The sequence below is a fragment of the Sapajus apella genome, unplaced genomic scaffold, assembly GCF_009761245.1.
Source record: "Sapajus apella isolate SASKATOON/1434 unplaced genomic scaffold, GSC_monkey_1.0 scaffold51, whole genome shotgun sequence".
Classification (NCBI taxonomy): Eukaryota; Metazoa; Chordata; class Mammalia; order Primates; family Cebidae; genus Sapajus; species Sapajus apella.
Genome location: NW_022436991.1, coordinates 3,510,471 through 3,579,941, shown reverse-complemented (window position 1 = coordinate 3,579,941; position 69,471 = coordinate 3,510,471). Strand labels below are relative to the sequence as shown.

The 69,471-nt window shown below is 50.9% G+C and overlaps 4 protein-coding genes, 1 non-coding gene and 1 pseudogene across 5 annotated transcripts; 1 reads left to right on the top strand and 5 right to left on the bottom strand.

The window, feature by feature from the left end:
* Positions 1–24,498: 24,498 nt before the first annotated feature.
* SOCS1 (suppressor of cytokine signaling 1) lies at positions 24,499–26,752 on the bottom strand. The gene is made up of 2 exons (XM_032242756.1): positions 26,160–26,752; positions 24,499–25,609 (listed from the first exon to the last, which is right to left on the bottom strand). The coding sequence occupies exon 2, from the start codon at positions 25,557–25,559 to the stop codon at positions 24,924–24,926; it is 636 nt and encodes a 211-aa protein (XP_032098647.1). The 5' UTR covers positions 25,560–25,609; positions 26,160–26,752; the 3' UTR covers positions 24,499–24,923.
* A 10,127-nt stretch (positions 26,753–36,879) lies between these two features.
* TNP2 (transition protein 2) lies at positions 36,880–37,568 on the bottom strand. Its single transcript, XM_032242758.1, has one exon. It carries the CDS (start codon positions 37,452–37,454, stop codon positions 37,047–37,049), a length of 408 nt encoding a protein of 135 aa, XP_032098649.1. The 5' UTR covers positions 37,455–37,568; the 3' UTR covers positions 36,880–37,046.
* A 3,753-nt stretch (positions 37,569–41,321) lies between these two features.
* PRM3 (protamine 3) lies at positions 41,322–41,949 on the bottom strand. The gene has a single exon (XM_032242759.1). The coding sequence runs from the start codon at positions 41,930–41,932 to the stop codon at positions 41,615–41,617; it is 318 nt and encodes a 105-aa protein (XP_032098650.1). The 5' UTR covers positions 41,933–41,949; the 3' UTR covers positions 41,322–41,614.
* Positions 41,950–42,448: 499 nt separating this feature from the next.
* Positions 42,449–42,572, bottom strand: LOC116526774 (annotated as a pseudogene).
* A 1,862-nt stretch (positions 42,573–44,434) lies between these two features.
* Positions 44,435–45,374, bottom strand: LOC116526468 (protamine-2-like). Its single transcript, XM_032242760.1, has 2 exons — positions 44,818–45,374; positions 44,435–44,663 (listed from the first exon to the last, which is right to left on the bottom strand). Exons 1-2 carry the CDS (start codon positions 45,089–45,091, stop codon positions 44,623–44,625), a joined length of 315 nt encoding a protein of 104 aa, XP_032098651.1. The 5' UTR covers positions 45,092–45,374; the 3' UTR covers positions 44,435–44,622.
* A 12,238-nt stretch (positions 45,375–57,612) lies between these two features.
* Positions 57,613–57,713, top strand: LOC116526778. The gene has a single exon (XR_004258276.1). It is a non-coding gene; the product is annotated as a small nucleolar RNA U13 (small nucleolar RNA).
* Positions 57,714–69,471: the final 11,758 nt, after the last annotated feature.

The window sequence follows — 69,471 nt, the reverse complement described above, 5'->3', positions numbered from 1 at the left end:
CCTTCCAAGTAGCTGGGATGACAGGAGCCTGCCACCATGCCTAGCTAATTTTTGCATTTTTAATAGAGAAGGGGTTTTGCCATGTTATCCAGGCTGGTCTCGAACTTCTGACCTCAAGTGATCCACCTGCCTTGGCCTCCCAAACTGCTGGGATTACAGGCGTGAGCCACAGTGCCTGGCCGCTATTTTTATTTCAGTTCAGCCCTATTCTGATCCTTGTTGGGAGTCCCCATTTCACAGATGGGGAAATAAAGAGGTGAAGGAACCGTCCCGCGGTCACTTGACTAGGAAGTATATCGAGGTGGATGACAATGTTAATAATTATGTGACCCCCAAGGTTAGGTCATAAAAGACATGAGGCTTCTGTCCTACCTTGCTTGGTTCACTTGCTCTGAGGGAAGCCAGCTGCCATGTTGTGAGGACATTCAAGCAGCCCCATGGAGAGGCCCTCAAGGTGAGGAACTGAGGCCTCCAACCCACAGCCGTGTGATTGAGTCTCTTAGGAAGCAGGTCCCCTAACCCCAGTCAACCCATCAGATAGACATTAGCAGCCCTGGCCAACATCTTGACTGCAACCTCACTAAGACTCCAAGCCAGCACCACCCAACTGAGTCCCTCTCAAATTCCTAACCCACAGAAACTGTGAGAGACAATAAAGATTCATTGTTCGAAGCTGCTATATTGGTTTCCTATTGTGGCATGACAAATCACCAGACATTTAGTGGATTCAGACAACACACATGCATTATCTCAGAGTTTTTGTAGGTCAGAAATTTGGTGCAACATTGAGTTCTCTGCTCAGGGTCTCACTGGGCCACCATCAAGGGCTCAGGTGGGGTTGAAGCTCCCAACTGGAAGCTCTGGGGGAAAATCCACTTCCAAGTTCATTCTTGATTTTGGCAAAATTGAGTTCCCTATTGTTGTATTGTTGTAGGGCTGAGGTCCACGTTTCCTTGCCAATGTCAGCCGAGGGCTGCAGTCTGTTCTAGATGCCAACGATATTTCTTAATGCATGGCTCCTTCAGCTTTCTTTTTTTTTCTTTTTGGAGACAGAAACAGACTCTGTCTCCCAGGCTGAAGTACAGTGGCACAATCTCCATTCGTTGCAACCTCTGCCTCCTGGGTTCAAGCAATTCTCATACCTCAGCCTCCCAAGGAGCTAGGACCATAGGCGCATATCACCACACTTGGCTAATTTTTTTTTTTTTTTTTTTTTTGAGACACAGTCTTGCTCTGCTGCCCAGACTGGAGTGCCATGGCTCAATATCGGCTCACTGCAACCTTCGCTTCCTGGGTTTAAGTGATTCTCCTGTCTCAGTCTCCCAAGTATCTGGGACTACAGGCCCACACCAGCACACCCAGCTGATTTTTTTTTTGTATTTGAGTAGAGACGAGGTTTCGCCATGGTGGACAGGTTGGTCTCGAACTCCTGACCTCAAGTGATCCACCCACCTCGGCCTCCCAAAGTGCTGGGATTGCAGGTATGAGCCACTGCGCCTGGGCTATTTTTTATGTTTTAGTAGAGACGGGGTTTCACCATGTTGCCGAGGCTGGTCTCGAACTCCTGAGCTCCTGAGCTCAGGCAATCTGTCCACCTCAGGCTGGGGTTATATCCTTCCACGCTCAATGCAGCAACCGTGAAGCGGATCTTTCCTGTGCTTCCAGCCTCTGACTTCCTCTCCAGGTACCAACCAGAGAAAATTCCACTTTTTAGGGCTTCCTGTGATTAAATTAGGCCCACTGGAAAATTACCCGTGGAGCTGGGCTTGGAGCCACACACCTGTAGTCACAGCTGCTCAGGAGGCAGAGGCTCAAGTGATCATCCAGCCTCAGCTTCCCAAAGTGTTGGGATTACAGGTGTGAGCCACTGTGCCCAGCTGAGGGAATTTTTTTGTAGACTATCCTGGATCATTTCTTCCCTCTGTTTTCTCTGTTCTTTCCACCTCCTTTGAGTTAGGAGTTGTATCTTGTGGGATAATCCCCTCACTTTCTTATCTTTTCTTATATGTTCTAAATGTTTGTCTTTCTGGGAGATTTTCTCAGCTTTCTCTTGCAATACAGATAGTGAGTTTTTACTTCTGCTGTCAGCTTTCTGCTTTTGTTTTGTCTTGTTTCTGAGATGAGTCTTGCTCTGTCACCCAGGCTGTAGTGCAGTGGCTCAATCTCTGCTTACTGCAACCTCCATCTGCAGAGTTCAAGCGATTCTCCTGCCTCGGCCTCCTCAGTAGCTGGGATTACAGGCACGCGCCACCACGCTCGGCTGATTTTTGTATTTTTAGTAGAGATGCAGTTTCGCCATGTTGGCCAGGCTGGTCTCGAGCTCCTGATCTCAAGTGAGCCTTCCGCCTCAGCCTCCCAAAGTGCTGGGATTATAAGCGTGAGCCGCCGCCCCCGGCCTCTAATTTTTTCTTATACTCTGAGTGTTCCTTTTCGCAGCATCTTATTCTTCTTATATGAATACAATGTATTTTATTTCTGAGGCTTGCTTATTTTCTTGAAGGCTTTTGTGGCTCCCTACCTGGCTCTGTTTTTTTGAGTTCTCTTCCCTCTCGGTCTCAGTCTCTGACTTTGATTTTACAGGTTGTCCTCATGGATTCAGTGACCCTCTGTTGCATGTTTATATTGAAGAGCAGTGAACTGAAAAATATTCTTGGAAGCAAAGACGCTTGGAAGCTCGGTGCCCGTGGGCAGGACGTGCGGACAGGTAAGGCTTGTTGGGATGTGGCTGTGCTTGTAAGATCCCAAAGCCAGCATCGGAAGTATCTTCTTCTGGGAGGACTCCTCCGGCCTCCTGACTTCAGAGAAAGCAGGCGGTCAGTTTCCAGGACCCAGCTGCGGTGGGGGTGCAGGGAATGGGGCCGCGGGTGTCTCCCTGAGAGGCATGTGGCATTTTCCTTCACCCCTTGTTTCAGGACAAACCCCCCTTGATTCACCTTGCTGTCCTCAAACTCTAAGCCTCCAGCACAGGTTTCATGTAGATTGTTTCTTTTTTTATTTATTTGAGATGGAGTTTTTCTCTTGTTGCCCAGGCTAGAGTGCAATGGCGCGATCTCTGGTCACAGCAACCTCTGCCTGCTGGGTTCAATGGTTCTCCTGCCTCGGCCTCCCAAGTAGCTGGGATTACAGGCATGTACCACCACGCCCAGCTAATTTTGTATTTTTAGTAGAGATGGGGTTTCTCCATGTTGGTCAGGCTGGTCTCAAACTCCTGACCTCAGGTGATCTATCCACCTCAGCCTCCCAAAGTGCTGGGATTACAGGCATGAGCCACCGTGCCCAGCCCTAGATATAGTATGTTTCTGATGGGTGGTGATAGAGATTGAGGGCAAATGGCCTCCCAGGCTACCCCTTGGCACCCCTAGAATGCCAGTTGGTGGGGTATAAAAATGAACTAGACATGCTGCCATCCAGGTTGAAGAACTACTAATTATTGAGCAACTACTATGTGCCAGGCACTGAATCTAAATCAGGGTTTTGCCATGCAAGGGACATCTGGCCGTGTCTGGAGACAGTTTCAGTGTCACAAATTGGGGTAGGGGTGAGTCTACTGGCATCTAGTGGGTAGAGGCCAGAGATGCTGCTAAACATCTTACAATGCACAGCACAGCCTCCCATACCCAACTCTGAATGTCAATAGAGCCAAAGTCAAGAAATCCTGCTCCAGAAAAATGAAAGACACGTTTCCTGGTTTTACAGGACAGGAGACAAGAATGTCTAGTGCTGGCCGGGCACAGTCGCTTATGCCCATAATCCCAGCACTTTGGGAAGCCGAGGTGGGCGGATCATTTGAGGTCAGGAGTTCAAGACCAGCCTGGTCAACAGGATGAAACCCCATCTCTACTAAAAATACCAAAAAATAGTAATATAATAATTAGCCAGGCATGGTGGTACCTGCCTATAATCTCAGCTACTTGGGAGGCTGAGGCAGGAGAATCACTTGAAACTGGGAGGCAGAGGTTGCTGTGAGCCAAGATCATGTCACTGCACTCCAGCCTGGGTGACAGAGTGAGACTCTGACCCCCCCCCAAAAAAAAAAAAAGGAAAAAAGAAAAAGCAAAAACACGTTCCCTGGCTTCATAGGAAAGGAGCAAAGAATTTCTAGTTCTGGCTAGGTACAGTGGCTCACACCTATAATCCCAGCACTTTGGGAGGATGCCTATAACCCAGGCTGGTCTTGACCACCTGGGGAAAAACCCCAAGACCCTGTCTCTACAAAAAAAAAAAAAAAAAAAGAAAACAGGAAAAAAGAATTTCTAGATCCTCAGCATCTACTATGTTTCAGGGGCAGGAGGAAGCTCTTTCTTTACTTTGACAGTAACGCTGTGGCCTAGGCATTCTTGGCCCGCTTTGCTGGAGGGGGCATGTGAGGCCTGGCCAGCTTAGCCAGCTTACAAGGGGTGTTACTGGGGTGAAAACAGGCAGTGGGGACCAGTCTGCTCGTGGCCCGCCAGGTGTCTGGGATGGGGAAGGGGCAAATGCCCACCTTCCTGCCCAACGCCCTCCTCCCTCTTCAGGGGGGCAGCCGGGGGTGGCAGCGGCTGCCGGGTGCAAGCGGGCCCAGACCTGTGGCCCTGCCTGACGTTGGTCCCCATCAAGCCATGTGACGAGACCAGGCCACAAGAAAGAGGTTTCAACAAGCGTTATCATTTCCTGGAACTCCAACTCGGCGACTTCCCCGAAGACCGGCTGTGCCTGGCGGGCGGGCTGCGAGCAGCGGGGACAAGACTGCCCCCTTCCTCCTCTGCTGCCTCCGTGGCTATCTATCTCAGTCTGACTACCTGGAAGCAGCTCTCCACCCCCCAGCCCAGAGGCCCTCGGCTCAGCTGCAGGTCATCGGCATCCCTGGGAGAGGTGGGACATGAGCTGCTCTGCCAGCCCCTGTGACTTTCAGGCTGGGCTGGATCAGGCCAGGACCCCCAGGTGCCCAGAAACCCACTGCCTCTTCTTTCTGCCCCTGAACAAGCCACTTAGGGAAACTGACAATCAGGCTTGGCACAAGTGTGCCTCAATGTTACTGTCAGAGAAATGGACACAGGGCCGGGGGTGGTGGCTCAAGCCTGTAATCCCAGCACTTGGGGAGGCTGAGGTGGGTGGATCACTTGAGGTCAGGAGTTCAAGACCAGCCTGGCCAACATGGAGAAACCCCGTCTCTACTAAAAATACAAAAGTTAGCCAGGCATGGTGGTGGATGCCTGTAGTCCCAGCTATCCAGGAGGCTGAGGCACAAGAATTGCTTGAACCCAGGAGGCAGAGGTTGCAGTGAGCCCAGATTGTGCCACTGCTTTGCACTCCAGCCTGGGCAACAGAGCAAGGCTCTGTCTCAAAAAAAAAAAAAGAAAGAAAAGAAAGAAATGGAAACAAATCTCCCACCGTATTCATCCTGACCACCAGAAAGGGGCCTCTCTGGAGGCAGGCAGATAATTTCTGTTTCTGGCTGGCTGTGCCCAGGAAATCCAGAGAAGGGATAAACCCGCACTTTGGCGGAGGTGGGGTAGCTCAGAACTCAGATTCTTGGGTACCACCATCTCGGTGATGACTCTGGGATAAGTCACTTCCTCAGTTCCCCAGTTCACAGAAACCCCAGTTGTAAATATAGACCAGGCCACAACAGGGCGGGGTGGTGGGCGCGGGGGCAGAGTGAGATGGGGAGAGAGGAGGAAGAACCAAAGACAAAATCCGAGTCCTCTGAAAAGGCAGAAGCCTCCAGGCCAGTGGGTTTTCTTAATCTGCTTTTGGGAAAGAAAGACCTTCAGGCTTGTGGTCCCTCTGGGCCTCAGTTTCCTCCTCTATAAAATGAAAATGTTATTAGCCTGAGCCGTATGAAATTGCCAGCTCTCCTGTGGTTTCGACCTCCAAAAACCAGCAATTTCATATGCTGGTCTAACATGACCTATCTGGAAAACTGAAGAATGAACTGAGATCCTATGAAGTGATTAGCAGAGTGCTTGCATATAATATGTGCTCAATAAACTATAGGCCTTATGATCCTCCTGTATCACTTGAGGCCAGGAATTTGAGGCCAGCCTAGGCAACATAGAAAAAGATGTTTTTTTACAATAAAAATAAAATAAAGATATTAATATTTTTATAAAAATATTAAAAATATTTATAAATAAAATATTTATAAATATTTTTAATAAAAATTTTTATTATATAAAAAAGAAAATATTATTTTATTTTTTTGTAGAGATGGGGGGTCTCACGATGTTGCCTCAGCTGGTCTTGAACTCCTGGGCTCAAGTGATCCTCCCATCTTTGCCTCCCAAAGTGCTGGGATTACAGGTGTGAGCCACTACACCTGTCCATAATACATACCTTATATTACTTATATCTCCTTTATTTTATTTTTTGGAGACAGAGTCTTGCTCTGTCACCCAGGCTGGAGTGCAGTGGCATGATCTTGGCTCACTACAACTTCCACCTCTTGGATTCAAGCAATTCTCTGCCTCAGCCTCCCTAGTAACTGGGATTACAGATGCCTGCCACCATGCCCGGCAATTTTTTTAAATTTATTTTTTATTTTTTTATTTTTAGTAGAGACGGGGTTTCACCATGTTAGCCAGGCTGGTCTTGAACTCCTGACCTCATGATCCCCCCACCTCAGCCTCCCCAAGTGCTGAGATTTCAGGCCTGTGCCACTGCGCCCCGCCTCTTATGTCTCCTATCTAATGATATGTCACCAATGATAATAATGACACTCAGCACTCCTGATTCTTTCACCCATTCTCTCCTTGTCAAACCCAAAGATGCTTGCACTTACTGAGCACACTGTGGACCCAGGACAGATGCAAGTGTTCACCATTCGGTTTTCACCACTTACTGTCGCCCACAAGTGTGAGCCTGTGCAGCTATGTTGCCAGGGCTCAGGGTTTGTGTGTACGCAGCATATAAGCCAGTGCCATTTCATTCTGGGTCCCTTCCCATTCTGGTTGTCTCACTCCAGAGTGAGACCCAGTCACTCCTCATTCTGCGCATGCTTGCTGGGGACGGCCCTGTTGCTATATTAACCTGTGCAAGCCATGCTGCACTCATGGTTAACCTTGCCTTGATATCCTCCCATAGTGCTAAGGTCAGAAGTCACTCTCGGCCGGGCGCAGTGGCCCATGCCTGTAATCCCAGCACTTTGGGAGGCCAAGGCAGGCAGATCACTTGAGGTCAGGGGTTTGAGACTAGCCTGATCAACATTGTGAAAACCCATCTCTGCTAAAAACACAAAAACTTAGCCAGGCATGGTGTCATCCCAGCTATAGGTTGAGGCAGGAAAATTGCTTGAACCTGGGAGGTGGAGGTTGCAGTGAGCAGAGATGGTGCCGCTGTACTCCAGCCTGGGCGACAGAGTCAGACTCTGTCTCAAAAAAAAAAAAAAAAAAAAGTCAGCCTCTATTGGCGAAATTGATTTTTTAAAAAAATGAAATGTAGGACGTTCCATTTATGTCTTCAGTTTCATCTCTGTCCCTCTTAAATGTCCCAGTCTAGAGTGTGTTTGGGATTCTGGCTCTGTTGCCGTGTGTTCACTGTTCTTGCAATAACCAGGTTGTCTGGCTTCTAATGAAGGAATGCAGGAAGAAGAAGGAGGAGCATTAGTTGAGGCCAGAGCTGTGTGGCGTACCACAAAAGACTGCTCAGCCAGTTGTCACGTGTGTGCAAGCATGGTGTGTGTGTGGAGTTAATTTACAAAGCTAGCCTCCAGGTGCAGTGGCTCATGCTTGTAATCCCACCACTTTGGGAGGCTGATACAGGAGGATCACTTGAGGCCAGGAATTTGAGACCAGCCTAGGCAACTTAGAAAAAAAAATCCTGGTGTGGTAGCAAAGTTTGTAATCCCAGCCACTTGGGAGGCTGAGGCTGGAGGATTGCTTGAGTTCAGGAGTTCAAGGCTGCAGTGAGCTAAGATCATACCACAGCACTACAGTCTGGGCAACAGAGCAAGACCCCGCTTAAAAAAAAAATGTAAAACCTGTTTATAAAGTTCTGAGACCCTGGCTTAAAAAAAAAAAAAAGTGAAGCCCATTTATAAACTTCTCAATCTGGATTTTAATGCTTCTGTCTGGCTTCAAACCTCACTGAAGGGCCAGCTGTGGTGGCTCACACTTGTAATCCCAGCACTTTGGGAGGCTGAGGCAATTGGATCATGAGGTCAGGAGTTCGAGACCATCCTGGTCAACATGGTGAAACCCCATCTCTATTAAAAATACAAAAATTAGCCAGGCCTGGAGGCATGCACCTGTAATCCCAGCTACTCAGGAGGCTGAGGCAGGAGAACTGCTTGAACCCAGGAGGCAGAGATTGCAGTGGGCCGAGATCTTGCCACTAGAGTCCAGCCTGGTGACAGAGCAAGACTCTATCTCAAAACAAACAAAACAGCTCACTGAAGGCTAATTTTAGCTGTGTGACCGTGACCAAGTTGTTCCACCTCTCTGGGCCCCAGTTTTCTCATGAGAGAAATGGAGATTGTAACAGTCTTACCCATCTGGGGTGATAGAAAGGATAACTGAGACGGTGTGCATGGGGTCCCCCGCAGTGCCCAGCATCCCATTGCTGTTTGAGTCAGAGCCATGGAGTGTCTCTGCACCAGTTGGATCCTGCAAAGCTGAACAGCAGCACGTCCCCAGGGGCAGCCGTTTGGGAGAGGCAGGAGGGAGGCAAGACTGTCCCTCGGGGACTGGAGCGCTGTGCCTCCATGCAGGCTCCCCAGGAGGCCAGCCCCTCCTCTGGCACAGTCTCAAAGCCTTTGGTGTGTTTAGTCTTGTAGGAACTGACCAGCATTCCCTTCCCACTTGGCCCAGGGCTTTGGGGCTCCCAACCAGAGTGACTTCCCCAGTCTGACCTCAGTTTTCCTATCCATGAAAAGGGAACAAAACCGCACCACATGGTTAAGAGCACTTGAGGAAGTAAAGCACTTCCCAAGTCAACCCTGGCTTCCCTCCCCACTCCAGCTGAGCCTGGGCTTCCTTACTGCCCAATAGGACAGCAGTTCCTCCCTGGCCAGTCAGTGACCTAGCAGGATGCTCATGCAATGCTAAGTGGAAAAAAAGGGTGTTTCAATATGGGACCTAGGAATGGTGTCTTTTCTAAAGAGCAAATAAGCTGCGTGCAGTGGCTCACTCCTGTAATCCCCACACTTTGGGAGGCCATAGCAGAAAGATCACTTGAGGCCAGGAGTTTGAGACCAGCCTGGGGAACATAGTGAGCCCTCTGTATCCATAAAAATTTTAAACAATTAGCCAGATGTGGTGGCTGATGCCTGTAGTCACAGCCACACTGAGACTGAGGTGGGAGGATTGCTTGAACCCGAGGAATTTGAGACTGCAGTGAACTGTGATTACACCACTGCATTTCAACCTGGGTGACAGAGCAAGACCCTGTCTGAAAGGGAAAGAAAAAACTGTATGGCCGGGCACGGTGGCTCACCCCTGTAATCCCAGCACTTTGGGAGGCCGAGGCGGGTGGATCACCTGAGGTCAAGAGTTTGAGACCAGCCTGGTCAACATGGGGAAACCCATCTCTACTGAAAGTATAAATTTAGCCAGGCGTGGTGGCAGGCGCCTGTAGTCCCAGCTACTTGGGAGGCTGAGGCAGGAGAATCACCTGAACCTGGGAGGTGGAGGTTGTAGTGAGCCAAAATCGCACCACAGCCTGGGTGACAGAGACTCCAACTCAAAAAAAAAAAAAAAAAAAGAAAAACTATATATATGTGTGTATCTGCAGAAATCAGGTTAGAAATATATATACGCATATATACGCGTGTATATATAATTTATTTAATACTAATGTTATTGGTAGATTCTTTAAACATTTTTTTGAAACAAATGTGGAAATTAAAAGACGTGAGCTGGTGGGGGATGTTGATCGGGGAGGCCATGCGTGTGGAGGCTGGGGAGACATGGGAACACTGTGCACTTTCCAGTCCATTTCGATGTAAACCTAAAATGGCTCTAATAAATACTGAGTTATTAAAAGCAACCATGAGGCCAGGCACAGTGGCTGACTCCTATAATCCCAGAACTTTGGGAGGTCATGGTGGGCACATCGCTTGAAGTCCGGAGTTCAAGGCAAGCCTGGTCAACATGGTGAAACCCCGTCTCTGCAAAAAAAAATACAAAAATTCGCTGGAGGTGGTGGTGCACGCCTGTAATCCCAGCTCCTTGGGAAGCTGAGGCAGGAGAATTGCTTGAACTTGGGAGATGCAGGTTGCAGTAAGCCGAGATGGTGCCACAGGACTCCAGCCTGTGTGACAGAGTAAAACTCCATTTCAAAAAATAAATAAAGCAACCGCGAATCAGGGGATGTGAAAACTAGAAGCCCTGTGTTCCACTTGCTCTCCCTTAAGCTTTCCTTGACCACAGGCATCAGCAGGTGACGGGGGCCACTCTTGGCCCCAGCTCCTGGCAAAACTGGTCTTGGCTCTTTCATACTGGAAGATCATTGTGTCTCTTCTTAAGACACGTGGCTCCATTTCACTTCATTCCAGCCAAACCTGACCTCTGACCCCTGCTGTTCTCTGACCTCCAATTACCCAGGACTCTTTGGGTTGTAAGTGACAGAAACATAACTCAGGCAGCATAAGTGAAAGAGGAAATGTGGTGCATGGAACAAGGACATCAAGGTGGACTTCAGGTATGGCTGGATGCAGGTGCCCACACAGTGCATCAGGGCTCTGTCCCATGTCTTTCTCATCAACTCTCTTGATACAGTGGGCACATTGGCTAAATTAGGGCCCGTGGGCCCTGATTTAGAGGACTTTCTGTTAGTTTCCACTGAAAAGTGAGGTGTCTCATTGGTCCAGCTTAGGTCATGTGCCTACCCTGAACTGGGGCATGGGGAACTCTGATTGGCCAAGCCTGGTCCACACCCATCTCTGGCTGGGGTGCTGTGATTGACAGCTCCTTCACGACCATACAGTATGGGGGCCTGACAGTTCCCTGAGAGCAAAGCTCTGGCTCACAATACACCACACATGGTTTCTGCTTACCAGCCCTCCACCTCCTTAGAATGTGGGACAGAGGCCATCGGCTCAGGTCTGTGTTCTTAGGGCTGGGACGCCTCATATAGCGGAAGGAGGAGGGACTTTGGGCTCCAACAGACCTGGGTGTGAATCCAAGCTGTGTAGGTCACTTTGCCGCTCTGAGCCTTGTTTTTGCTCCCAAACATGTCTCCCAACAGGATGGTGCCAAGGATTTAAATTAGTCCCTAAGGGTTCAGTGGGAACCTGGGCCCTGGTCTGGATGCGACAGCCATGATGGGGGATCAGGGCACTGCCTGAGTCTTGTGTGAGAGAGGTTTGGATCTCCACTCAGCCGTGCACACTTGGGCAAATAACACTTCTCCAGACCTCAGTTTCTTCCCTTGCAACAAATAGAGACACATACTGTCTCAGTCCATTTTCTTCCCTCCCTCTCTCCTTTCCTTCCTTCCCCGTTTCTTTTCCTTCCTTCCCCCCTTCCTCCCTCCCTCCCTCCCTCCCCTCTTCCTTCCTTCCTTGCCTTCTTGCTTTTGAGGTGGAGTCTCGCTCTGTCGCCCAGGCTGGTGTGCAGTGGCTGACTGCAACCCCCGCCTCCTGAGTTCAAGCATTCTCCTGCCTCTGCCCCCTGAGTAGCTGGGATTACAGGCGTCCGCCACCATGCCTGGCTAATTTTTGTATTGTGGTAGAGACGGGGTTTCACTATGTTGGCCAGCCTGGTCTCCAACTCCTGACCTCAGGCGATCTGCCCACCTTGGCCTCCCGAAGTGCTGGGATACAGTTGTGAGCCACCTCGCCTGGCCCTTAGTTCATTTTCTGTTGCATATCACGGATTACCTAAAACTGGATAATGAATATGGAACGTTTATGATGGCTGAGAAGCCCAAGTTCAAGGACTGCATTTGGTCAGGGCCTTCTTGCTGGTGAAGACTCAGTTCTGAGTCCTGAGGTGGCACAGGGCGGCCCATGGGGAGGGAGCTGAGTGTGCTTGTTCATGTCTCTCTCCCTCTTCTCTTAAAGCCACCAGGGCCACACCCATGATAACCCATTCATCTATTACTCATCCATTCATTAATCCGTGGGGCTCTCCTCACCCAGTCACCTCTTAAAGGCTCCACCTCTCAATACTGGTACACTGGGGATTCAGTTTCAACATGAGTTTTGGGAGGGCACAAACGTCCAAACCAGAGCACATGCCTACTACAGGGGCAGTTATTCAGATCACGGGAGATAACACAGACCTATTTCTAGAGATCACGCCCTCAGGCCTTTGCTGCTGCTGTTCCCTCTGCCTGAGATGCCTTTCCCTCTGAGGCTTCTGGGGTAAACTCCTTCCCATCCGTGCTTGAAGACTCAGACAGCACCTCCTCCAGGGCGCCTCCCCTGACTTCATATCTCCTATCATCCTCCCCACAATGCCTAGGTCTGATTAGCCATGCCCTGCTGACGACTGGATCGGGTGGTTTTAAAGTCTAAGTCCTTTTTTTGTTGAGACAAAATCTTTGCTCTGTCACCAGGCTGGAGTACAGTAGTGAAATCTCGCCTTACTGCAACCTCTGCCTCTGGGGTTCAAGTGATTGTCCTGCCTCAGCCTCCCAAGTAGCTGGGAATCCAGGCGCCTGCCACCACGCCTGGCTAATTTTTGTATTTTTGGTAGAGACAGGGTTTCACTATGTTGGTCAGTCTGGCCTCGAACTCCTGAGCTCAAGTGATTCGCCTGTCTCAGCCTTCCGAAGTGCTGGGATTACAGGGGTGAGCCAGAACCTATGTCCTTTTTATCCTAACCGTGAACGGCTCGGATTCCTCTGCCCGCTCTTTGCCTGGCATGCAGGAGGCATTGAATCAATGTTTGCAGGATGAGCAGATGCCCTCCAAGCTTTCTGGAGGTCACCCGTCTCCAGCACAGCCTTGTGTCCTTGGCTCTGCTGGTAGTGTGACGCCTGCCCGGAGGAGGGGGCCTTTGGGTGGAGAGGAAGTCCAGGCTGCCCCTGGAAGCACAGGCGGCTGATTTCTAAGAAACCAGATGACGGACAGGAAGGCTGGGGCAAAGGGTGATAGGGACGCTTTTACTTTCAGTTTTCTGTGGGGCTGGAGCAAAGCAGGTGCCCCAGGTTCTCGGTGGGGAGGGGAGGATGGTGCAGTCACAGCCTCCCAGAGTCAAGCAGTAGCCATCACTTCGGGACATAGACCAATCCTGGAGCCCAGAGAGGCCCCGCTTGGCCCCAGTGACACAGGCGTGAGGGGGGGTACAATGGGCGGCCGTCACTGGGGAGACAGTGTCTGAAAGCCTGCCTCCTGCCTCCCGGCCCCTGGCTCATCCACTTATCCTTTATTTATTTATTTGTTTATTTACTGAGACAGGGTGTTGCTCTGTCACCCAGAGTGGAGTGGCACAATCACAGCTCACCACAGCCTCGTCCCCCAGGCTCAAACAATCCTCCTGCTTCAGACTCCCAAGTAGCTGGGGCCACAGACACGCACCACCACACCTGGTTAATTTTTGTAGAAACGGGGACTCACTGTGTTGCCCAGGCTGGTCTTGAACTCAAGCCATCCTCCTGCCTCGGCCTCCCAAAGTGCTGGGATTAGAGGTATGAGCCACTGCAACTGGCCTCACCTTTATTTTACACATGCCCTAGATTATTCATTCCTTCACTCACTCACTCATTCTTCCATTTGCTCATGCATGCCTCCTTTCTGTTGTGCTTCGGTTCTCTCCCTGTTTTCTCTTTCCGTCCTTCTCTTTCTTCTCGTTTCTCCCTCTCCGCCCCGCCATCTGTGTCTGCTGCTCCCCTCTCTCCATCCTCCCTGGGTGGCTCCATCCCTTTCTCCCTCTGTCTCCCCACTCGCTTCTCTCCCCTTCTGTCCATCTCTCTGCCTCCTTTCCCCCAATCTGCCTGTCTCTCTCTCTTTGGTTCACTATTCCTCGAACTGCCTCAGTCACTTAAGACAATGTTTTTGTTATTGTTGCATTTTGAGACAGGGTCTCACTCGGTTACCCCAGGCCAGAGTGCAGTGGTATGATCACAGCTCACTGCAGCCTCGACCTCCCAGGCTCAAGTGATCCTCCCCACTCAGCCTCCTGGGTATTTGGGACTGCAGGTGTGTACCACCAGGCCCAGCTAAGTTTTGTATTTTTTGTAGAGATGGGATTTCGCCATGTTGCCCAGGCTGGTCTTGAACTTCTGGGCTCAAGTGATCCACCTGTCTTGGCCTCCAGAAACGCTAGGACTACAGGTGTCAGCCACTGCACCTGAAAACAATGTTTTTACCATATTATTTTAACCAAATGTTCCCCCAAACTTTAAAGAAATCTAAATATCTACTTTTGTGTTGTCTCAGGGAATAACAACCATAACATCTAAAGTTTTATGAGATGCACTTTTCCCTAATGTACACTGAAGTAAATAGAACCATTAAGGGAATGTTTGCAGCCAGGCTTGGTGGCTCACCCCCGTAATCCTGGCACTTTGGAAGTCTGAGGCAGGTGGATTGCTTGAGCCAACAATCCAAAGTGAGTTTGAGACCAGCTTAGGCAACACAGGGAGATCCTGTCTTAGAAAGAAAGAAAAGAAAAAGAAAGAAAGAGAGAGAGAAAGACAGAGAAGGAAAGAAAGAGAAAGAGAGAAAGAAAGAAAGAAAGAAGAGAAAGAAAGAGGGAAAGGAAAGGAAGGAAGGACGAAGGGAGGGAAGGCAGGCAGGCAGGCAGGAAGAAGATGTTCACCAGTTTTATACCTGACACATGATAGGCAGGGCACCATACCTGCACCTGGGGAGGGGCTGGGTTAGTGTCTCCACCCCCATGGCCTGGTTCCTCCTTCCCTCCATTGCATCCTTCTTCTTCTTCTTTTTTTTTTTTTTTTGAGATGGAATCTCGCTCTGTAGCCCAGCCTGGAGTGCAGTGGTGCGATCTCTGTTCACTGCAACCTCCATCTCCCAGGTCCCAGGAGAAGACTGGGACTCCATCTCAACAAAATAGGAAGGTACACCCAGCCCCCCTCCCACCCCCTTTTTTTTTTTTTTTTTTGAGATGGAGTCTTGCTCTGACACCCAGGCTGGAGTGCAGTGGCACAATCTCAACTCACTGCAACCTCTGCCTCCCAGATTCAAGCCATTCTCCTGCCTCAGCCTCTGGAGTGGCTGGGATTACAGGCACATGCCAACATCCTGACTAAGTTTTGTATTTTTTAGTAGAGACGGGGTTTCACCATGTTGGCCAGGCTGGTCTCAAACTACAGACCGAAAGTGATCCACCTGCCTCTGCCTCCCAGAGTGCTGGGATTAAGACGTGAGCCACTGCGCCCCACCCCGTGGTACCCTTCTCTCCATTGCTCCCTGCTTACTTAGCCCATTAGCTGCACTCGATGTGGGACTGGTATCCCATTTCTAGAGAAGTTTTTTTTTCCAGAGAACTTTCTTTGTAACAGGCATGCCTCTAAGCAATTTACAGATGTTAATCCATTTACACCCCCTTAACAGTTCTGGGAGATAGTGACAGTGATAATCCATACTTAATAAATGGGGAAACTGAGGCACAATGTGGTTTCATCAGTGATTAAGTAAACTTGCTTATGTTACAGAGGTTAAACTCTCTCACAGAGAGGTCCCTGCCCTCTTAGCACTCACAGTTTATAAGACAGAGCAAACCTCTTGGCAGTCCCTTATGTGGACTTTAACAGAGGCAGCGGGACCCAGCAGAAAGAGTCTAGGAGAGCTTCCTAGAGGAGGTGTTTGCTGAGTTGGGTTTTGAAGGTTGAATAGGAATTTGCCAAGTGAAAAGGAAGCAAAGGAAACAGCAAAGACTTTCGCTGGGGAGCTGGGAAGGCCTAGGGAACCATGAGAAATTGGGGCAAATGGGAGCAGATGAGGAGTGTGACAGGAACGAGGTGTGGTTAGAAATGTACATTGGGGCCAGATGGTGGGGGGTGTGGCCTCATTCCATGGGGAAGGGGTCATATTTGAATATCTAGCAGTTGGAAGTTGCTGGAATGCTGTGGAGTCACTTTGCTTGGTTCAAATACTGCTTTACTTTGACTAGCTGTGAAATCATGGACAAGAAACATAACTGCTCCTGGCCTCAGTTTCCCTGTCTGTAAAATTAGACAATAACGATACCTACCTAGAATGTGCTAGATAAGGGTGAGTTGACAGGAATCTTATTTGCGGTGAGAGCTTAGTGTATAACAGGGGGTGTAAGGTGATCAGATTTGCTGTGTGGGTAATCATACTGCACATTCCCTCCTAACACCTGCCAAGGGGGCCAGGGCCTACATCTCTGGTCCTCAGTTTCCCCATTGGAAATCCAGTGAAGGGGAGCCTGCTTTAAGGCTTGAGTGTGCCTCCTCCCCTGCCCCCACACCCCTGCCCGCCTGGCTGGGGGAACCCAGAGGCCCCTCCAGGCTGAACCTGTAGTTTTACTTTGACCCAATTTTTGGCAACTGTAGCTTTTCCTGTCAACAGGCTGGCTAGTAGAGGACTTGGCAAAGGCTTGACAAACGGCAGAACGCTGCCAGGGCTGGGCGTGCTGGGGATTCCATTTTCAACAGTCCAAGCTGGGGACAGAGGAAGGGTCCCCATCATCCCTTTAGTTGACCACGTACATTGGCCTCCAGTTAATTGTCCTTCCTTTTCATTTTTTTTTTTTTTTTGAGACAGGGTCTCACTCTGCCACCCAGGCTGGAGTGCAGTGGTGTGATCTTGGCTCACCGCAACCTCCACCTTCCACGTTCAAGCGATTCTCATGCCTCAGCCTCTGGAATAGCTGGGACTACAGGTAAATGCCACCGCACCTGGCTAGTTTTCTGTTCTTTGGGTTTTTTTTTTTTTTTTTGGTAGACATAGGGTTTCAACCATGTTGCCCCAGCTGGTCTCGAACTCCTGCACTCAAGCAATCCGCCTGCCTCGGCCTACCGAAGTGCTGGGATTACAGGCATGAGCCACCTGGACGAGCTTATTATCACTTTCTTTTAATTCTTCACACCCTGTGAGCTCTGGGTGCTTATCCCATTTCACAGGTGAGGAAACAGATGAGCGAAGGGGCTACTTGCCAATAACACACAGCTGGCAGTGTTTCTCCAGGTGTGGGGTGAATGCCCTGGAGGGTCTTTAGGTGGTGATTTTAGGTAAAACATGGTGAGATTTTTATAAAACATTGAGGCCCCTTCCTCCTCTGTGAAACCGTGATTTCGTATTTTCATCCTCCTGTAGTCTTTCTGCTTAAGTCAAAAAGTACGTCTCATATTGGTGCTATTGTGTCATAAACACCACTCTAATGCTTGCTAATACTCCACCTTCTCCTTTGTTTTTTTTGAGACTGAGTCCGCACTGTCGCCCAGACTGGAGTGCAATCTTGGCTCACTGCAACTCTACCTCCCAAGTTCCAACAGTTCTCCTGCCTCAGCCTCCGGAATAGCGGGGATTACAGGTACCTACCATCATGCCTGGCTAATTTTGGTATTTTTGTAGAAATGGGGTTTCACCATGTTGGCCAGGCTGGTCTTGAACTCTTGACCTCAGGTGATCCACCTGCCTCAGCCTCCCAAAGTGCTCGGATTACAGAAGTGGGCCACCAAACCTTGCCTCTCCTCTCTCTCTCTCTTCTCTCTCTCCTCTCTCTCTCCTCTCTCTCTCTCTCTCGTTTTTGAGACAGAGTCTCATTCTCTCACCCATGCTTGAGTACAGGTGATGTGATCTCGGCTCACTGCAGCCTCTGCCTCCAAGCTTCAAGTGATTCACCTGCCTCAGCCTCCCAGGTAGCTGGGATTACAGGTGTAGGCCACCATGCCCAGCTGATTTTTGTATTTTTAGTAGAGGGTTTCGCCACGTTGGCCAGGCTGGTCTCGAACTCCTGACCTCAGGTGATCTGCCTGCCTCGGCCTCCCAAAGAGCTGGGATTACAGGCATGTACCACTGCGCACAGTCCCCTTCTCTCTTTTTCTGTCTCTCAACCAAACATGGAGCCAATCTTTTGCTCAGCACACAGCAGTCTCTAGCTAACTTACATTGTTTGGATTTCATTGTATTGCTTAAGGGTTGCCTCTTTGTTGTGGGAAAGTCTACCTGCCATGTATGGTAATGAAACATTTCCCTTGAAATAAAAGTTAATTAAGGAAATCATGTAACTTAATTTGTAGAAAATATTAATTGAATAGAAGAACAGCTGGGGACTTGGACAGGTCTGGCAAAAAAAAAAAAAAAAAATACAAGTGAAGCTTCAGTGACTGATGGGTAACAGCCTTGGTGTAGACATGAGAACGAAGGCATGGCTATAAAAATAGGCTGCCCTGGGACAGAATCCATCCCCCACCAGGGCTCTGCTACCTACCTGCAGTGTGACCTGAGCCCGTTATTTAACCCTGTGCCCCAGTTTCGTCATCTGCACAATGAGGGTAATAATAGCTATACCTGATTCATACAGTTCTTGTGAGGATTAATTGGGATACTATGCATGAATTACTTAGAACAATGCCTCGCGTCTAGGGAGCATTTGACATGGGTGAGCTGGCAGCCAACGCTGTGCTGTTATTAGCAAGAAATGGGCTGACAGTGGGACCAGGTGGGTCCAACTTCACGGCTATGCTGATTCAAATCCTCTGCACAGCTGGTGTGATGCAAAATAACAATTATTATTATAGTTCTGGCTGGGTGCGGTGGCTCATGCCTGTAATCTCAGCTCTTTGGAAGGACAAGCTGGGAGAACCACTGAGGCCAGGAGTTCGAGACCAGCCTGGGCACCATAGCAGGACCACAGTCTCAAGTAAAAAATAAAAAATAGCCAGGTGTGGTGTCGCACACCTGTAGTCCCAGCTACTTGGGAGGCTGAGGCAGGAGGATCCCTTGAGCCCAGAATTTTGAGGCTGCAGTGAGCTGTGCTTGTACCATTGCACTCAGTCTGGGTGACAGTGAGACTTTTTTGTTTTTTGAGACGGAGTCTTGCTCTGTTGCCCAGGCTGGAGTACAGTGGCGTAATCTAGACCCACTGCAACCTTTGCCTCCCAGGTTCAAGTGATTCTCCTGCCTCAGCCACCCTAGTCGCTGGGACTACAGGTGCACGCCACCACACCCAGCTAATTTTTGTATTTTTATTAGAGACGGGGTTTCACCATGTTGGCCAGGCTGGTGTCCAACTCCTGGCCTCAAGTGATCCACCCACCTCGGCCTCCCAAAGTGCTGGGATTATAGGCGTGAGCCACCGCACCCGGTCTACGAGACTGTGTTTCAAACAACAGCAGCGACAACAGCAGCAGCAAACCAGTAGCAATAAAAGAATCAAGCAGAGAGGGCTGATTCCAGTGACTGGGCATACGTCATGTGCTAAGTATTTTCTAGGCATCCTTTGATTGAACTTCACCCATGAGGTGGGTAGGTCTTAACCTTATTTACAGGTAGGAAAAGAGTTTCAAGATCTAAGGGGTGGGGGGGGGGGTCGGTGTGGGCCGGAATGGGGTAGAAGCAGAGCACATGTTGGTCTCTGAGGACTTGAGGGGTGGGAAAGGGCCCGCTATTGTGGCCTTGACCTGGCCTGCCCTTGGGACATGCCCTCGCCCAGCCTGGGGTCTTCCAAGAGCCCTGAGGTCCCTGCGGACAAGACGCACCACGATGACTGGGAACCACGTGAAAGCTGGAAGGGCGGCGCAGCCAGCAGTGCTTCGGAGAAGCCGAGAGGAAGCCGAGAGGAGCCGAGTGTGGCCGAGCCGAAAGAAGTCAAGCCGAACGTGGCCGAGCCATGCCGAGTGGGTTGGGGGCAGCGGTTGGTGGGGAGAACGGCGCAATGACGTCACTGGCGTAGCACGTGGTGGTTGAGAGTGTGGGCACCGTGGGGCCTCAGCTCGACTGTAGCTGGTTGGGCCTCATTTGTCTGCCTCCACCCAGACTCCGGCTGGCAGACAGCACTGCCGAAGCGGGACCAGGGAGCAGCACGGGCAAAGGCCCGGAGGCAGGAGGGAGCACGGTGAGTGCCTTGCCCAGACCCCTGGACCGTTTTCGCGGAACGTGGGCCTTCTGAGCGCTGCCGCGGGGACCCAGGTAGGGCTGCCGCGTGGGATGCCGGACCTGCCCTGGGTGTCGGGGGACAGGGGGTGGAGAACGGGGTGGAGGAGGGTGTACTGGGCCCGTAGAGCTTTGAACCTGTTTCCCCTGAGGGCCATCTGTCGGGTCCCAGAGCCAGGACCACAGTTGGGAGGAGCAATTTGAGGGCCCACCTGGGCACCATTGTCCCTGTGTGAATTTGCTTTGGTGAAAACTGCGCCTCCCTCTCTGAGGGACACTAGATACCCCCTGCCCCCAAAAGCAGGCCAAGCCTACTGTGTTCTTCCGGGTAAGCTCCCAGCCCCAGGGAGGTTCTGGGTGATGGCAGTGGGAGGCCAGGTGAGAGGTACAAAGCTGGCATCCAGGTGGAACTGGCCACACCCACCTCAGCCCGGCATCCCCCAGGCAGGTTCCTGTGGCCTCCTTTTGTCGTTGGTCTGATTGGCTAAAGCCAAGGGGACTGGCCAAGAATGAATGCTCCCTTGTGAATATAGAGGAGGCAGGGAGTCCAAGGTCGTCTCACCAGGCCCCCTGCTCAGACCATCTGCACTCAGCAGCCAGGTCAGAGCAGGTCACCTCCACGTTCCCCGTCAATCTGGAAATTCACACTTTCCCCCAAAGTCTACAGGGCACCAGGAGCCCTGACCCCTGCCCATCCCTCCCACCTTTTCACTTTGCTGGCCTTCTTGAATGGTTTGTTAAACTCCTTCCTACTGAGCTCCTTTGCACTAGCCCTTCCCTCTGCCTGGACGGCTCACTTCATCTCCTGGCTTTACCTGGCTGGCGCCTTCCTGTCATTCCAGGCACAATAATAATTTCAGTGTCACCTCAGAGAAGCCTCCTGACCTTTCTCTCTAAAAGAGCCCCATCCACTGTCCAATCACCCTGTGGAGTTTTTATCTGACCACTGTCACTATGTACTTGGAATGTTCCTTTTCCTTTATTTCATGTTTATTTATTTACTGTCCAAGGCCCTGAATGTAAACTCAGTGAGCAGGGACCAGACCCCCTCTGTTTTATTCATTCCTGTATCCTTTGGGCTTAGAATAATGCCTGGCTGGGTGCAGTGGCTCCCACCTATAAATCCTAGCATCTTGGGAGGCTAAGGTGGGAGGATTACTTGAGTCCAGGAGTACGAGACTGGCCTAGGCAACATAGGCAGACCCCATCTTGGCAAAAATAGATTAGCCAGGCATGGTGGTGCATGCCTGTAGTCCCAGCTACTCAAGAGGCTGAGATGGGAGGATCACTTGATCCCATGAAGTGAAGGCTGCAGTGAGCTGTGATCACACCACTGCACTCCAGCCTGTGTAACAGAGACCTCATCTCTTAAAAAAAGGAGGAGGAGGAGAAATAGATAATGGCTGGAACACAGGAGGTGCTCAGTCAGTGTTTGCTGTATGAACCTCAGCCATCATTATTGGCACCTCGTCATTCAGAGATGTATTTGGCACCTGCCACGTGCTTGTGTAAGCACTTTCTACCTAGAAAGAGGCTCAGCTCGCCACTTCCTGGGATAACGACAGTACCTGCTCTTAAGGTTGGGAGGATCAAGCAGGTGGAGGTGAGGCCTAGGAATATGAATTTTCACCAGATTCCTCCCTAATCCCATCCCCTCTCCCACTACATAAGAAACCCATCCTGGGCTGAGCAGTGATTCATGCCTGTAATCCCAACACTCTGGGAGGCTGAAACAGGAGGATCACCTGAGACCAGCCTGGGCAACATAGTGAGACCCTGTCTCTACCAAAAGCAAGGAAACTAGATGGGTGTGGTGGCCCACCTCTGTAGTCCCAGCTACTCAGTCCCTGGGCTGAGGCGGGAGGATTGCTTAAACCCAGGAGTTTGGTTCTGCAGTGACCTGTGATCTTGCCACTGCACTCCAGCCTAGGCAATAGAGCCAGACTCTCTCTCAAAAAAAAAAAAAAGAAGAAGAAGAAACCTGTCTTGTTTACAGGGGGATGGACTTGGTCCAAGTCCTGGCCATCACTTTTGAGCTGTATGACCTTGAGTAGGTGGCTGCACTTGTCTGAGCCTCCATTTCCTCATCTATAACACGGGGGCCAGAGTGTGCAGGGGTGGCTTGGAGGCTGGTCACAGGCTATCCCTGCACCCACACACAGTCCTTGTCATTCCAGAGAGCACTTCTTTTCTCATGATGCCTGCCTCATGCTGCCGTGGCTCATCCACTCACCTTCACTGCACCTGGGCCCCCAAGTCAGTCCTTTACATACAAACCCTCCTCTCACTTTTCATTCTTGTAAATTGACGTCAGCGCTGCTGAATCATGAAGCTGAGGTTTGGTGGGGGGGAATCTGTATCACCTGGGAAGCCACATGGCGCTTGCACGCACCTGGGCACAAACACACACACACACACACACACAGCCTTTTCCCCCTGCAGTGGTGCCTGCACACACTTTGAGTCACATGGGACCTGGGGTGCAGCTCCCAGGGTGTTGAGGTCACTGTACCTACGTTAGTATAGATTTATTTTAAATGACTCATAAAGGGAGGAAGGGGCCAGCTCTGGGAAGTGTGATCAGAGGGGCCTTTATTCTTAGCTGTTCTGCTTCAAGTTTTGTAAGAGGAATGGGTTTGGATACCCAGCACTGTGTAAGGAAAATGTAATTTTTATACTTTTTATAAAGGAGGGGAAAAAAAAAACCCATAACATATTGCAAGCTACCTGCTAGATGCCCCCTCTTTAGAGGAGGACCTGTTTTCTCATCTGTAAAACGGGGATGCTCACAGTACCTAAATCGGAAGGCTGGGTGTGAGTTGAATGCTTTACACAGGTGATGCGGGACCTGGGAGCAGTCTGTGCACAGTGAGTGCTATATAGAAATATGAGCAGCTGGTGCTGTTATTATTGCAACGGTTAGGTCCTCAGGTTACCTAGTGGTACCCAGCCTCTAAAAAAATCCTGAGTGAGTTTGCAGAATCTGGCTCCCCCCCTTGTTGCAGTCCTGCTTTGCCTCTCTGAGCCTGTTTCCCCAGCTGTAAAATGGGGCCAGCACAGCAAGTGAGCAGTCACTGAGGGTCTGTGGGTATCACTAGTATTACGACCCAATTCCCAAGCATTGCCGCCTTGGATTTCTGTTTCTCCAGACACTGCCCAGAGCAGGTAACAGATGGTAAAGAACAAGGACAGGACTTAATTAATCCACAGCAGAGAAGGAAGGGCAGGGCGTGGCTAAAAAGAAAAGAAAGGAAAAGAAAAAGCAGAGATTCTTTAGAGGTAGAGACAAGACACCGCCTCCCTCCCTCCCACTTCACCTCACTGAGGGATGAAATTGCCAAAGCTCTCTGAGATCCTAAATCTCTTCTGGCCATCCTTAAAGGCCTGAAGCCTATTTAATCCCCAAGACAGGCCTGCGCTGCTCTGGTTCTCAGACCATCAAGTGAATTTTATGCTTTGCTTTTGAGTCTGAAAGGTATTATTAAGCGTTAGGGCACTATTACAAGGGTGTCCAAGGCTGCAGAGGGCCATTCTGGCTTCTAAAGATGGAGTGTGACATGGCCACCAGGCTGCTGAACCCTAAACCTGAAAATGATTCAATTCACCAAGTGTTGACTATTCCCTTCAAGGTGCCAGTATGGTCCATGTGTCAGGCTGGCTTAAGACACAGAAGATGCCAGACACCCAGGTCCTGGGCACTTTCTGGTGCTGTGGGTCAGCCCCACAAACGTCCTGGAGCCACCCTTCCCTTCCCTGGCTCCTGAAAACATCAACCTCCTCCATGATGTGCAGAGAGTTGCCTTTAGCAAGGTGGGAGGCCCAGGGAGGCAAGGGGAATTGCCCTAGCCGCCAGCGGCACCCTCCCACCACCACAGACCACAGAGCCTCTTTCTGGCTCCAAGTGGTGTGTTCACCAAAAAGCACACAAGACACAACAGGGTGAGAAGGAAGCCAGGCCCAGCCCCTATCCCCCATCCCATCCCAAATATGTGTCCCTTGAGGCTGGTTCCGAATGTGCCACTCCTCCTTCCAAAAACTAAGCCCCCACCCCCGTCCTCTTCCTGGAAGCTGTTGTGGTCATAGAACCAAAGAAGTTTCCTCTCTGTTATCCATTTCAAGCAGATGCTTAGTGGGCAGCCCAAAAAAAAAAAATGCCCAAGTGTCGTCTTTGACACAGGAATGGCCATGGGAGATTTACTCAGGTTTCCCTTCTGTAGAATGGGGATCAGACCCCCTGCCTCACAGGGTGGTGTCTCTCTCTCTATAGGATTAGGTAAATATAAGCATGCAAAGCACAGAAGTAGGGCTGGCACGCACAAGGTGCTCAAATTCGAGCTGCTGCCTTACCAGACACACGCCAAAACTAGACCAACCGTTTCTCTCCCTGGAGAGCTGTGGGTGTAACTGTGAGGGGTGCCCAGCCACAGAGCAGGCCCATACCCCACCTACAGCCCAGGAAGTCAGCCTTAGGGACCTCTCTCCCCTGGACCTGTTCAGATCCAAGTTAAACTTTTGGCCAAAGCACACGCTTTAGAAACTTTTTTTTTTTTAAAAAAAAACTTTCATAATAAAGTTTATTACATAAACTGGCTGTAAAAAATATAAAATAGGATTCTGCACAGCAGAAAAATAAAGCCAGAGACCCTCCCCCAACCCCTGGTTTGTGCAAAGATACTGGGTATATGTAAACATGAAGAGGTAGGAGGTGCGAGTTCAGGTCCTGGCCCCAGATACAGTTAAGTTAAGCTGCTACAACAACCAGGGGGACCCAGAGGGAGCACCAGGAGGGGGAGCACCCCCTCAAGAGGTGAGGAGGGGGTCTGCGGCCTCACCTCCAGCCGAGAGCGGGAGGCGCCTCACCCCTACCCCCTCTCCCTTCAACCCAGGCGGGGGAGGGCACCCATGTGGTCCCAGACAAATAATAACAGAAAATAATAGGGCACCCCAGTTAATGCTCCGTGCGCAGCGCGGCCGGTCAAATCTGAAAGGGGAAGGAGGTCAGGTAGTCGCGGAGAACGGGGTTGAGGGGGATGCGCGCCAGGTTCTCGCGGCCCACAGTGGCCACGATACGCTGGCGGCACAGCTCTTGCAGCGGCCGTACGCGGCGCTGGCGCAGCGGGGTCCCCAGCATGCGGCGCGGCGCCGCCACGTAGTGCTCCAGCAGTTCGAAGAGGCAGTCGAAGCTCTCCCGGCTGCCGTCCAGGTGAAAGCGGCCGGCCTGGAAGTGCACGCGGATGCTCGTGGGACCCGAGGCCATCTTCACGCTGAGGGCGAAAAAGCAGTTCCGCTGGCGGCTGTCGCGCACCAGGAAGGTGCCCACGGGCTCCGTGCGCAGCCGCTCGTGCGCCCCGTGCACGCTTAGGGGCCCCCAGTAGAAGCCGCAGGCGTCGAGGAGCGCGCTAGCGCGCGTGATGCGTCGGTAATCGGCGTGCGAACGGAACGTGCGGAAGTGCGTGTCGCCGGGGACCGGGGCCGGGGCCGCCGGGCACGGCCGCGGGCGCGCGGGGGCCGCGGACGAGGAGGAGGAAGAGGAGGAAGGCTCTGGCCGCCGTCGAGGCTCTGCTGCTGTGGAGACTGCATTGTCGGCTGCCACCTGGTTGTGTGCTACCATCCTACAGGAGGGGCCAGCCGGAGGGGTGGGCCATAGCGTCCGGGGGTGCGCTGCGTGGGAGAGAAGGCGGTGAGCCGGGGCGCTGCGGGGCCGGGCAGGTGAGCGCCCGCGCGGCAACTCTGGAGGGCGGCGCTCCCGGCGGACCCGGCCCTAGGGGGCAAGCATGGAGCACCAAGTTCGCGCGGCTATGTTCAGCCTCAGTGGGCACAGCTAGACAACGGGCTCTGCATTCCGCGGAGCTCTTCCCGGCGGGTGGGGGCTTGGTGGAGGCGGAGTCCGGCCTCGGGGCACAACCGAGAGGGGGGCGTGGAGAGCAGCCGGCTCCGGCTACAGCTGTCAGGCCCCCGCTCGCCGCTCCGCGCCCGCCGCCTGCTGGCCAGGCCGGGATCGGCGCCCGGTCCGGGCGATTTGGGCTAGCGCCGGAGAAAGGCTGTGCTGCTGGAGACCCGCGGGCGGGGGGCGGCCTGGGTGGGGCCGCCGGGGGCCAGGGGCGTAGCGGCCGCGACCCCATCCTGCAGCCCCTGAGGCCCGCCGGACTCCCGGCTGCCCTGGACTCCCTTCCCTCCTCCCTCACGCCTCCACGCCCAGGGACCGGCTCACCTGGCGGCGGTGCGCGGGGCGCCGCGGGCGGGGCGGCGGGGGGCTCCGGGGGGCTCCGGGGCGGCTCTCGCGCATGCTCCGGGGCCTGGAGCCGTGCAGCTGCCACGGCCGCAGCTCGTTCTGCTCGGCGCCCGCCCCTGCGCCAGTCTTTTAAACCCGCACGGAGACGGGGCGGGCGAAGGCGGGAGGCCCCGCCCCCGTCAGGCCCCGCCCCCAGCTCCACTTTCGGTTTCTTTTTCCGCGGTGGCGCCAGCGGGACTGCTGCGGCGCCTCTCCCCCGTCTGTTCGGGACCCTCCCGCGGGGCTCTCTGCCTGCCTGTTTGCACCTGTCCCAGCACCCGTCCCTCGAGGGACTCTGGCTCCGCCCCTGTACCTTCCGGCCACTTCTCGGACGCCCCCTTCGGACTTGGCGACCCGGCTTTTGCCCCGCTACCTTAGGTTCCACTTTCTGCCCCCAGGTCCTCTTGGGACGCGCCCTGACACACCCTTCTCTGCCCCAGGTGTCTCCACACCCGCTGGGGACAGAGCCCTGTACTCTTCTCCCTTGCAGCCAGATCCGCCCGGGATCCCCCACAAGGTGTCCCCAACCCTGAGCCCGACCTCACCCCTAGACCCCTTTCTAGCTCCTGCTCCACACGCCGTCGACCCCCACAGTCGCCCGCCCTCCTGTTCCGAAGCCCCAGCAGGCAGCAGTCTCTGGTCTTGGCTCGTGTTTCCCGGGAAGTGGCGGTCTGACCACAGGCTTCAGAGGAACCCCTGACGGCGCGGGCGCCTCCACCCCGGCCCAGTTCCTCGGAAACTGGGCGGGGCCGGGCAAGGTCCCTGGTGGTTTGACTGCTCTCCCTGCGTTCCCACTGCTCGACAGCGGAAGAAACTGAGGCCGGGGAGGGGCTGGTATTTGCAATGGCTTGCAGATTGGGAGCTCTGGACCTGGTTTCTCCCCTCCCCGTCTTTATTTTGGGGAAAGGAGCAGCTGGGAGAGAGAAAGTTGGAGCCTAGTGGAAAAATGGTGCATTCTGCGTGATGATTCCCAAATCCTGCTTTCCTAGCCCTTCTCTCCCCAACACCTACCTCGTAAATTTCCCCCTGTTGCTGCGTCAAGCATCTGCCCTTCAAAGACTGCCTTCCCACTACACACATGCCCGAGGCTTGGGATGGTGAGCAGTGGGTGGTCAGGGCTGTAATTTGCACACGTGTTTGTGATTTAGTGATTCCGGCTGCCGTGCAAGGCCATGGATTATGTGTCTGGCTGCTGCGTGTATTTTTGAATGAAGGTATGTGAGGAGCCACATAAAAGCTTGGCTAGGCTGGGGACCTGGTGACGGGCCTCACGCTGGCGCACACTGCCCTCTACAGACAGCTCTCAGGCGGCAGCGCAGACGGCTTCTCCCCTGGAAGCCCTGGTGCCTGGTCCTTCTTCCTGCCTCCCTGGCCCTCTGTTGCCTCCTTCCCCAGGCAGAGCCTAGGTCCTTATGTTTCCTCCTGATCACAGGGGGTGGCTCAGAACCGGGCTGGCTGCACCCCATCAGTGCCCTGAATCTGCGTGTGGCCAGGGCTGGTGGTGGTCATTGGTGTAGGTTGTGTATGTGCAGTGGGTAGAGAGAAGATGCAGAGCCTTGCCTGCGCCAGGGGTCAGGTGTGTGGTCATTTGAGAGATGTCCACTGGACATCTGCTAGGGGCCACACTCTGCTGTGGGTGATGGATAAAATACAAGGAGACCCAGTTCCAACTCTACACCTTTCTATTCGTGTGACCTTGAGCATGTAATTAACCTTTCTACCATGGTTTCTTCATCTGTGAAATGGGGGAGGATAATAGGACCTGTCGCAGGGTGCAGTAGTTCGTGTCTATAATCCCAGTACTTGGGAGACCCAGACGGGAGGATCGCTTGAGCCCAGAAGTTTGAGACCAGCTTGGGAAACAGAGTAAGATCCGGTCTCTACAAAAAAAAAAAAAAAAAAGTACAAAAATCAGCCAGGCATAGTGGCTTGCACCTGTAGTCTGAGGTGGCAGGAGAATGGCTTGAACCCAGGAGTCAATCACTGCTCTCCATCCTGGGCAACAGAGTAAGACTCTGTCTCTCTCTCTCTCTCTCACTTTTTTTCCACTGTATGGAAAAGTCTTCTGCCAGAGACCCTGTCTCAAAAAGAAAAGAGCCAACAGTACCTGCCTCCCAGGGTTGTGTGGGAATTAGACGATCACGGGTCAGGTACGTAAAACAGCCCTTAGTGTATGCTAAGCACTCAGTAGGTGTTTGCTGTTGTTCATTCAAGGGTCCCTGTGGGTGTGGCAGTGTGTTGGAGCCCACAAACACGTGGCTTCAACCCCCGTGTCCATTTTTTAATAGAGATGGAGTCTTGCTCTGTTGGTCAGGCTGGAGTGCAGTCATAGGATCATAGCTAACTATAGCCTCGACCTCCTGGGCTCAAGAGATTCTCCCATCTCAGCCTCCTGAGTAGGTGAGACTACAGGCACATGCCACCACACCTGGCTAATTTTTAAAATTTTTTGTAGAGATGGAGTCTCACTATGCTGCCCAGGCAGGTCTCAAACTCCTGACCTCAATCAACCCTCCTCCTCCTCACCCCTGGCCTCCAAAGCCTTGCCTTGTTTCTGTGTTAGAAGCCCTAGCCTGGGGACCATAGGCCAGGTAAGGCCAGCAAGGGAGCTGGAAAGCGTCTCAGGGTACACTTAGCACACGTGGGTTCTCCTCACTGCCACCAATGACAGACAGCTTTGGTTTCATTTTCTGAAGTCCTGTGTTCAAAATGAAACCAAATCCAGATGCCAAAGGAGAAAAAGAAATCTCCTGATTGACAAGCATCCGCCTTGTGGGCCGTTCTCCCTGGAGGGCTGGGTGCCAGGCTCACTGGAAGCCAGGCGTCATGAAACCCTGAGCGGCTCAGACTGCTTGGCAGGGTGGGACCAGGCTCTGACTCCAGACTTGCTGCATGACCTTGGGCAAGCGACCTGCCCTCTTGGGACCTCACCTGCCCCAACGGCAAAGTAAGCTCTGGACATCTCATACTTCACAAAGCAGCCAGACATACAGAGCCAAGGGCCAAATGCCAGGCATGGAGTCGGTGCTTGGCACAGTGACCTCTTGCCACAGGGCAGATGGACCAGCTGTCTGTCCTCAGTTTGCTAAACCATAGGCCAGATGTGTGGGAATGTTCTCCTCCCTACTTTGGCGGGTCCTCGTACACCAGATGTGGGGGGCCCGGCCAGCATCTGGGGGAAGTCAAGATCCTGGTGACTTATGACCCTCAGATTTTCAGTTTCTCTTTCCAGCTTTGGTGGCACTTTGCTGGGAAAAGCAGCTCCTGAACAGTATGTGTAATCATGAAACTGCCCTCTACTCTGAAATTCCTCAGCCCTCCTTTTCCTCTAACCCGTGTGTCAGCTAGGTTCCCATGGTAGCCTGTGCCCCAGGAGTCCCGAGCAGTAGGGCTCGCAGTGTGGATTCTGCTGACCGTTGGTCTGAATTTAAATCGGTCATTTCATAAGCATGTGACCTGGGGCCAGCTTCTTAGCTTCTCTGTGCCTCAGTTTTCACATTTGCAAGATGGGGTAGTAACGTATCTATTTCACTTCTTCGGTATTTATTGAGCAGGTATTTATTTACTGAGTTCTTTTTTTTTTTTTTTTTTTGAGACGGAGTTTCGCTCTTGTTACCCAGGCTGGAGTGCAATGGTGTGATTTCGGCTCACCGCAACCTCCGCCTCCTGGGTTCAGGCAATTCTCCTGCCTCAGCCTCCTGAGTAGCTGGGATTACAGGCACACGCCACCATGCCCAGCTAATTTTTTGTAGTTTTAGTAGAGACGGGGTTTCACCATGTTGACCAGGATGGTCTCGATCTCTTGACCTCGTGATCCACCCGCCTCGGCCTCCCAAAGTGCTGGGATTACAGGCGTGAGCCACCGCGCCCGGCAATTTACTGAGTTCTTACTGTGTGCCAGGCACAGGAGACTCAGGTCTTCAAGCAGCCCTAGGGAGGCAGTGAATTCACAACCATCATTGCAGATCATAAATGGTTCTATGTGGGAAAGAAACAGAGAGAAAGGTGTGACTGGTTATTTGTTGAGTGAGATAAGTAGGTTAGGGAAGCCTCTTGGACGTGATGCCATTAGCACTGAGGTCTTTCTACAAGTGGGATGAAGATCCCAGCTGGAGAGAGCAGCCAGTGCAGAGGGCCTGTGGTGCGGGAGCTTGAAGATAGGAAAGGAGAGTTGGTATTGCGAGCCAGCGGGTGGTGTAGGAGTAAGGCATAGGTGTTGGCGGGGTCTGATCCATCCGGCAGGGCCTTTTGCCCTGAGTGCCTGGGACAGTGTGAAGGCCCAGGAGGCACCATGGGACTGAGTGTGGAAAGAGCCCTCTGGCTCTTTAGCCGTGCTGATCTGTAGTAGTAGTGGCCTTGGGACACTTTCCCATGGTCCTATGAATTGAAAATTATGTGTTTCACTTGATCAGATGAGGAGAGCCCAACTCGGGGAGCTGGTGGAACTTGGTGAAGGTGTTTCAGGGAGCCCTCGGGCTTGATGGAACCTGGCCCGAAGTCCTCTGTTGGGAGAGGTTGCTTTGGTGTATGTGATAGATCCCTTCTGCTCCCACTGCAGGAACGCTGTGTTTCTCAGTGGTGGATAGAGGGGTGTGAGCTCGGGGCACCCAAGTCCAAGGAGAAGGTGTGAGAGGCCAGGGAGCTATGGCCTGAGCCAGTGGCTGGACTCCAAAGTGGCACCAGTCCTGGGAGACTTGGTGGGGCCCTTCCAGCAGGCTCAGGTGAAAGAGAGAAGTCAGCCGTTACTTGAAGTAGCCAGTAGTAACTGGTTTTCAGAAAGCAGTCACGATTTTTATGTGAACAGCTGTAAAATAGGAGGGGCAGGAAAGTAGAATTCTGGGAATGCTGGTAAAGCAGTCCAGACACACCTGCTTCCAGTCCCAGCTGCCCTCCCCATCAGCTGTGTGGCTTCAGGCAAGTTGATTTAATCCAGTGGCCCAGAGAACTGTCACAAAGCCCAAGCTGGGAAGCACAGTGCCCATTCTACAGTAAATCCCTTAGGCTCTTGTTCGCAGTCTGTTGACTTCCACTTTTGCACAGTATTCTAACAAGCCTCACCAGTTTCCACCCAACCTACCCCAACCGTAAGTGACAAATTAGGTCTCAACAGCTGACAACAAGGACCAGTCGCAGTGAAATAGTGGGGAAAGAACTTGCAGAAGCTATGAAACTACACACAAGAGTTAGCACACAGCAGGCTGGGGACATTAGAGCAGGAGGGTTCCTCATGTCCGTAGCCCCTCACTGCAGTGATGCTGTTGAGAATGTCAGGTGTCACCAGGAGAGGTGGAAGTGGGCCCAGTTCTCTCTGAGGAGGTGTCTGGTCTCAGGGCACACAGAACTGTAGCAGTCTCCACACATGCCACAATGTGGGAAGCCCAGTGTCTGCTGCCCACTTGGCAGTGCCCTAAGCAGGCTTAGGGAGAGGTGATCCCCAACTGAGTTGTAAAGAATGAGTGTCACTTGAGCTCAGGAGTTCAAGACCAGCCTGGGCAGCATGGCGAAACCCCTTCTCTACAAAAATACAAAAAAAGTTAGCTGGGCATGGTGGTCCCTGCCATTTGGGAGGCTGAAGTGGGAGGATCACTTGAGCCTGGGAGGCAGAGATGGCAGTAAACTGAGATCACACCACTGCCCTCCAGCCTGGGCTACAGAGGGAGACACTGTGTCAAAAAAAAAAAAAAAAAAAAAAAAAGAATGAGATCTCACTAAGGGGAGGGAGGGAGGGAGAGCATATTCCAGAATGTTTCCCCATCTCTTTGCCATTATCATGGTTTTTCCATTTGCTTATTTGATGGTTTGGTAACTAGTGGCTTCTCATTGTTGCTTTAATGCCTGCTCCTTTCATTTATTCAACAGCTATTTACTACACTCCTAATATGTGCCAGGCACTGTGCCAAGTCCTGGAGGTGCAGCAGTGACTAGCATGGCCCCCTCAGTCTTCTTTACAAAGTGTGAGATGCACCTGAGACTCAAAGAGGTTAAGGAATGGGCCTGGGGTCACCCAGCAAGGGAATGGGGGAGCTGGGATTTGAAGCTGGGTCTATGTGGCTACAGGGTTTGAGGTCTTTTTCCTCTTAAATCATAGCTCATGTCGGCATCTCCACCCAGGGTCTACCCTCTCCTCTGACCGCTTCGTTCCCCTTGGTGATCCCTCAGGCCTGCGGGAGTGACAGCCCCCCAGGTCACCCCAGGCAGGCCAGGCTACACCTCATTGTTCTCCAAACCTCACCTCACCCTGAGTAGCCCACTGAAATGAAATCCCTGAGTATCAAGATAGATCATCTTCAGAACCCGCATACTCTCTTGCTGACTGAATTTATTGCCTGTCTCTTTCCATTTCCTGAATTTGGGTCTCCAGCAGGCCTGCCCCCGGACCTACTGCCACCCACCCTAAGTGAAAGAATGAATCTGTGGTTGGATTTTTTGCCTATCATCATCGTGCGTCTGACTGCGTGAGGGTGGCATGTGCTGTGAGTGCTTGCTTACCTGTGTGTTTCCTGTGGGAAGGGTTGGGGGAGGTGACCGAGAGCCTGCATGCATGTGTAGGGGTGTGTGTGTGTATTTGGGGTCCATGTGTGAATGTGGGCCTCAGTGTCGAGTGGATTTGCACAGCTGTTTTTTTGTGTATGTGGCCAGGAGTTTGAGGCTGTGATGAGCTGTGATCATGTGTGTGGCTATTCTGCCACTTTCGTCTCAGTGTTGGTTTCAGGGACATGTGGAGTTAAGGATAGCACCATAAGCCACACGCATGACCCAGTCCATTGGCTTATAATAAAAGATCTGCCTTTAGTCATCATATCATAAAAGGAAACAGGTCAGGAAGTCAGGAGGTCCTTTGGTGAGTGGGGCTCAAAGTCCCCGACCTTATATCTAACCCTGTCTCCACTTCCTCTTTCAAAATGTGTTCCTAAATTTTTTTGCACTGATGTGTCAGTGACTATCGTGGCTTAATGTGGCCTTACATTTTCAGTTGGGAACCTGGAAGTTTGGGACAAGACATGAATCTCTTATCTCAGACCTGTCTACCAGGAGTCCTTGACCAAGTTATTTCACCTGTGAGTCTCAGCTTCTTCATCTGTACAGTGAGAGCAATAATATCTCTTGTTGAAGAGTGTGGATTCTGTGCAAATGTTTATGTCAAAATATCTGACGTCTAGTCGGTGCTCAATAAATGCGATTCCCAAGCCTGCTTAGGTCCTTCCCCACACCCTCTCCCAATAGAAATAACCTGGGAACATTGCCCGCTGTGAGGGGAGGATAAAGGAGCCCAAGGAAAGGAGATTGACAGTGGTGTAGAGTGGCATTGATGGGATGGGCCAGGCCCTCTGTTGGATGCTTGCATATGCATTGTCTCAGTGAACCCCCCCAGGGACAGGAGGCACTGTTAGCCTCCCATTTTACAGAAGAGACCAGGATGCAGAGGGGGGACCTGAGTTGCTCAAGGCCACACAGCTGAGATCTGAAAGAGGAACTTCCATGGTACGCCACTGCCTAGGACGGGCTCAGCAAAGCTCGGGGTCCTGCAAGGCCTTCCCCAGACATCTGGGTCTGTTTCCCTCCACTGCATACACCCCACCACCACTCACTTCTACTCCTGCCCCACCTCCCTGCACGGGTTCACCCGTTCCTTCAGCCCAAATGCTAAATGCCACACAAAAGGAAACAAAGTGACCCTGTGTCTGGCACTGTGCTGGGCAACTTCCCACACATCAGGCTGCTGGGTACTTTGCCCCCCGCCATGTCGGAATTATGACCCCCTTCGACAGAGGTGAGTGAGGCTCAGAGTGGTTTAGTCCTAGCACCCCCAGCTAGGAGAGCAAGAATCAGGGCAAACGAGTCTGACCCTGAAAACAAGCCTGGTGGATATGAAGGTCAGAAGCCATTTTACACAAGATGCTGACCATTCCCCAGTCCTTTGGTCTGGCAGCCAGCGTTCCTTCATGAAAATCTGCCTGGTACTTTTTAGCCATTTTACACAAGATGCTGACCATTCCCCAGTCCTTTGGTCTGGCAGCCAGCGTTCCTTCATGATAATCTGCCTGGTACTTTTTTTATTAATAGCAGAGGCTCACTGAGAGCCAAGCACTGAGCCCAGACACTGTGTCACGACACATGGCACATGGACCTCTCCCAGCCGCACAGCAAGGGCGCCCATTTTGCAGATGAGGGCAGGTTTTCCTAAGATTCATGTCCATAGCTGTCTCCATGTCTACTTGGAAGCAGGGTTCTGTCCGGTTCACCCTTATCTCCCCTCCTGGGCCTTCTCACAAAGCCCACGCAAGCGGGTGCTCAGTAAATGTTTATGGAAGAGGAATGAGGAAGGTTTTCCCGTTGTCCTGGGAAATCTCTCTGCTAGACCAGGCTGCCATTCTGCCAATTGCTATACCTGTCCCATCCCCTGCAGTCCAGTCTCCACACAGCAGCCAGTGCCATTTTGAAAACACACACCAGGCTTGGCGCAGTGGTTTACGCCTGTAATCCCAACACTTTGGGAGGCCAAGGTGGGTGGATCACTTGAGGTCAGGAGTTTGAGACCAGCCTGATCAACATGGTGAAAGCTCATCTCTACTAGAAAAAAAAAATACAAAAATTAGGGGGTTGGGGCAAAGGGGAGAGACAGCATTTGGACAAATACCTAATGCATGCGGGGCTAAAAACCTGGATGATGGGTTTTTGCAGCAAACCACCATGGCACATGTATACCTATGTAATAAACCTGCGTGTTCTGCACATGTATCCCAGAACTTAAATAAAAATTTTAAAAAGCAGTGACAGAATACCTGCACAGTGAGGAAAAAAAATACAAAAATTAGCTAGGCATTGTAGCGGGTACCTGTAATCCCAGCTACTTGGAAGGCTGAGGCAGGAGTATTGCTTGAACCGGGGAGGCAGAGGTTGCAATGAGCCAAGATTGCATCACCACCCTCCAGCCTGGGCGACAGAGACTGTCTCAAAAAAAAAAAAAAGTTAGGCATTGTGGCGCATGTCATGTTACTCGGGAACCTGAGACGGGAGGATGGCTTGAGCCTGGGAGATCAAAGCTACAGTGAGCCATGATTGTACCATAACCTGGTCTCAAAAGCACACACCAGACTCTATCAACTCACTGTTGAGAGCCTCCCCTGACTTCTCACACCAAGAATAATGTCCAGGCTCCTTCCTGCTGAACTTGGTCCAACCCCAGCATGGTCTGGCCCCTGCCTGGTGCCCCCAGCTCATGTCTCAGCACCTGCAAATTCTACGCCAGCTCCTCTGGAACACAATTTCTAACCCAGGCTCATTCCCTCACTGGGACATGACATCTGCTTCCTTGACACAGCTCATCCTGACAAGTCTTGTGTGTTTGGACTGTAAGCTCCATGAGGGCAGGACCTTGTGTGTTCTCTAGTTCTGTTCCCAGAGCCCAGCACAGCCCCTGAATGGACTTTGGTCCTTTAGTAAAAGTGTTGAAATGGCAGCTTTGAAGAACGTTGAGGTTGGTACTATTTTACAGAATCAACAAGGGAGGTCCAGAGATGGATCACAGTCCAAGGTCACACAGCAAGTACGAAAGATGAGCCAGGCTTCAAACTCAGGATGCTCTGGACTGCAGAATGCACATTCTGAACCCCTCTTCCTGCCTCCTGTCATGTTCTGTGGATCACATGAATAGATGTGGACTGTGTTATTCAGGCAGTGTTGCCCATCCACTCTGCAGGCTTCTTGACATCCCATCCCCATTTATTTCTGTCCCTTTGCAGGCCCCCAAAACATGTAACGCCTTTATTAGTGAAATCAAAATGACTACTCAGGGATAGTCTTGCAGGGTACACGCTTTAATTAGTGTTGCATAGAAATCACCATAGTAACACGTTCCTGCAAGAAGATGGACTTCATCCTAGCCTTCTATGCATGATAGCATTTCTCATTTGGGTGAAACACGCAGGAACAAGCCAAGGAGTGCAGTCTCATTCGTTGGATTTCTGTCCTAAGGGATTAATAGTGAGAAAGGAACCTTTAATAGCTGAGCACTTCATGAAATCACTGACCTTTACATCTTACAACTAATTTGTGATTGAATATGGGGTGGAAATAGTTTACGTCAGTGTCCTTTTGACCTATGTGAATCTGTCCATCCATCCATTTATCCCTTCTATTTGTCATCCATCAATTCGTTAGTTCACCCATTCTATTCATATATACAACATTTCTTTCCCATTCTATCCCATTAGTCTAGACATGTATTCTTCCATCTATCAATTCATTCAATTACTTCATTCAAATAAATGTATCAATTCATCATCCCTCCATCTATCTAGAAATCTGAGCTATCGTCCACCTACCTAGCCAACCATTATTTAACCAATCAAACCAACCCATCAAAACTAACTCTGTATTCAACCGTTTCATCTACCAACCATATTTTTCCAGTTAATCATCTACCTAACAAAGCAATGACTAGCCAGCCAGTGCATTAATCCATTTATTCACCCATCCAGCTAATCACATCCAACCTTCCTGCCATTCACCCAATGCATTCTTCCAACTATCCTTTCTATTATTTATTATTTACCCACCCACTCATCCACCCAACCTCTCAACCCCATTCATACTTCCATCTAGCTAATCTGCTGACTGTCCAACCTTCCATTCTTCCAATCAACCCATCCAATTTATTCAAAGTCTGTCAGTGTTGATACATTCAGCTGACCAACTGCCATTGTTTCTCTTCTCCGTCTTCATCCTTGCCTGTGGTTCCTCTGTGACCTGGCTGCACCCTTCCCCTCACTGCCCCCAGGGTCTGCTCCCTGTCATCTGTGGGCTCTGTGACCCTTCCCCACCTCCTTAAAGGGTACCTGAGCTCCGCTTCTTGGTTTTGTACACCTGCCGGATCCTCTTGGCCATTTTTCTCTTGTTCATCTTGACTTCCAAGTTCTTTCTTCTCTTGGGGCAGCTGCTGTAAAGGATGGTGGGCCGCGTGGGAGAGTGGTGGGAGTTCATGGTCTTTTTGTGGTGCTTTGGTGGTGGGCTGGGGCTGGGACTCTGGCCCTGGCGGCCGGATGAGCTCTGGGCGCCGGGTGGGCTGTGGTGGGTGGTCGGGCTGCGGCTGGAGCTCCGGCTCTGGCTGCAATGCTGGCTGCAGGTCTGGCAGTGGCGGCTGCAGGTGCACGGCCTGCAGGTGGGGCTTTGGGGCCGAGAGTTGCTATGGGGCTGGGTGTGGGTGATGGGAAGGCTGTGAGTCTTGGTGTCCATAGGAGGCCACGATTGGAGGGGCAGGGCCTCCTCTTCCTCCTCTCCCAGCAGGCCTAGATTTACAGAGGCCCTGGCAGCCCCTGGTTATATAGTTGGGGCTGATTATGATGGCACAGGCCACAGGGGTGTGACAGATGTGGCCCAGCCAAGACAAAGCCCCCTATCCCTTACCCTCATCCCCAGGGTGGGGCTGTGCTTAGGGGTACCCTGGGGTAGTCCCAGCTGCTGGTTCAGGGTAGGAGCCCTTGGGTCAGATGGAGCTTTGTCTGCATTCCAGATCTGCTTTTTCCGCATGGCCAGTCCTGGGGATTCGCCTGAACAAGCCTCAGTTTCCCCATCCCTGCAGAATAGAGACAATAATTGTACTCGCCTCATATGGACATTAGAAGAATTACTAATAAAGGAGAGAATTTATGTCAAGCAGTTAGCCCAGGCCCAGTCCGCAATAAGAGCTCAGTAAAATCACTGACCAGCATCATCAGGTCTTTTTCTTAACCCCCTCGGCAGCTCGGGCGCCAGGGGTGCAGCCCTGACCCTAGTGATGGCAGCTGAATGGTGGGCAGTTGGTAAGATAGATTAGTGTCTGGATGATGGGGAGGTGATGAATTGATCAGATGACTTGGTGGATGGGTGAAAGATGAGTAACCACATGGACTAAGGGGTGGTTCTGGGGCCCTTCCTGCAAGCCCACCCCCCCAGCCAGATGGAATGTCGGGAGATTCTGAGCCAGGTTCAAATCCCAGTTTGTACTGATGTCCAACCTTGGGTAGGCCATTGTGGTTTCTGAGGCTTAGTTGCCTTATGTGACAAAGAGGTGTCTTTCCTTCCTTCCTTGCATTCTTGTGCGCCTGAGATGCCTGTCAAACTATAGGAGGCCCTTGGAAACCCGACTTTCTCCTTCAGTTTCTGCCTCTTGATTCTCCTCCGCTCCCTGCTAACGAAGACTTGCTGTTCAGTCTGAATCATGCCTTCCCTGCTCAGACACCCCAGCAACTGGAGAATAAAGCCCAGACTTATGTTTGAACACCAGGTCATTTGATCTTCTACTCTCTGGGTGTCCATTCAGAGACCCCCACCCCTCCCTGCCTTGGCCGATGCCTTTGCACTTGGCCCTAGGCCTGTACTTCCCCACTGGTCCCTGCATGGAGCGCCCTCTGTCTCTGTCTCCCCTCCTCCAGCAGGCCCCAGCCCAAGGCAGCTTCTCACTTTGCCCATGTGCAGCTTTGCCTCTTGCTATGAGGATTTGCAATCATCTGCTTTTATATAGTTTTTTTTCTTTTTCTTTTTTTCAAGACAGGGTCTTGCTGTGTTGCCCAGGCTAGAGTGCAGTGGCATGATTACAGCTCCCTGCAGCCTCCTAAATTCAAACGATCCTCCCACCTCAGCCTCCTGAGTAGCTATGACTATAGATGCATGCCACCACACTTGTCTAATTTTTTTGAATTTTTTTTTTTGTAGAGACAGGGTCTCACTTTGTTGCCCAGGTGGGTCTTGAACTCATGAGCTCAAGATATCCTCCTGATTTGGCCTCCCAAAGTGCTGGGACTACAGGTATGAGCCACCATGCCCAGCCTTTGCAGTTTATTTCTTAATAAACATGAAATTTCTCACAGTGATAACCGCTTTCATTTATCGAATGCTTTCTACATGGCTGGGCTCTGGGCTTCACCCTCCCCAGGCAGCTTCGCCCTCAAGCCTTAAAGTGACTCTTTGTAGTGGACTGAATGGCGGCCCCCAAAAATCTATGTCCACGTTGTAACTCCTAGAACCTGTCAATGTGATATTATTTGGAAAAGGGGGTCTTTGCAGATGTATTTAATCTGAGAATCTGGAGATGAGCATGTTGACTTAGACAGTGGGCCCTAAATCCAAATCCAAATGGCCTTACGAGGGACAGGAGAGTTGTCACTCAGGACGAGCTTGGAGTTCTTTTTTTTTTTTTTTTTTGGAACAAAGTCTCACTCTGTTGCCCAGGCTAGAGTGTAGTGACACAATCTCTGCTCCCTGCAACCTCTGCCTCCCAGGTTCAAGCAATTCTGCTGCCTCAGCTTCCCGAGTAGCTGGGATTACAGGTGCACGCCACCATGTCCAGCTAATTTTTGTATTTTTAGTAGAGATGGGGTTTCACCATGTTGGCCAGGCTGGTCTTGAACTCCTGAGCTCATGAGTTGCCCACCTTGGTCTCCCAAAGTGCTGAGATTGTAGGCGTGAGCCTCCTCACCCGGCTGAAAAGCTTGGAGTTCTATGAACTAGAGAAGGCAAGGAAGGATTCTTTACTAAGGCCCCTGGAGGGAGGTCAGCCCAGCTGCTGCCTGGACTTCAGACTTCTGGCCTTCAGAACTGCAGAGAACACATTCCTATTGTTTTTAGCCACCAACGTTGTGGTAATTTTGTATGGCAGCTACAGGAAACTAACATACCCCATGAGGCAGCTACAATGATTACATTTAGCAAAGAGGAAACAGGCTCAGAGAGGTGGAGGAGCCAGCCCAGAGTCCCCCAGCTGCTCAGGGGCAGACCAGTCATATTCAGCTTTGGTTGCCTCTGGAGGTCACTAACGGGTTCTTAGAGATTAGAGAGGCACCTACAGCAGGGTTCTCAGGGCCTTGCTGTGGGTGGGCTCAGCAGGTCCAGTAGTGGGCTGTGCGGGTCTCTGGACCCCTCTTCCCATGACCTCCTGCTCCTCCACTGCCGACGCCCCACTTCCCCTCCTTCGAGCAGGGCGTGGAGATCTCGGCCTGCCATCAGCTGGCCTCTCCTCCACACACCTTTCCAGCCCTCCCAGGGAGGGCCAACCTCTCCCAGCAGCAGGTGTGCAGCACATCACATACCTGCCCCCGCCCCCATGACTGTGAACTCTCTTCCAGGATGGCAGGGACTGTGTTTCATAGTACCAGTGCCCCTGGTGACTAGCACCATGCCGTGCGTAAGACAGGGGCTCAGCTCACGTTTCCTAGGCAAATGAATGGGCGGGTGGACCTTGGGCCTTGGACAAAAGAACAAAGCTGGCCAAACGAGTCATTTGTGGGGCTGGGAGTGGTGGAGTAGCGAGGCCTCCCCTTCCCTCCAGCCTACCCTCAGCCATTGCAAGGGAGAGCAGTGGCCTCACCTCGGGGTAGCCCAAGGCCCCTTGCTACCCTCACACACAGCCCCCAGAGAAACTGAGGCTTCCCTGAAAATTTCCCATCCCCTCCCGCCCCACTGCCACAGCACCAACTAGGATCCCCTTGGGAACAGGTGGCTGGGGCCTGGAGGACTGTGAGGGAATGGGGTGGTGATCACACTTGTCACTTCTTTTGGATGGAAGGGATGAGGGAGGAGCCAGGGCTGGGTTGGGCAGAAGACATGTTCTGAAGCTTCTCACAGAAGGCGCACTGAGCCCAGAGCCAGAGGACGGGGCCTGGGTTCTGTGTCTGCACCCAGTCACCTCCCTGGACCTCCTTTGCCTGCTGCTCTCAGGGGGCACTGTCTCTGCCCCCAGGGCTAGACCCCTTGAAGAAGGCAGGAGTGAGCTTCCAGGTGGGGGTGCAGATGGTCGCCGGCAGCATAGACTGGCAGTGGAAGAGTCCGAGGCAGACTATGACCCCAGCAACAATCCCTGTTCTAGCTTGGCACTGGTGGTGCCAGGCCTGGTTCCGCCCAGTACTTGAGCTAATTCTCCTGATCAGCTGAGCCATGAGTAGCGATTAGCTTCCCCCAAATCCTGGGAGGGGCAGGCTGAGGTCCAAAGACACGCAGTGACTTGCCCAAGGGCACACAGCTGGCAGAAAAGAAGTTTGAACCCAGGTCTGCTGAACTCCCAAGCCAATGTTCTTAAAAGTCTATCCGTGGTTGGGGGTACAGTGGGATGAAGACAGTTATCCTGTCCTAAAGACGGGAAGATTTGGCTGAGATGATTCCCCCTCCCAAAGACCCTGAACCTCTGGCTGGGGCTTGGGAACAAGGTCACTGAGCCCTGCTCTTCAGCCTTCCTCCACGTGCACCCACACATGCCCACACCCACACGCTCACACATTCACGTGTGCACATGCGGTACCAGGAGGGAGGGGGTGAGGGGACACCAGAGACAGGGAGGATTCCTCAGAGACTTTTTACTGACTCCTCTCTGAATACTTTGGTGGGAGCAGTGGTGGGCACCCCTTCCTCGCTGTGGTCACGGGTCAGGAGTGCGTCTGCTTGGGCTCGGGGCTCTGCTTGGCCTTGGCACTGTCCTCATCCTCTTCCTGCCGCTCCGGCTCCATCAGTAGCAGCTTGCCCTGGACTGGCAGCTCCTCTTCCTCCTCATCTTCTTCCTCTTTCTCCTCCTCGTCTTCCTCGCCCTCTGATGACAGGGAGAAGTTATCCTGACTCACGCAGGCCACGAGCTTCTTCATGGAGGATTCGTGGCCACGGCCATGGCTCGTGCTGTGGCCCATACTGTGGCCAGTGCTATGGCCCGGGCTGTGGCCTATGCTGAGCTTGGCACAGCGGGAACCCATGGTCCACGTTGCCTGTCTCTCTGGACTGGGAGGCGAGGTAGTTGGTGGAGGGGCTGTGAGTGGGGGCAGGATGCTGACATCACAAAGGGGCTCCTGGAGCCCACCCCCACTTGGGAACCTGGGTCTGAGTCAACAGCTGACTCAGACCTCAGCCACCAGCAGCTGCCAGCCCCTACAGGGCAGGTCTGCAAGGCAGAGTGTTGGGGCCAGCGCCGACACCATAGTCCTCATTTGCCCTGGAGAGTTTCCCTTGTAGCTGGGATGGCAGTTAGGGATTGAATTTCTAGAAGTGTGGTGGTCGGGGGCACACACAGACTCCTCCTCACATTCCGGAAAGAGTCAGCCAGAGAGAGCTGTCCATGTTGTTTCTTGACTGCTCACCCTTCGGAATAAATCACCAAGGTGTGTGCCCTCTATAAGCTTTACCTTCATAAAACTCAGGGACCCTTAGAACTCTTCCTTCCGGGGCCTGAAAGTGTGAAATCTTCTTGAACAGCAACGGCTTCTAAGCTTTTTTTGTTAGTCTAAAGGCATGGGCACAGGCCAGAAGCCAAGCTGGGATGAACAAGGGGTTGCTCTGTCCCTGACTGATGGGAGATGGACACCAGCAACCGGATGCCACCCTCCCCAGGTCAGGGCAGAGTGACATCCTCTAAGTTGTTTAGGGCCACAGGTCTCTTTGAAGACATCTTGGAACTGCCCCATAGCAAGGCTCCCCTGTCTGTGCAGCACCATTTCAGCATGGGGGGAGGGGGTTTAGCACTTTTTTTTTTTTTTTGAGACAGAGTCTCGCTTTGTTGCCAGGCTGGAGTGCAGTGGTGAGAGCTTGGCTCACTGCAACCTCTGCCTCCCAGTTCAAGCGATTCTCCTGCCTCAGCCTCCCAAGTAGCTGGTACTACAGGCACTTGCCACTATACCCAGCTAATTTTTATATTTTTAATAGAGACAGGGTTTATCGTGTTGGCCAGGATGATCTCAATTTGTTGACCTCATGATCTGCCCACCTCAGCCTCCCATAGTGCTGGGATTACAGGCATGAGCCTGTAATTACAACCACCCCTGACCCGTCATTTTTTATTTATTTATTTTTTTTTGAGTCGGAGTCTCACTCTGTCACCAGGCTGGAGTGCAGTGGCGCGATCTTGGCTCACTGTAACCTCCACCTCCTGGGTTCAAGCGATTCTCCTGCCTCAGCCTCCCAGGTAGCTGGGATTACAGGCGCCCGCCACCATGCCCAGCTAATTTTTGTATTTTTATTAGAGACAGGGTTTCATCATGTTGTCCAGGATGGTCTCGATCTCTTGACCTCGTGATCCGCCCACCTCAGCCTCCCAAAATGCTGGGATTACAGGCATGAGCCACTGTGCCCGGCCAACTTTTTTTTTTTTATACATTGAAATGAGTCTTTTGTAAATGGCAGTGGTATTTTTTTAATTTAAATTTTTTCAGGCTGGGCATGGTGGCTCATGCCTGTAATTCTAGCACTTTGGGAGGCAAGGCAGGTGAATCATCTGAGGTCAGGAGTTAGAGACCAGCCTGGCCAACATTGTGAAACCCTTGCTTTACTAAAAATACCAAAAATATATTTTTTAGCTCCTCCAGCTACTCAGGAGGTTACGCAGGAGAATCACTTGAACCCAGGAGGTGGAGTTTGCAGTGAGCCACTGCACTCCATCCTGGGTAACAAGAGCAAAACCCCATCTCAAAAAAAAATGTTTTTTTTTCGGAAAGTCATTTCTTCATAAAGATTGGTCATTTCTGAGCACCAGGAATCCATTTTCCAACATAGAGGTTGGATCATGCCAATTTTCTTCCCCCAGTCCTGTGGTTGGCTAAATGCCTCTCCAAAATGCCCACGTCCTAATCCTAGAATTTGTGATGTGAGATGGGGAAGTTATCCTGGTTTGTCCAGAAAGTCTCACAAGGGTCCTTGATTTCAGACAGGAGGTGGGAGTGATGCACCCACAAGCCAAGGAGAGCAGGCAGCAAGAATCGGATTCTCCCTGAGCCTCCAGAGGCCTCAGTCAGCCCAGGCCTCACATAGCCAGAGTAATCTGCTCCTTGCCTTTTGCCCCCTCTATGCTAACTGAGTTGTTGCTGGAGCATGCCAGACCTGCTTCCCACCTTGAAGCCATTGCGGGCACTGCTCCTCTGCCCACACCGTTTGCACACAGTAGGTCTTTTAAATATGGCTACAAGATGCCTTGATATCTTTGTGACTTAATTAGGGCTTGATCTGTTCTAACCATTTTCTCCTTTCATGGGGTAGGATTAGGCTCTTCACTGGATGGGGATCAAGACAGAATAATGTGGCCTTTGACAGCATGGAAAGATGCATAGGACAGCATCACCCCCAGGCACAGTAACGCTCTCCTAGGCGCCCTAAGAGCGTCACAGCTCCCACCCTACCCGCCCTCGAAGAAGGGCTGCAGAGAAGCCTCTATCCACCCTGGGCGAGAGGGAAGCCAGGTTTATGCAGTTTGTGCAAAGGAGACCCCAGTAGGCCAGCGAGTATCTTGTCAAGCTTTATTGGGCAGGTGACTTGGGCATATTTCACTCAGATCTTGTGAGCTTCTCAGCAGCAATTCAGGGCTTGAGCATTTGATGTAGGGGTGTTGCTATGGCCTCACTTGGTGTTTCTTGGGCAGGTGACTTTTAACTTCCAGGAGGGGGCGAGGGGCCCAGGAAGCTTAGTACCTTCTGCATCTTCTCCTCCTCCTGGATTTGCAGCCTTTGGGGAAAGAAAGATCTGGTTGAGGGGGGCACCTAGAGACTCTGGGTGGGGATGGGGGTCAGGGAGCTGAAGCCTCTGCCAGGTGGGGTGGGTCCCAGCCTCCCTCCTGTGCCTGGGGTGGTCAGGGGCATGAAGGGGGGCATGGGCAGACCTCTGCGATACCGCCTCCGGTATCGGCAGCAACGTCTTCTGCGCCTTCTGCAGGAGCGACGCCGTCTTCTGTGAATCCGGTACAGCCGTCTGCGAGAGCAGCGCCTGCGCCTGTAGCGATAGCAGACTCGGTGGGTCCTCCCGTAGGCCTCAACGCCTTCTGGGCTCAGCCCCTGCTCTTCTTGGGCATTACGTCCTTGCTCCTGCCCGTTCACCAGCTGCCTGAACTCCTCGTGTGGGCGTTCGCTCGGGCTCCTCAAGCGGCATCGGACCATGGTGTTGGGAGATCCGGTGGCTCCTGGGCTGAGGCTGCAGTGGGCCCTGGGGTGGGGGAGGAGGGCTGAGGCCTGCCCACCTGCCCTTGGTGTTAGTGTTGGTCTGGTCTGTGAGGCTCCCGGGGAGCTTGTATATAAAGGGGGGCCCTACTATGACTCGGTGACCCCGCCCTGTCCCCGCCCTTCCCAGCCTCCTCTGTGAGGGCAGCATGGGCTGGGGGTCACAGCTAGCAGGGCTCTGGCACCCAAGCTGCAGGGCTAGAAGGACAAGAGACCCCCTTGCCTTGCCTGTAAAGTATGTCCCCTGTCTCTTGTAGCGGGTGCAATCATACAGATGGCTGGCGTTTTATTGTCTAATCCAAGCTCTCATTGCCCCAAGCCGGTGGGAATGCACACTGTCACTTGGAAGTGTCCTCGCCTCTTCGGTGTTGTGCTGTGTTCCACCATGTGGAAGGGACTTCCGTGCTGGCTCTGCACGCAGCTTACTGTTGAGATGGCGGCAGCAGCAAACAGTTCCCTAGTAGCTCCTATGTGCCAAGCATTGATTCATTTATATCCCATACATTCACTCATTTTGTCTCTCTCTCTATCTTTTTTTTTTGAGACAGTATCTGTCACCCAGGCTGGAGTGCAGTGGCACAATTGTGGCTCGCTGCAGCCTCTACCCCCTGGGCTCAGATGATCCTCCCGCCTCAGCCTCCTGAGTAGCTGGGACTATAGGTGTGTGCTGCCACTCCCTGCTAATTGTTGTATTTTTTGTAGAGATGGGGTCTCACCATGTTGCCCTGGCTGGTCTCAAACTCCTGGCCTCAAACCCCCATGTTGGCCTCCCAGAGTGCTGGGATTAGAGGTGTGAGCTGCCACCCCTGGGCATTCCTCACTCGTACCGTCCCCATTTTCCGTGGGACAAACAGGCATGAACAGATTGAGTTGCTCAAGGCCACTCTGCTGAGAAGCACAGGCTGGGCCAGCATTCAGAGACAGCCTGGCTCTACTCGTACCCTTGGCTCTCTGCCTACGCCCAGTGGAGGGGATGTTCCCCTCTCCTCCTCTCAGATACGCATCTTCTTTCCTCCCACTCAGCCTTGCCAGAGCTTCTCATTGAACTTGGATGATCCCATTAAAGTCCAGGATCAGAATCACAGAAACTGCAAAACCAGTTTCCCTTTCATGGAGGGCAGGAAGGATGTGGGAATGTGGCAGACCGGCAGGACGTGAAGATGCAGAGATCATCCCGGATGATCTTGGTTGGCCCAGTGCATTCACAAGGGCCCTGAGAAGAGAGAAGAGGGAGGCAGGAGGCTCACAGGAGGAGAAATTGGAAGAAGCCATGCTGCTGTCTTTGAAGATGAAGGGAGAGGCTATGAGCTATAGGGTCCAGCCCTATAGGTTTCTGTGAGCCCCTCCCTATTGGTGCAGAGACGAGAGACTGTAGAGATAAGACACAGACACAGAGATAGAGAAAAGAGAGTGTGGGCTCAGGGGTCTAAGATTTCGAAGTATGAGCTTCATACTTATATATTGTATCACTGTCAAGCTATTCAGCATTAACCTTTTAAGTTAAAGACGGAGAGAACCTCTCTCTACAGTGAATGCCTCAACTAGATATCTCACCATGACCAATGGCCAACCACAGCATGGGGACCTGCAGTGGCCCCGAGTGCCAGGACACTCTGACTTTTATTGAGTACAAAGCAGGGGGCAGGGAAGGTAGGGTGAGGTAATGGTGGTCGGTGATAGGGTCGGGTAAATCACATGTCTTGAAGATAGGGGGCCCAAGACTTTCAAGTAGCCGAGGGGAGGAGAAAGCCAATGAGTCAGCGCTCTTCGCATATTTGCCAGAAATATCAAGGACACTAAGATTATGTTACTATTATTAATTCTTATCTTTTAAGAAAAAGAGAAACCAGATGCAGAAGCAGGGTGGGAGAGTAGACACGGAGCATGACCACCGAAGCACAGCATCACATAGAGACAGTTAAGCCCCTGGATGTCTGGGGGAATCCCTGACAGCCGTCAGGCCTTGCCACAAGAGCTTGGAAGAGTGGAGTTTTCTCCTAACTCCCCCAGGAAGAAGACGTCTCGGCCGTTCTGGACATTTCCTTCCCTAGCTGGCTAAATAGCAGGCGCTTTCCCAGCGCTGGCACTGCCGCACAGCCGAGGCGCCCTCCAACAGCCCTATGCGGACGTCACAGAGGGCTTAGAGCATCTTGCCTTAGGATCACTTTGTTCACGACGTCACCTCAGTTCCATGCTTCATAACCCGATAGTCATTAGTAAAATTAAAGGTTATATTGAGTATATATCTTTATGATTATAAGTGAGTAACTATAAGATTACGTATTATTATATAAAGGAATAACTAGGTGCCTAAATTACTAATTCATTTCTAAATCGATATTTATATTGGAACAGGCTGAGGCTTCAGACCCTTGCCACAGCACTTGCAGCAATTCCCCGCTGCAATGAGCTAAGGCAGGCAGCCTCTCGGGGATGGACAGGGAAATGGGTTATCCTCCCCTTGTGCATCCAGGAGGAACACAGCCCTGCTGATTCCTTGATTTTAGCCCCATGAGACCCGTTTCAGAATTCTGACTGCAGACCTGTAAGTTAACATATTTGTGTTGTTTAAAGCTACAAAACTTGTGGCAATCTGTCATGGTAGCATTAGGAAACAAAGTCGGAGGGCTTAATCTTCAGATCCTTGCAGGAGGTGACGGGCGATATTGCCATGCCTGCGGTGTTTCTGTGCTGCCTCTCTTTGAGGATAAGAAGGTCCTTTGGAGTGGCCCTCAAGCTCCCTGAGGGCATATGTTAAAAATATGAATGCTAGGGCCTTACCCTACATCCTGTTAAGTCAAATCTCCATGGCCAGAGCTTGCTGATGAAAATAGGAAGGAGCTGGTGTGCTGGCTCACACCTGTAAGGCCGAGGTGGGAGGACCACTTGAGCCCAGGAGTTTGAGACCAGCCTGGGCAACACAGTGAGGCCCCCGTCTACAAAAAGGAAAAAAATTAGCCTGGATGTGGTGGCATGTGCCTGTAGTCCCTGCTACTCAGGAGGCTGTGTGGGGGAGGATCGCTTGAGCCCAGGAGGTCGAGGCTGCAGCGAGCCACGTTCACACCACTGCACTCCAGGGTCTGCCTGTCCAGCCAAGCTGCTGTCATGACCTGACTGTGTTATGGAGAGCCATTGCTGAAGTGATCAGGGTTATGGTGGTGGCAGGGCTAGCACTGAACTCTGATGTGCTCCAGCCACTCAGGAGGCCAGGAGGCTGAAGTAGGGGAATCACTTGAGCCCCGGAGGTTGAGGCTGCAGTGAGCTGTGTTTGCATCACTGCACTCTAGCCTGGGTGACAGAGAGAGACCCTGTCTCAAAAAAAAAAAAAAAAAGGAAGTGATGTGTGCAGAATGCTAGGCACACAGTTGGTGCCCCACAAACAAAAGTCATACTGTGACATTTCTGAGGTGCTTGGTGCACCCTGTCACTTCAGGGAACTGGGTCTCAGAGCCTCTGGTCCCTGCCGAAGTGCTCTGGGCGTTGCTCTACCATCATGAAATGACTGTGAGCCAGGGTCGTGTCAAGGAATCAGAGAGGGTGGGCTTTCTTAGGCTGGGAGTGAGCCAAGTAGACCTATGCCCTCTAGGATTGCTTGTGTCTGGGTGGCTGCCTCACTTCTCATCCCTCCCCACATCACTGGGGTCTTAAACTCTCTTGCCTTGGAAATTTTAGTGTAGGTAGTATATTATACACAACTTGAGTGGGGACTTAGGTTCGACCAGACGGACACATTAACCTTTGTTTCCTCAAGTGAGCATAACGTTGTGAAACCTGCCCCAAAGAGTAAAGAAACCAGTGGTTAACAAAATGTTTGGGTTTGCAGGATGGTAGATAAGAAATTTCCTTAATGGCACTTGACTAAATGAAGTTCAGCTACCTGTACGCGTTATCACTGTGGCCGGTAATGAGGAATAAACAGTTCTGTGACTGGCTTAATCTATTTAATTTGTAAACTAAGAGTTCATTTATGGAAATTTCAGCTTTGGGCTAAAATAAACCCCGGGTGGGCAGCTAGGGGACAGGTCAGATAAGGGGAGCTGAATTCCAGCTGGACAATGTTTAACCGGAACCCCAGGGATGGAGGCAACCCAGATTTGTAGCATTTGCTAATTTCTGTAAATTTCCATGGTCCATTTCAAGCTGCCAGGATAAAGTCACTGAGCAGAGTGGGAAAATGTACATAGCGGGTCCTCTAACTTGGTTGCCACAACCCCACTGGGTAGGGATCTGTGAAGAGGGTGTTTGGGAGGCAGGTTCTGGTTGTGACTGGGGGAGGCAAGTTTTGATTGTGACTTGAGGCAGGTTTTGATTGTGACTTGAGGCAGGTTTTGGTTGTGACTTGTTGGTACAAGAGTTTGGAATAAAACCCAGTATGATAACTGTTACTCTCTCATGTCCCCCCCACCCACATCCTTCCCCGTCGCTTGCCCAGGCCCTCTCCCCATCTGCTCATCCTGAGCCCTCTTCCCCACTGAGCCTCCCCTCTCAAGGACAAGGAGACAAGAGTGGGATGACTTTTTAACATTTATTGACAGGCGGCATTGTTCCTTAGCAGGCTCCTGTTTTCATTGCATGGTGGCATTTTCAAGATGTGGCAAGAGGGTCTTGAAGTCTGGTAAAATTCTCAGGCAGGAGTTTGGTGGACTTGCTATTTTGTGCAATTATGTGCAGTTAGTATCTTCTACACCTCAGTCTGTACCTGCGGCGGCAGCACCCTGGTGAGACCAAGAAAGGTGGTGAGAGGAAGCTTGGGCCCCAGAGCTCCCAGCCCCAGCCCACCCTCAGCTGGGCTCACTTACTCCTGGCTCTCCGTCTCCGGCACCGCCTCCTTCGTCTGCGACATCTTCGTCTTTGGCGGTAGCATCTGCTCCGGCTCCGGCTGCGGCAGCATCTGTACCTGGCCATGGTGCAGGATGGGCTTGGCCTGGACGCACAGAGCAGGGCACCACCTTGGCTGAGCCAGCCAACCTGTGAGCAGGTGGAACTCCGTGGGCTGTGAGTCAGGGCCTGGCCCTGTGGCCTTTTATAGACGCCGGGGGGCCCTTGGGCATTGTGAGGGCAAAGGGGCTGGGACCTCACAGACCATGGCCAGGCGGCCTGCATCATGTCCATATATGGGCATGTGAGGGTCAGGCGGGGCCCTGAGTGAGGGGGCTACCTATGTCACGGCCAGGGAGACACAAGATGACTCCTCTATGGGAGCAATCATCTAGTTGTTCAATTAACAAAATATTACTGTCCATATTTTGGCCTATTGCATGCCAGATTTTGGTCTAGGCCATGGTATATAGTGATAAAAAAGACAGACATGCCCTTTCCTAGTAGGCTTTTATTATTATTATTATTATTTTATTTATTTATTTATTTTTTGAGACAGAGTCTCGCTTTGTCACCCAGGCTGGAGTGCAGTGGCACAGTCTTGGCTCACTGCAACCTCTGCCTCCTGGGTTCAAGCGGCTCTCCAGCCTCAGCCCCCCAAGTAGCTGGGACTATAGGTGCATACCACCACACCCAGCTAATTGTTTTTTTAGTAGAGATGGGGTTTCACCCTGTTGGACAGGCTTAGTCTTAAACTGCTGAACTCAAATGATCTGCCCACCTCAGCCTCCCAGAGTGCTGGAATTACAGGCATGAGCCGCCGTGCCTGGCTACCATTATTATTTTTTTTTTGTAGGGATGGGATCTCTCTTTGTTGCCCAGGCTGGTCGCAAACTCCTGGCCTCAAGCAAACCTCTTGGCTCTGACTCCCAAAGCACTGGGATTACAGGTGTGAGGCACCACACCCTTCCCCTAATAGACTTTATCATCTAACTATAGAAGGCATGAACGAAATTGCCCCAAAGAATAATTGCAATAGTGGTAAATGCTGAGAAAGGGACACCTCAGGTTCCTGAGGACAAGTGCTGGAGAGCCTTACCTCAGGGGAGGCCCTAGGGAGAGCCCCAAAGGGGTGCTGGTGAAGTGAACCCTAAAGGGTGCCAGAGTAAGAGGAGGGAGGAGCACCTGGGAAGAAGGAGCTGCTCCTGCAAATGTCCTGAGGCAGCGCAGAGTGTGCGGTTCTGTTTCTATGGAGGGTCTGGCATCGGGGGGGTCCGTAAGAGACAGAAACTGATCGGGGCGACCAGGGTGGGTGGAACATGGAGCAGCTGTGCCATGGGTGCGGGGCTTCCTTCTGGGCTGATGCTTTGGAACTTGGCAGAGGCAGTGGTTACACAACATTGTAACTGTACTAAATGCCACTGAATTACACACTTCATTTATTTATGAATGAATGAATGAATGACAGGGTCTCGCTCTGTTGCCCAGGCTGGAGTGCAGTGGTACAACCTCAGCTCACTACAATGTCTGCCTTCTGCTTCAAGTGATTCTCCTGCCTCAGCCTCCCGAGTAGCTGGGATTACAGGCATGTGCCACCACGCCCAGCTAATTTTTGTATTTTTAGTAGAGATGGGGTTTCACCACGTTGGTCAGGCTGGTCTCGAATCCCTGACCTCAAGAGGTCCTCTTGCCTCGGCCTCCCAAAGTGCTGGGATTACAGGCATGAGCCACCATGCCTGGCCTTGAATTACACACTTTAAATGATGAGTTTTATCTTATGTGACTTTCAGCTCAATTTCAGCTTTTTGCAAAAGCACACTGCTCCTTGGAGTAAAGCAGAGCTCCTAGAAAGAAGGGGCTGGTAAATACCAGGTAAACTGTTAGTACTCTCTGCCCCAAAGGGGATGGAGCCCACCCCCTCCCCCAGCAAGGTGGGGAAACCATGAATTTGAAGCTAAAGTCTACTCTATTACTAAGATGAATACACTAGCACAGAGTAGGTTAGCAGTAATTTTTCATTGATTGCCTTGGGTCTAGATTGATGTAAAATTGTTACTCCCAATCCTCTAACACTGGATACTTTTTCTTTAGTTGGAGTTTCCCTCTTGTTGCCCAGGCTGGAGTGCAGTGGCACCATCTTGGCTCACTGCGACCTCCGTCTCCCAGGTTCAAGTGATTCTTCTGCCTCAGCCTCCTGAGTAGCTGGAATTACAGGCATGTGCCACCTTACCTGGCTAATTTTCTATTTTTAGTAGAGACGGGGTTTCATCATGTTGGCCAGGCCAATCTCGAGCTCCTGACCTCAAGCCGCCTGCCCACCTCAGCCTCCCAAAGTGCTGGGATTACAGACGTGAGCCACCATACCCAGCCCAGGGTGGATGTCAAACTTTGACATCTCAGGTTTTTCCAAGACCTTGTGTGTTACCCTCTCTCTACGAAAGAGACAAAATTAGCTGGAATGGTGGCACTCTCCTGTAATCCCAGCTGCTCAGGAGGCTGAGGCGGGAGACTCACTTGCTGGGATTATAGGTGTGAGCCACTTTGTCCAGCCACAGAGATTAGTTCTAAATTCTGGGAAGAAGACGTCCTGCTAGGCAGTAGGACATTTTGGCCTCATCTGGGGTCTTGACGCCTTCAGTGGCCATCTGAAATTTTGGGTTTGTTTGTCACTGCAGCTGGCTGTCACTCTGATACAGTACTTGCCACTCACTGATTTTGTTATGATTTGTCTCCCCAAGTGGGATGAAAGTTTAATGAGAACAGGGACTTTCTTTTGTTCACTGTGGCAATCCTAATACTGAGAATAACCGAACTAAAAGGAACTGAAGTATTTGTTGAATGAGTATGTGAATGGCAAATGGATGCTTTGTATGATAAGATTCTTTTCTTGGCTTTTTCCAAATCTAAAATTGTGTTATCATGATTTTTAAAATGACAGTTAGCCTCTCCCTGCCAGCTTCCCTGCTTCTGTTGAGTATGGTCCCTGGCCAGAAATGATACCAATCACCAAGACTCCTGACAGCTAAATACATGCTGAGTCTCAGAAGGGGATGTCCAATACTGTTCCCTGAGGTCCCAATTGGGCAGCCACATGACTTGTCCCTCTCCCAACCCCCACATCTGTGATGTCACAGTGACCTCCCACCACCACCCTGTTGAAGGAGAGACTCGCCTAAGGAGGAAGGCAGGGGTGGGGCTATGTGCCCCCTTCTGCCTCTGGGAGGTGTGAATGCAAGCAGTTCATTCCGAGAATAATGAGAAGATAATTTGGCAGTAAGATGACAGTGTTTAAATGTGCCATCATGCCTACAATTCCATAATCAGTGATTTATCCCAAAGAAAATCTCCTATGTGTTCATAGATGTGTGAGATGGAGGCTGTTCATTAAAGCATTGTTTGTAGGGGAACATTAGAAATAGCTTAAAGTTCATCTTAAGGAAATGGTAAATCACTTATTTCATCCCTGTTGTAGAAGAGCTCACAGGCATTCAGAACCCTGGAGAGTGATGTGGACGTTTATGGAAGGAAATCCATGCTATATCGAAAGTCAGTGAGTTGCTAAAATGTAGGGCGTCATCCTATGTTTGTAAAAAGTTTAGAAATAAACGCTCACACAGAGGAAAATGTCTACAATGTGATACAGTGACCTGACAGTGGGAGGTAGAATAATGGAAGGCTTCACTTTCTACTTTATCCATTTCTGTATTTTGTGGGGGATTTTTCACTGGAAGGGTAAAGACATGTTGTTAAATGTTGAGTGAGTTATTTCCATGAACAGAAAGAAAAAAAAAATGCCCTAATCCTAGCACTTTAGGAGACTGAGGTGGGTGGATCGCTTGAGCCAAGGCGTTCAAGACTAGCTTGGGCAACGTAGTGAAATCCCGTCTCTGTAAAATTAGCTGGGTGTGGTGCTATGCACCTGTAGTTCCAGCTGCGCTGGTGGGAGGATCACCTGAGCCCAAGGAGGTTGAGACTGGAGTGAGTCATCATCCCGCCACTGCGTTCCAGCCTGGGCAACAGAGTAAGACCCTGTCTCCAAAAAAAAAAAAAAAAGAAAGAAAAGAAAAGAATAATAATGCCCATTACCATTTCTAATCACTTACTGTATGCCATGATTCTGTTTAATTCTGAGGCTATTTTTTTTCTTTAATAAGCTTTTTCTGGCTGGGTGCAGTGGCTCACACCTGTAATCCTAGCACTTTGGGAGGCTGAGGCAGGTGGATCACTTGAGGTCAGGAGTTCAAGACCAGCCTGGGATTATAGGCATGTGCCACCATGCCCAGCTAATTTTTGTATTTTTAGTAGAGATGGGAGTTTCACCATGTTGACCAGGCTGGTCTTGAACTCCTGACTGAGGCAAGAGGATTGGTTGAATATGGGAGGCTGACACTGCAGTGAGCCATGATCATGCCACTGCACTCCAGGCTGGGTGACAGAGAGAGATCCTGCCCCCACCACCAAAACAAACAAGCAAACAACAAACAACCAAACTTACCCAGATACCCTTCCAGTGATTCATTTATTTTTTGAATGCCCTCTATGCTGGGCACTATTTTAAACACCATGAACAAAACAAAGATCCCTGCCCTTGTGGAGTTACATTCTACTGCAGGAGATGAGCAAACAATAAGAATGACAGATGGATAAATGATACTGTATATTGAAAGGAAAACAGAAAAAGTAGGGCACAGTGAGAAGCATTGAGCTTGTGGAGGTGACTGGGATGAGGGGCAGTTTGGGGTGCTCAGGGCAGGCCTTGTTGAGAAGGTGACATTTAAGCAGATCCTGAAGGCAGTGAGGGTCTCCTGAGGACATCAGGGAAGAGTGCTCCAGACAAGGGGAACATCACCAGCAAAGGCCCTGGGGTGGGAATGTGTCCTTCTGCTGTGCCCAGGGAACAGTAAGGCCAGCGTGGCTGAGCAGAGCAAGATGGGGTTTGGTAGGAGATAAAGCTACAGAGGTGGCGGGGGGTGGGCATCACATTATACGTGGCTTTGTCAGTCTCCCTGAGGATTCGACTGTTACTCCAAATGCAGTGGGGACCACAAGAGTGACATTCTTTGTCTTAAGGACCCCGCTGCTCCTGTGCTGAGAAGAATGTAGGGGCAGAGGTGGAGGCAGGGGGGCTGTGGCTGTCCCACAGGCAGGAGGCCATGGAGGCTTACACCAGAGGGGTAGAGGAAGCTGGTGAGGAGTGGTCAGAATCTGGCCGTGTGTTAAAGATGGGGCCAGCAGGACTCACTAGCAGTCCGGATGAGGGGAGCGATAAGGAATGATGAGTGAAGGTTGCGTCCGAGACTTTGGCTCAAGCACTAGAAGGATGGCATTGCCACCAACTCCAGTGGGTGCAGAAGGCTTGGGAGGAGGGTCCAGAATTCAGACATCTCAGTAGAGGTGTCCAGTAAGTAGGCGGCTGAATATTGAAGTGTGACACTTAGCCTGGAAGTGATATATTTGAGCATTGTCATTGTTTACAGTCAGGAGACTGGCCAGTCTTTTAGTTTTTTGCTGCTGCCGTAACAAAGTAACGTGATTTAGTCTTTTCGCTGCTGCTGTAACAAAGTACCATGAACTTGATAACTTAAAGCAACAGGAGTTCATTAAGGGTTTTTTCCCCCTCTGTCTCCCAGGCTGGAGTACAGTAGCACAATCATAGCTCATTGCAGCCTTTACTTCCTAGGCTCAAGTGATCCTCCCACCTCAGCCTCCTTGAATAGCTAGGATGGAAGCTGGCTCCATGCCAGCTACCTTTTTCTTATTTTATTTTATTTTTTTTGTAGAGATGGGTCTCCCAGTGTTGCCCAGGCTGGTCTCAAATTCCTAGGCTCACACGATCCTCCCACCTCCCAAAGTGCTGGGATTACCAGCATGAGCTGCCATGCCCATTCTATTACCTTATAGTTCTATAGGTCAGAATTCTAAAATGGTCTTAAGGGGCTAAAATCAAGGTACCAGCAGGATGGCATTCCTTTCCAGTGTCTCTGGGGGAGAATCTGTTCTGCATGTTTTTATTTTTTCCCTGTGTTTCTAGAGGCCTCCTGCATTCCCTGGCTCATGGCCCTTTCCCCGTCTTCAAAGTCAGTAGCATAGCATCTTCCAGCCTCTCTCTGACTCTGGCTCTCCTGCTTCTGTCTTTCCCTTATGAGGCCCCTTGTGATGACACTGGACATACCCAGTTAATTCAGGATGATCTCTCCATCTCAAGGTCCTTCATTTAATCATTTCTGGATGGTCCCTTTTGCTATGTAAGGCAGCTTATTGACAGGTTCTAGGGATTTGCACATGAGCGTCTTTGGGGTCATTATTCTACCTACCACAAGGACCAAGGGGGCGATGGAGAGGAATAGAGTGTCTAGGACCAAGTATTAAGAAGTCAGGAGCTGGCTGGGCCTGGTGGCTCATGTCTGTAATCCCAGCACTTTGGGAAGCTGATGTGGGTGGATCACTTAAGGTCAGGAGTTCAAGACCAGCCTGGCCAACGTGGTGAAACCCCGCCTCTACTAAAAATACAGAAATTAGCTTGGTGTGGTGGTGTGTGCCTGTCGTCCCAGCTACTTGGAAGGCTGAGGCAGGGGAATCGCTTGAACCCTGGAGGCAGAAGTAGAAGTGAGCCGAAATCATGCCACTGCACTCCAGCCTGGATGACAGAGCAAGACTCCAACTCAAAAAAAAAAAAAAAAGTCAGGAGCTCAAGAGTTGGAGATCAGCCTGGCCAGCATGGCAAGACCCCATCTCTACAGAAAATACAAAAAAAAATTAGCCAGGCGTTACACCTGTAGTCCAGGCTACTCAGGAGGCTGAGTGAGCTGAGATCGTGCCACTGCACTCCATCCTGGATGACGGAGCAAGACCTGTATCCAAGAAAAAAAAAGTCAGGAACTCAGGAGGAGCAGCTAGGGGGGTAGGAGGAACCAGGAGACCTGGGTCCAGGAAGACCAGTGGATAGAGGGCACATGGGAGGGGGTAAGCAGCAGCTGTGTCAGTCACGTCAGAGGTGGACTCAGATGTCACCCATGGACGTGGCAATGTGGCAGTAACTGGCGACCTTCAGAAGAACGGTTTGTGTGTAGCAGTGGGGACCAGGCAAGCCTTGAGGGAGTGGGATTTATTTATTTATTTTATTTTTATTTTTTGAGACGAAGTCTGGCTCTTTCACCCAGGCTGGGCTGCAGTGGTGTGATCTCGGCTCACTGCAACCTCTGCCTCCTGGGTTCAAGTGATTTTCCTGCCTCAGCCTCCTGAGTAGCTGGGACTACAGGTGCCTGCCACCACACCCGGCTAATTTTTATATTTTTAATAGAGAGAGGGTTTTATTTTTAGTAGAGACAGGCTGATCCCCATCTTCTGACTTCAGTGATCTGCCTGCCTTGGCCTCTCAGAGTGCTGGGATTACAGGCTCGAGCCACCACGCCCGGCCTGGGGGTGGGATTCAGAAGGAACACAGGGAGACAAGTTGGAGAGAGCCAGGACTGGCCGCTCTTTCAAGGACTTTCACTGCCAAATAGAAACAGGAATGTGGCTGGCCGCATAAGTGGGCCGGGAGAAGGTTTGGTTTAGTTGGGGTTTGGTTTCCAGTGGGACAGCAGAGGGGGATTGTTTGCTGGTGGCAATGTGCAACAGCAGAGAATGACAGATCATGAGGCACTTTCGTGGCTCCCAAGCACAATGGTCAGTGTTGATGAGCCTGTGTGAGATGTGCCTTCCTCAAACCTTGTTACAAGGTTAGCATGTTACTCACCTGATGTGAAAAAGAAAAAGAGAAACACATGAGACTGAGGATGGAGTTGATTGATAGATAAATAGCTTACACCACACTTCTGCAACTTACTTTTGTTCACTTAACCACATATCTCAGCAACATCTCCATGGCCAGCATTGCCCCAAGCAGTTTCTGCTTGCATAAATCTGCCCTCTTGATCTGGGCCATCCAATAGAAAGGTAATGCAAGCCAGTCCGGTGAGCTGGGTCAAGCCTGCAATCCCAGTGCTGTGGGAGGCCAGGGCAGGAGGATTGCTTGAGACCAGGAGTTTGAGACCAGCCTGAGCAACATAGGCCCCATCTCTACCCTCCTCCCTCACAAAAAAACCAGGTGTGGTGCCATGCTCCTGCATCCCTGGCTACTTGGGAGGCTGAGGTGGGAGGATCACTTAAGCCCAAGAGGTCGAGGCTGCAGTGAGTTATAATTGCACCACTACACTCCAGCCTGTGCAACAGAGTGAGGCTCTATCTCAAGAAAGACAGTAGAGAAACAAAGAAGTATAATACAAGCCACAAATTTGGGCTGTATGTCATTTTGGTTTTTCCAGTAACCACCTTTAAAAAAGGTGAAAAAGGAAAGGCACGGTGTTTTAATGTTTTGTTTAACTCAGTCTATCCGAAATATCAGCTCTTCAAGTTGTCCATATAGAATGACTGAGATACTTTACATTCTTCTGTTCATTGCATTTCATACTTAGAGTACATCTCAATTCAAACAGGCCACTTTTCAAGTCAGTTGCCACATGTGGCTCAGGGCTCTGTGGTGGTCAATACAGCCCAAAGGAACTCACATAGATGAGCAGAGGCTACATACAGGACAGATGATCACAGCGCTGCTGGTATAACCGTAAAGCTAGAGCCAGCCTCGCTGTCCCGTGGCATGGGGCTGACCTATACATCATGGCTTTTTGCTTTAAAAAAAAAAAAAAATTAAAGGAAACAAACATTCATTTTAGTTTAATTCATTTATTTAAATGAAAAATAAAAATTTTTTTGAGACAAGGTCTCACTCTGTCGCCCAGCCTGGAGCGCAATGGTGTGATCTCGGCTCACTGCAGCCTCTGCCTCTCGGGCTCATGCAGGCCTCTCGCTGGGACTACAGGCGTGCGACACCACACCCAGCTAATTTCGTTTATTTTTTGTAGCGATGGGGTTTCATCATGTTGCCCAGGCTGGTCTCGAATTCCTGGGCTCCAACGATCTACCCTCCTCAGCCTCCCAAAGTGTTAGGATGACAAATATGAGCCCCTGTGCCCTGCCTGAATTATTTTTAAAAGAGCATGTGTCGATTAAAAAGTATTTTAATGAAGCTGCTCAGGTATTTAAAGTATCACACCTCCAATCCCTGGCTTAAAATAGAAAACAATTGCAGTGTATTGGAAGCCCTCATTTACCCCTTCCTCCTGTCATTCCCATCCCTACCTCTCTCCCTGGACACTGGTGTTTATCGTTTCTAAGTTCATCTTCATGTGCGTAAGTATGTGTCCCCAGACAATCACAGTACTGTTTTGAGGTGTTGAAAGCTTTGTGCCCCCAAACAGTGAGAACAGTTTTTGGGGGGTTGAAATCTTTGGCATCACACTGTATGTCTTGCTGGCTGGGCACAGTGGCTCATGCCTATAATCCCAGCACTTTGGGAGTTCAAGGCGGGCAGATCACCTGCGGTCGGGAGTTCAAAACCAGCCTGGCCATCATGGAGAAACCCCATCTCTACTAAAAATACAAAATAAGCCGGGCGTGGTGGCTCATGCCTATAATCCCAGCTACTCAAGAGGCAGGAGAATCGCTTGAACCCAGTAGGCGGAGGTTGTGGTGAGCCACTGTCATGCCACTGTACTCCAGCCTGGGCAACAGTAGTGAAATTCTGTCTCAAAATAAATAAATAAATAACCTGCTTTGTTGCTAAGGAGTACCTGGGTAAGATTTATCCTGTAGACATGTGGATGAAGAGAGAGGGCTTGAGCTTCTATTCACCTTGTTACATTGTAGTAAGTCATGTAACAGTAATCTTTATGCGCCTGCCTTGTAACTGTCTTGATTGCTTCTTGTTTTTGTGGGGTTTTTTTTTTTTGAGACAGAGTCTCACTCTGTCATCCAAGCTAGAGTGCAGTGGCAGAATCTTGGCTCACTGCAGCCTCCACATCCTAGGCTCAAGCGATTTTCGTGCCTCAGCCTCCCGAGTTGCACATGGCCAATTTTTGTATTTTTAGTAGAGACGAGGTTTCACCATGTAGGCCAGGGTGGTCTCAAATTCCTGCCGTCAAGTGATCCACCCACATCAGCTTTTCAAAGTGCTGGGATTATAGGTGTGAGCCACTGTGCTTGGCCTTCGTTCCATTTTGATTGACACTTGGGCTATTTCCAATTTTCCGCCATTATAAACAGTGTTGCTGTGGCTAGAATTTCTCTGGAATATATTTAGTGGACTAGCACTTCTCAAATTTTAGCATGTACCAGAATCACTTAGAGGGCTGGTAAAGACACAAGGTTCAATCTAGAATCCCACATTGCAAATGCTATTCCTTTTGTTTTCTTTTTCTTTTAAAAATTAAAAAAGAAAGAAAGAAAGAAACAGGTTCTCACCATGTTGCCCAGTCTGGTCTCAAACTCCTGGGTCCAAGTGACCGTCCCACCTCAGCCTCCAGAAGTGCTGGGATTATAGGCATGGGCCACCGTGACCAGCCCTATTCCTTTAAAAATTATTAATAATGAGCAAACCTGGAAAAGACCCCATACATCCAGATGTGTTCAGGTGAGGAGTATTGGGGAGGACCATGAGAGGGGTCAGCATTTTGACCTGGCCTTGCTTGGGCCCTGCAAGGACCTGTGGGACCTCCGGTCCCCTCTCACCCCCAGCCAGGGTGGCTCCTCTCCACACCCAGCTGGATGGAGTAGGTGACCTGTCTATACTGCTGTCCCTGTAGGCACTGTAATTAGAGACATCAACTGGAGTTCGGCATCTCCATGACCTAGTAGAGTTCCCGGAAAGAGTCTCAGGCTTCCCCTATGTGGAGGAGTCTGGGGTGGGGGTGAGAGGCTCTGAGGGGCTGCACTCAGAACCTGGGCCTTTCATTCATTTGGCAAATCTTTTTTTCTTTTTCTTTTTTTGAGACAGAGTTTTACTCTTGTTGCCCAGGCTGGAGTGCAATGGCGTAGTCTCTGCTCTCCACAACCTCCACCTCCTGTGTTCAAGTGGTGATTCTCCTGCCTCAGCCTCCCGAGTAGCTGGGATTACAGGCATATGCCACCACACGCAGCTAATTTTGTGTTTTTAGTAGAGGTGGAGTTTCTTCATATTGGTCAGGCTGGTGTCGAACTCCCGACCTCAGGTGATCCGCCTAGCTTGGCCTCCCAAAGTGCTGGGCTTACAGGTGTGAGCCACCACTCCCAGCCTGGCAAATCTTAAATATCCCAAGTATCCACCAGCCCTTCAGCTGGTGCTGGGGGTACAGTAGAGAGCCTGACACTCCTAGGGGGCTCCTCATCAAAGGGGAAGCGTACAGTAAACAAAGAATTACACAGATAAACATAGAAAGTGAACTACCACTTGTGGGCCTTGGAGTAGGGTTTTGAGGAGTGAGTAGAAATTCACAAAGCTGCAGAGGAAGGGGAAGGGCTACATTATTCATAAAAATCTCACTGGAAACAAAAAACCCTTTGGGGGTTCCACTGTCTCTTGTCAGACTATCCAAATATCATTGCCAGGAAACTCCAGCAGGCCCCCACAGCAGAGCAGTCACTCAGAGCCAAATAACTTCAAAAAGTAAAATGAGAAAAGCCTCTCTGAAAAGTATTTTTATACCTCAAGTCTACATTTAATGTGGCCCATGGGTGTGTTTTGTAGGTTTGCTCTGATGTGGAGTGGGGCCCCCCAGGCCGTTGTACCAGTCACACCTCTGAGCTCCTAAAACAGCTCTGGCAGCCAGGCAGGAAAACCATGGTCAGTCTGTTATAAAGTTAAACATTCACCTGCACTGAGACCCAGCAGTCCCACTCTCAGGTATTTACCCAAAAGCGAAGAAAGCATGTGCCCATCAAGATCTGTGCACAGATATTCATAGGAACTCTGCTGCTAATAATCCCAAACTGGGAAGCGTCTCAAATATCCATCAGCAATGAGAATGGGTAAACAAATTGAGGTGCCTCCATACAATGGGACACTGCTCCCCATAAAACATTGCAAACCACTGCACACGCCACGTCATGCATGGTTCTCATGCGTTGCGTTGTGTGAAACAAACCAGACAAGAAGGGACGCGTCCCAAGTGACTGATTGCTTTATGTGCAGTTTAAGAGCAGGCAGATCTCACTGCTATTTATAGACAGCACAGCAGAGGTTACTGCTGCTGGCGGGGTCAGGGGGTGGGGGCCAGGAGGGCACTTGTGGACTGGGAAGGTACCCCAGGGAATCTTCTGGAGGCTGAAGTTGCCCTTGATCCTTATTTGAGTGGTGACTGTATAGGTATAAAAAGTGATCAAGCTGGACACTTAAAGTCAACATCATTTATGTACTTTCACATGTAAATATTATTCCTCCAGAAAATAAAAACAGCCTCAGTCTTCGCTTCCCCGAAGACTCCCCTGCACCACCACCCCCCACCTCTTTGCCTTGCACCGGTACTGTAAGGCACTTGCTTGACGGGAAAGAGAAACTCGGCCGCCAGCTGGGGTTCATTTGCACTTTCCTCGCCGGTCTGCGGTCTGGTTGTGCAGCTGGCCGCTCCGACGGGGAGGAGGGGCCCAAAACCACTGGCTGCCTGCCTGGGCACGGCAGAGGGCACGTGAGGCTCATGGCAGAGGCACAGCCAGCTTCTTGCATGTGCCCTCCTGGGGAATGGCTGCAGAGCCTGAGACTGCCATGCTATGGACACAGCCCTGGCAATAAATGGCCACTTGCCCGGTCATCATGCTCTGCTTCTCAGCCGCTGCCCCACTGCCTGGACTCACTTCAGGCTGGGGCCTTGGTTTTCCCATCTGAAAAAGAGGGTGAAAAGCGCCATCCTTCCAGTGTCGCAGCCGAGGCATTTGCAGCCTGTGTTTGTGCTCAGTGACTGACAAAGGAGGCTCTCAAAAAGGGTGCAGAAAACATGAATGGTTATAAGCCCTGTTTTTCTAAAATTACAATAAAAAAAATAAAAGCTAGGCAAGGGCTGAGCGTGGTGGCTCATGCCTGTAATCCCAGCACTGTGGGAGGCTGAGGTGGGAGGATCATGAGATCTGGAGTTCGAGACCAGCCTGACCAACATTGTGGAACCCCATCTCTACTAAAAATATAAAAATTAGCCAGGTGTGGTGGCGGGCACCTGTAATTGCAGCTACTCAGGAGGCTGAGGCAGGAGAATCGCTTGAAACTGGGAGGCAGTGGTTGCTGTGAACCAAGATCACACCACTGCACTCCAGCCTGGGTGACAGAGAAAGACCCTGTCTTAAAAATAAAAAAAGGAAGGAAGGAAAAAGAAAAAAAAAAAAACAAATAATTAAGTTTAAAAATAAATAAAACTAGAAGAGGAAACCCAAACTATTTCCAAATGTGTTCATCTGAGAAGAGGACAATGTCAAATACACACCAATTTTTTTACCATTGGTTTTCCCTGAAGGTCGGATTAAAGAAAGGGAGGGAATTAGCATTTCAACACACCTCCCTTTGTCCTATGTGTCCTGCTTCAGCGTGTGTGGATGGTAGCTTTGTGGTTAAAAAAAAAAAAAAAGAAAGAAATGAGAGCAAAAAGTACTTTGAGAACTCTTGGTGGCTATCAGGTCCCCAGACCCTGTGGTGAGAACCTCCAGGGACACCTGTGAACATGGAGGCTCCCAGCCCAGCCTCAGGGGCCTACGTGTTTAAGAAATGGATAGACTTGTCTAATGGTGACAGCAATGGTGCCAGATGCTGCCTGAATGTGTGCTCTCCAGGACAAGCCCTGGAGACAAGTGTCATTATCCCCAGTTCAAAGATGAGGAAACGGACTGGCTGCAGTGCCTCATGCCTGTAATCCCATCACTTTGGGAGGCTGAGGTGGGCAGATCACCTGACGTCAGGAGTTCAAGACCAGACTGGCCAGCATGGTGAAACCCTGTTTCTACTAAAAATAGAAAGATTAGCAGGGTGTGGTGGTGTGCACCTGTAATCCCAGCTACTCAGGAGGCTGAGGCAGGAGAGCTGCTTGAACCGGGGAGGTGGAGGTTTCAGTGAGCTGAGATTGCACCACTTTACTTCAGCTGGGGCGATAGGGCAAGACTCTGTCTCAAATAAATAATAACAAGAAAGCAATAAAGATGAGGAAACTGAGGCCAGCATGGCTTTGAGACTGGCATGAGGGCTCACAGGAAGTATCCAATTTGGCACTCCTATCCTGGAAGACCCCATTTTACAGGTGGACCAATTGAGGCTGACGAAGATGAGTGGACCTATGCAAGGTGAGGGCCAGTCAGGGGCACTCAGATCTGAGGTTCCCTTCAGTTTTTCCAGGGGAACCTGGTGAAAGGGAGCCTTGGATTCATCCCCAGACCCTTCTCTTGTGCCCCAAAACCTGATTTCCCTGAGACCCGCAGCCTAGGAAGGCTGGGCCAGGGTGGGCCTGGACAGCTGTCCCCAGCCCCTGCCGACCCCGGGCCTGCAGGAAGTCATTTCTTGTTTTTTGCCACTGCTGGGTGCTCTGCTCTGACGAGGAGGGCCCCAGGTAAACACTAGGGCTGCCTGGACATGCACTGCTGGCTCTTCCCTCCCCAGGACCCCCAGCCACAAATCCTGGCCCCTCCCTGTAACCCCCAAGCACAAACCCCAGCTTTGCATCAAATGAGTCTGCAGAGGTGGGGAAAGGAAGCCACCTGTGGAGTCGGGTGGAACCTGGGGAGGTGTGTATGTGTCTCTGAGTCTCAGTTTCCTCATCTGGACACAGGGCTCGTAAGATCAGCCTTGTAGATTTTGTGTAAGGATTAGAAACACCACCGGGGTAGGGCCTGGCACACAGGCTGAGAGGCCAGAGGGTGGTGGTTCTAGCATGGGGTCCGGAGCCCAGCGCTTGGTTCAAGTCCCAGCACAGGACTTAACTTCCTTCTATTCATGCTGGTCACACTCAGAGGATATCTGCTGAGCACCCATGGTGTACCAGGCACTGTGCCGGGGCTCTCTTGGCCTCAGTTTCCCCATCTGCCCAATGACAACTCTCACGGCCCTTGCCTAATAGGGCTTTTGGGAGGATTAAATACCTTAGCAGTGCCTGTCACAGCAAGCAACTGAGTTTGCTGCTTCTGGGGCAGTGCCTCTCACGGGATGATGGTGGCTTGATGACAAGTAGGGCAGACAGTGCAGGCTGGCCCAGGACTGCTTTCCAGATCTGGCCTTTCTGCTCCTTTGGTGGCCTGGAGTTTGAAATGCCTTACTCAGACTGGCCAAGCGTTCTCAGTCCTCAGCATCCATCCCTCTCCTGCGACGCATGGTGGTTTCTGCAGACACCTTCTTTCATAAAAAAGAGAAAAATTACACTTACGACCACGTTGGTCTAAGGACAAATGTAATCCAGGATGGATTTGTTACTACATTGGCATCATGATCCCTTTTGTTCCCCTGTTGTCTTTTAAAATAACTTTAAAATGACAACATTTCTGTGGGCCCTTGAAGTGTCATAGTCCCAGGAGCTCCTGCTGAGCCCAGAAGGGGTCCACCCTAGTTGGGCTTTTTTCAGATGGTAAATCCCCGCCTTACCCCTTCTCAGAAGGTTGCCCTCAGCTGGGCTCAGTGGCTCATGCCTGTAATCCTATTGCTTTGAGAGGCTGAGACGGGCAGATCACTTGAGCGCAGGAGTTCAAGACCAGCCTGGGCAACATAGTGAGACCCTGTCTCTAATTTTAAAAACAAAAAAGCAAGCTAAGGTGATGTGTGGGTGTGTTTAAAAGATTAAAAAAAAAAAACAAAAACAAGCAAAAGAAAAGAAAAGCCACCCTTGTTGTATTAGAAAGTTGGAACTTTCCAGGGAGCAGTGTTCCTCATCTAGACCTCACTGCCCTGAAGCCTACTCCTCCTAACCCCTTTCCTTTCCTGCTTTCCCATGTAAAGTAGGGGGCAGAGAACCCTGCCTGCTAAAGCTGTTTGACTGACTATGCGACTGCAGCCATTACCATGGAAATCACAGCCTCTAGCAGTGTGGAGTATTTCACATATTTCATATAAACCAGCCGGGCGCGGTGGCTCACACCTGTAATCCCAGCCCTTTGGGAGGTCGAGGCAGGCGGATCATGAAGTCAAGAGATCGAGACCATCCTGGCCAACATGGTGAAAGCCCGTCACTACTAAAAATACAAAAAATTAGCTGCGTGTGGTGACGTGTGCCTGTAATCCCAGCCACTCAGGAAGCTCAGGCAGGCAAATCGCTTGAACCCAGGTGACAGAGGTTGCAGTGAGCCAAGATTGTGGCTTTGCACTCCAACCTGGCAACAGAGCGAGCCTCCATCTCAAAAAAAAAAAAAAAACTCCAAGCCAAAAAAACAAACAAAAACACATATTTCACGTAATCCATTGGTCTCCCTAGTAGGCAGAAGCCCAGGGAAGTCACAGAACATGTCCAAAGTTATGCAGTAACTTTGGTAGAATCAAGATCAGCCAGGGGTCCCTAAAAGTGTCTGACCTTCCCCACAATATCGTATACAGTATCAGCAAGGCCCTTGGTGGTGGATGCAAACTCATTAATAAATTATGAACATTATATTTATTTCCTAAGGTTGTGCTGACAAATTCCCACAGACTGGGTGGCTTAAAACAATAGAAGTGTATTCTCTCATGGTTCTGGAGGCCGGAAGTTCAAAGTCAAGGTGTTGGCAGCCAGGGCTGGTTTCTCCTGGAGGCTCTAGGGGAGGATCTGTTCCATGCCTCTCCCTAACTTCCGGGAGCTGCCAGCGACCCCCAGCGCTCCTGGGCATGGGGGTGCATTAGTCACTCCCGTCTCTGGCTTCCTCTTCACAAGGCCTCCTCTCTGTTGTCTCCTACCCTTCTAAGGGACACTTGTCGTTGGATTTAGGGCCCACCCTAATCCAGAATGACTTCCTCTCTAGATCCTTCACTTAATCATATTTGCAGAGGTCCTATTTCCAAAGCCACCTTCATAGCCTTTGGGGGTTAAGACGTGGACTTATCTTTTTGGGGCCACTACACATGGGACACAGATTAGTGCTGAAAGGAATCTCAGGAAGCTGTCAAAAGCAACAATAAGGATATGAATACAGTGATATTTTAGGCGGGACATGGTGGCTCACACCTGTAACCCCAGCACTTTAGGAGGCTGAGGCAGGAGGATCACTGAGAGCAACCTGGGCAACATAGTGAGACCCCATCTCTACAAAAAATTTTAAAAATTAGCCAGAGGTGGTGGCACAAGCCTGTAATCCCAGCTACTTGGGAGGCTGAGTCAAGAGGATCGTTTGAGGCCAGGAGTTTGAGACCAGGCTGGGCGACATAGCAAGACCTCATCTCTACAAAAAATAAATCCTAAAAATTACATAGTAACATCTTGGCATGTGGCCCAGCACCTGGCATATGACAAGTACATATATAGAGGTATATATAGAGAGATATTTATAGAAAATATGTATGTATGTATGTATGTATATATTTCCTATTATATATGTATGTGTATATATATCTATATGTTCGTTTCTTATATCTATAAAGTTTGCAGTCTCAGATAAAACGTTTGGATGTCCTGGCTTTGCCCAGTTTCAGTGTTTTCCCAGATATCAGCAAGTCCCCCCCATCTCTCATGAGTTTGCTGAAACAACTTTAGTCTTGTTTTCTGTTTGGCACATGGCCGGTGTTCCTGCAGCCGCTTCAGGTCTGTGCAAGCCCCACTTGTGACACTTGATTTGCAAAGGGGGCCCTTGATTTTTCCAGCCTTGGGGCTTTCCTCTGGCCTCCCCTGGCCCAGGATGCCCCCACCCTCCCCTTTCACCTGTTGAGATGCATTTTGTGAAACGAGCCTGCCTTCTGCCTGCCCTTGTTACAGGAGGCAGTCAGACATGAGCAGGGCAGGAGAGGGTGCCCCCACCTACCGGGAGTGTCAGACCACCATCAGGTGACAGTCAGATGATTGTTAACTGTCCCTCCAAAATAATAATGGGTCGCAGCCAGCACCAGGGAAAGGCAGGCTCCCAATAGACAGAAAACACCAGAAATGAGATCAGCAGCTTTGCGATAAGATCTCAGGAGTTGGGCGAGTGGGCTCAAGCATGCATTCTAAGAGGCAAAATGGCGGAGTTTAACTGGTCTGTGACATGCTTCTGGGAAGGCTGGACTGGCAAGGGAAAAATGCCTCAGTGAGCGTGCACACAACTTCATTAAACATGCTGCGCAGGCTCTTCTCCCAGATGCTGGCAGACCGCTGCGAGGGGGACAGTGCACCCCAAGGGAAGAATCAGGAGAAGTAATGCAACCCTGGGAGCATGCAAGCGCAGAAGACCCCAAGTCACATGGCAGACTGTGCACCTGACTCTTTCAAGTCACTGGCTTGGCCCTCTTCCAAGTATACTTTACTTCCTTTCATTCCTGCCGGAAAACTGTTTAACAAACATTCCCTCCTGCTCTAGAACATGCCTCCCTTTGCCTTATGCCCCCTTGGTGGAATTCTTTCTTCAGAGGAGGCAAGAACTGAGGTTGCTGCAGACTCTGTGGACTCACTGCTGCTAACACACTCTGGCACCCTGTGAATGGGATACATTTCCTAGTGCTGCAAACACCCCCAGCTCCAAAAGAACTGGGCCAAGTCTGTCCTGTTCACTTTGCTGGGTCCTTGTGCCAGAAAAGGAGCCCTTACCTACCCTCTCCACAAAACCATTTCCAATAGCCTTGAGACTTCTCACCCTGTCCCAACCCACCTTTCTGACTCCATCTCCTCCACCCCCCATCCCTTACGTTTCAGTTCCCAGAATTGAAATCACGTTGCTGTTCCCTCTGCCGCTCTGCAGCAGGGCATGGCTGACACCTTCGTAGCTTCCAGATCTCAGCCAAGTGTCCTGGGCCTGCTGTGCCCGGAAGGGACACATTTGGAGTGACTCCTTACCCATACCACTGGATGATCCGCCAGTCGGGTGCTCTGTGTCGCCTCTCTGTGTGCTAGCTGCCTCTCTCCAGCAGATCACAATATCCTTAAGAACAAGGACATTGCTTTGCTCACAGCTGCAGTCCTGACACCTAGCAGGTCATAAGTGATTAGAAAATACAGTGTTCAGGCTGAGCATAGTGACTCATGCCTGTAGTCCCAGCACTTTGGGAGGCCAAGGCAGGTGGATCACTTGAGGTCAGAAGTTGGAGGCCAGCCTGGCCAACATAGTGAAACCCCATCTCTATGAAAAATACACAGATTAGCTGGGTGTGGTGACACGTGCCTGTAATCCCAGCTACTTGGGAAGCTAAGGCACGAGAATCTCGTGAACCCGGGAGGCAGACATTGCAGTGAGCCAAGATTGCACCACTGTACTCCAGTCTGGGCGACAGAGCCAGACCTTGTCTCAAAATAATAATAATGTTCCGTGTATGAATTACATCATTCTCTCTCTCTGAAACAAGAGCTTCCACTTATGGGTCATGGTTAGATTTCAATGGTAGAGAATCCCCTAAAGTTGTAGGCAAAATATGGTTTCTGTGGAAGCATTTTTCTGGGGGCAGAGTACCACTGTGTCCGTTTTAGGGGTCAGCATTCCCCAAAGACAGAACCATCGCTTTACTTAAGTAATACTGCCTACCGCTGCAGTCATCCTCT

Excerpts from the sequence above, each read along its gene's own strand:
- SOCS1 (XM_032242756.1), bottom strand. The coding sequence starts at position 25,559 with ATGGTAGCACACAACCAGGTGGCAGCCGACAATGCAGTCTCCACAGCA.
- TNP2 (XM_032242758.1), bottom strand. The coding sequence starts at position 37,454 with ATGGACACCAAGACTCACAGCCTTCCCATCACCCACACCCAGCCCCAT.
- PRM3 (XM_032242759.1), bottom strand. The coding sequence starts at position 41,932 with ATGGGTTCCCGCTGTGCCAAGCTCAGCATAGGCCACAGCCCGGGCCAT.
- LOC116526468 (XM_032242760.1), bottom strand. The coding sequence starts at position 45,091 with ATGGTCCGATGCCGCTTGAGGAGCCCGAGCGAACGCCCACACGAGGAG. Across the intron at positions 44,664-44,817 it reads CCGGAGGCGGTATCGCAGAG|GCTGCAAATCCAGGAGGAGG; the intron begins GTCTGCCCATGC and ends CTTTCCCCAAAG.